We start from the raw sequence: 72,089 nt of genomic DNA, 5'->3' as shown, positions 1-72,089 counted from the left end.
AGGAAAAATATTTCCCTATTGGGAGCTATAAAGATAAATACATAAAGTGGACCATGCAATGGAAGGGAAGGAACCAAGACATGTCGGAGTTCACAAATATTTTCCATACCCTTCGCACGAAGTTGTGTATCAAGGATTCTAAGTGGAATTTGGTAATCAAGTATCGTCTCTATCTACACAAGTACATCTAGGATGAGATGGAGTTCCTTTACATCTCCTCTCTTAGCGTCTCATATCGATACGTTGTCAAGATCAAGCAGAAATTTAAACAGATGAAGCGAGTCTTTGGATCTGTGAATTCGGAAAAAGGGAAAGGTGCCCCTAAACCACAGAACAAAGGAATAAGCAAAGGCAAGGTGGCCAAGACAACTTGTCAAAACTAAAAGTAAAGAACAACACCATGAAGAGAAATAAGGACACATGGAAATGGTGTGAGTTCCATAAGAGCCCCACTCACAACACGAGTGTCGAGCTAAGCAGTCACTAGTGATCAAGATGAAATCTTCTGAATCAGATGCATGTTCTAACTTTGAGTTAGAACCCAACAAGGGGAATGAAAAAGGGAAGCAGATTATTGGTGCAGAGCCCAGTGCCACTATTTCCACCACCAACCTCCAAAATATTGAGCCCAAATATCCAGAGGAGGGGGAGAAGCTCTTCCACTCACAGATGTGGGCGAAGGGTTCTCCGCTTCAGTTCATTGTTGACAACAGAAGCCAAAGGAACCTCATTTCAGTAGAGGTCGAGAAGAGGTTTGGCCTACTAACCACACCACACCCACAGTTGTACATCATTGGGTGGATTCACCAAGGATGAGATCTCGGCGTCAGCCAATAGTGTTTACTTCCTTATAGCACCAAGCCCTTCATAAATGACGTACTAGGTGATGTTTCTCCTCTTGAATTTTGTGGTGTATTGTTAGTCCAACCATTATTTTGCAAGCGTCATGTTGTGTATGATTCTAGGCCTCACATTGTTATCATTTATGTGGGCAATAAATTATACAGGATACTGTAGGTATCACTACCTACCACCATCTCTTGGAACTCTATGAAGCAATACAATAAGATCATTTCCCAAACTGTAAAATTTGTATTCTTATGATTCGCCCTCTAGGAAAGAAGAAGGTTGTGGCCACATCGACGACCTCCAAATAAGGCTCCTTCACACGACAGTAGCAGATGGAAAAGATCATATAGGATTACAGGGTTATATTCACCTCACCCATAGGTGTACCCCTACACTATCAGGTCAAGCACTCCATCGATCTGACCTCGAGAATGTCACTACCCAACGAGTCGATCTATCGATGCTCTGTTCTGGAGAATAATGGAATAAAGAGGCGAATTTAAGATTTGTTATAGAAATGGCACATCAAACCGAGTTCATCACCCTGTGGGAGCCCGATCGTGTTGGTATAGAAGAAGGACGGGACCTGCAGACCCTGTATCGACTATTAGGCACTGAATAAGATCATTTTCTGGAATGGGGATCCAATCCCATGGATTTATAACCTTCTTTACCAGCTCAATGGAGCCAAATATTTCATCAAGATTGAATTGAATTCTGGTTATCACCAGCTACCAATCGAACCCTCCGATGTGTGGAAGACTACCTTCAAATCCAAGGATGGCCTTTTTGAATGGTTGGTCATGCCTTTTGGGTAGATGAATGCCCCCACAACCTTCATGAGGCTGATGGATGACATCTTGCGGCCCTTCTGTTATCACCAAAAAATTGGTCATCTAGCCTAATTTACTAGATGGATCGAAGTACACCATGTAAAGCCAATTTTAACATTGTAAAATTGCTTTCACTGTGAAAAATTACTTAATAAACCACCTTTGTTAAGTAATTTATAGTTAAACCCATGAAGAATAATTAAATAAATCGCTATTTATTTGATTTTCTTCTAGGAATAATTAATTAAACCAGTATTCAGTTATTAGTCCTTGTCATATTTGACCCAATTATGAAAAATAAATAGATAAATCATTAATTATCTTATTTTTCTCTGAGAGTAATTAATTAATCACTAATTAATTATTATTCTTTGTCAAATTTGACTAAATCCCTTAAGAATAATTAAATAAATCCTTATTTGTTTATTATTCCTTCACTAATTCCTTGAGATGATAAATAAATCATTTATTTATTTATTATTTCTAAATAAAATTTTAAATACTTTTTCCCTCCTAACCAAATATAATAAAATATTCCAAGTAGTTATTCCAAGAATGGGGTTAACAATATTTTATTATTGCTCATTATTCGAGGATAACTCAATATTTCGTTATAAATAGAAGGGTTTTCATTCATTATTCACTTTTGATTTTTTTCATTGTTGCACTCATTATTGTACCTCTGATTATTTTCATTGTCATGCACCATATTTTTGTTGGGTTTACACATTATAGAGGAGAGAAATTCTACACAAGCTAAAGGCATTTGAAGATAGCCAAGAACCCATCCCATAGAGGGGGACTGATAACATTTATTTATTCCCTTCATAGGTGTTATAATAAAATTATTCATAGTATATCTTGTTTCCATTGGATGATTGGAGTTATTACTATTTATTTTCGTTGTTTAACTATGATTGTGGCATAGATCAGAATTTTTGCAGGTTTTATTTCTATCAGTTGTTGCAGATCTACAATGTTTAGCAACCATTTATATTACTAAGACTATTTGTCATCCATAATATTAAGTGGGTTCTTTTCATACATCTTTGAGAATAAAACACCAACAAAATTGGTGACTCCGCTGGGGATTTTCTGATTGTTTCCAATAAAAAAATTGGCGACTCCACTGATTTTATACTTCAGATCCAGAAAATCAGGTGACCTTCAATTTTTAGCTTATGGTTTTTTCTTTCTTCAAGGCCCTTAATGTTTCCTAGCTTTTTAACCCTCGATCTGTTAAATTCCTAACTTCCGCAAGCTTTCTGGTATTTTCCGCAAGTCACAGGAACCAACAGCAACAGAGACGGCAATTTTTCTGAGATTTTTCGATCGGGATCCACGAAGCAGAAATCGCACTTTTTAGCCCAAAAAGTGTGATATAGAGGCTAAAGCACACCTTTCATCCAAAAAAGTGTGATCTCACCTGAAAACAGGTCAATACCTACGATTTCAAGGTTTCCAAGTTTTTATCAAATCTGTTTCTGAGTTTTGTTGAGAGTTTCCTGTTGGGTTGTTTGACCTTTGTCTCATCCCACTTAGGCCTTGATCTACTCTGATTTACTCATCGAAGTGGAATTTAGCCCCCCAGGGCCTCTAGTACGCTTCCACCTTTATAGGAGGAGTTTAGCTTAGTGAGTAGTTTGAGTTTTTGCAGCACTTTGAGCCATATTTTCCATATTTGTAACCTTATGTTTCAGATCTATAAAGATATGTTGTCACCATCCATAGTTTCACATTACAAATTGCTTTTTCATTGGTCTTAGGGTCCCATTGGTTTCCCTAGGTGTTTCACCCATCTCCCTATCTTTTTGCAACGATTTTCCTCTCTAGTTTTTTTTTGTTGTTGCACCACTTTCCAGCAGCTTAGTGTCACTTGATCCTGGTCACATCGACATTTAGATCTCCTGACCATTTTAGTGTGTTTTCTGTCAATTTAGCCACCAATTAGCACAATGTTTGCAAACTCAGTTTGGGTGGGGTTTAGTTAACTGTTTTGTTCTTCATTTTCTGTTGTTAATTTCATTTTATTTTCAGCAAGCTTTTTTCTTTTTTACAAACAATGATCTGCGCTTAATCAATAATACACTCGCACACACAATCATACCATAAGCAAAATGCGCTTGGTTTACACCACCAAGCCAATACATAACATAACAAATTTATCTCCCCTCATCGAGACAAAGGCATATTGTTGATCTCCCTTCACCATTTCCATGTCACGTGTCTTACCACCATTCCACCACCAAGGCATTTGTCGCGGATACTATTAGGCCCTCACCACCAGTTTCCACTTGGGCATATTACCCCTCCTCATCGAGTTTGAGTTCATAACCCTCCAAGTCCCCATACCGACTCTTTTCCTAGTTCATCTGATTCCGAGCCTCCTTCACCACATATCGTCACCATGTCTGGACCCACAGCCGGTGTAGGAACCCAACACGGTGTTGGCTCCGATTCTATGCTGATGGTCACATCAAGTGGAACAGTCTCAGGAACCATTCCAACAGCCCCCATGCTCCTCTTTATGGCTGAAGTCTACCATATTTTAGCCAGTTGATAAACAACCCCATACACCACAATGTTGGTTGGCCTTCTATGCCGACTAAGCTTCCCTCAGACATATCAAATTTTTAGGGTAATGTTGGAGAGGATCCTACCTACCATGTCTGATCCTTCCACATGTGGTGTTTTTCCAACTCCATTAGTAATGACTCCATTCATCTTTGGGTATTCCAACACACACTCACTGAAGACACTGTAAAATGGTATGTAGACCAACCCACCTTTCCGACACTAGTACGGAGCTATTGACCTCATTCTGTCAGTCCTCTGCCACTCGCCTTTCTGACCATGTTCAAGAGTGGCATCCAAGGAGGAGCACATGTCGTGCCCACCCTTTCGAAGGTTGTGTCTATCTAGATTGGTTTCTTAGGAGATTTTTAGCACCCATTGGAAAAGATGTCGCATCCCATTTTACTCAGAACAAGGAAGAAGCTCTCCAAACCGCTCTAAGATATGACCCGATTTATGCGCAATCTAGTTATGTATATATCGTCATTCTAGACCTCCCTCATCTTGGAAGTGCCAATGCACTGGGGGCATCTCACGCCACTGACGATATCGTTGGAACCCTTTCACACCCTTCACCATACACTCAGTAAAGTTATGGCTATCTGTAGGGGAGAATCAGTTCCTCTAACACTCATGCCCCTCCTGCCAACAACATGTTTTTAGGACCCTAACTTGTCTACCAAACCATTGCTCCTCCTTATGCACAGTCGAGTGCTCTAGCCCCTCAAGCATTAGTGCTACATCCTCCCATCCATCCTTAGCCCCAGTATCCACCGCCCCCTTAGGGTCAGGCATTTGTGCAGCAGAGCACGACCAATCCCAAAAATTTGAAGAAAAATAATAAGGGGAAGGGTAACAAGGGTAACCAGGGTAATCAAGGTGTTACAGATCCATTTGGTCACATCACTCCCATCATCCAAATCAGTGTTTTAGGGCTCATCAAACCCTAATTTCAATTGCTACATGCCCTAAACAAGTCACCATTTTGAATGCCTCCTTCTCAAACAATTTCATGACATGAAGACATCCTGAAATGACCTCTAGAGGGACCAACGTAGGTAGGCCCATGTAATGGTGCACCACAAAGCAGTTGAGTCCATGCCAGTGTGCTCTATAGATCACTTAGGCCTCTTTTCACCTGTGCTAGGTGAGTTTGAGATAAATTCACATAGGGTTTGGGGAATATTCTTATCTTTTGGAGTCATCTAGAAGGTTCCCTCACTTATCAACTCCTATGAGCTCGAAAATGGATGAGGAATGAGTTAAGAAGCATCCTATCCTCTCATCCCTTCCTCCATGGAACTAATTCTAAGTATGGAAGGCCATTCAATACCACCATTTATGACAAAACCTCCTTCATCTCCCTATAAATTGCCCACTCATCTAAGTGATCAGGAGCTGGACTATGTTGAATTGTAAGGAGATAATGTTGCTATGAGAATTGGCTTTGAAGCAACTATTGTAATGCTACAAGTTTGTCATGATTTTGATGTGATGTGGATGGAACCAAAGCTGGAGGAATGACTTTGAATCGGGCTTCATGGTTGTAATTCCTTCTTATATTCAATAAATTATTTAAACCTTTTTCCCATATGATTGTATTGCTATATGATGCTTATATGTGTGAAATGTATCTGATTCCATTCACTTGTATTCAATAGATATTTTGCTTTGATCATTTCTTTGTCTTCTTTTGGTGTTTATAGGTACTTCTCAAACATGTTAAGTACGAGAAGGAGCGACAGGATCGATATAAGGGAGACAAGAGGAAAGTGGAGCTACAAGTAGGTCTTCTCATCTTCTTTGTCTTATAAACTGCTTATAGGAGAAGGCTAAAGTGATTTAAATTGTTGTTCTAAATATTTCTACTTATCTAGGGAATTAGTATTTATCCGTAGATACCAAATTCTCCAAAACACAAGGTAATCAGCCTAGTGAACCCCAGGGGAACCAGCCTAACACTAACAACCCACAAAAGGGCAGATAGCCCAAGCAGAACAAGGCTATTCATACAAACAAGCCTTGTGTATGTTGTGGTGTACATGGCCATTATACACATGAGTGTCCTCTCTTACCCCATATGTGCCAAATGTGGGAAGCTCAAGCAGCTTCTAGAGGCCAGCAATCACCTCATAATCTTTCGCTATCTCAACCGGAAATGCTCACAAATCCTTTCCCTCAGCAAGTATTTGTGGTTGCCCAACCTCATTCAAGTCAAGTAGCCCATCCCCCCAACCTTCTAGTCCTGGTGACTATAGATCCTTATGATGAATTTTGATGAGGTTAATCCCTCTGATATTAACCTGCAAACTCGGTCGCGTCAATATGACAAGCCATCGACTTCATCTGTCACTGAGTCTAAAACCAAAGTATCTACTGAGCTTCTTACAACACCAAATGGTCCATTACAAATCCCTCAACCTAAATTTGAGTCCATTCCCAAGATCCCAAAGGGACCATTACGTTGTAATTTGGCTTCTAACCGAGTTTCCCATACATACAATATAGTAGACGACTTGGGGCTATCACCTTCTACCATGTCGATGTTGGAAGTACTCTAGTCGTGCCCATCTCAAAAGAAAGCTCTACTAACTACTTTGAGCACAGTAGATCCTTCTCACAATCATTTGATTGTCTTCCCAGTTGATACATTAGAATATCCCCCATTGCATTCATCCGTTGCTTTCCAGGTACCCTTCTGAGTCCATTTCCGTCATCTCCTGATGCATTATCGACGAAGGTGCATCCACTTGTGTGATGTTTGTTGTCAATTGGAAACAACTCAAGTCACCTTATTCGTCCCCCTCCAACATCACTTTCTGTGATGGGGACGAACACTCCTCCCAGCCTCTTGGCATGTACCACAACTATCCAATGACCCTTGTGGGCAAGACTGTCCATGTCGACATTGAGGTTATTGATGCCCCTTTGGATTACAACATTCTCTTAGGTAGAAGTTACATAGATGCCATGTCAGTTGTCACATCTACAATGTTCTGCAATATGTGCTTCTCCCATGAAGGGAAGATCATCACCATTGATCAATTAACATACTAGGAGCCAGCATCCGTGACCTCCCCTGAGTCCATTATCTCGTCGGTGTCTGATAAACAGTCTTCAACTCCCCTCACTGGTGTTTCACCCAGAGTCTATAAATATTCTTCATTATTGGGTGCTTTCCCCAGTCCTCCCCCTCTCATTTCAGAGCCTAACACTTTGAGTGTTTGCATGTTACAAGAATCACGGGCTGCTCTCAAGCAATCTGGTACATCCAATCAACAACCAGCTCCTCAACACCATGTTGTTGCAATCCTAGCTGAGCCCTCTAGATCCACCACCCTAGGATTTCCTTCGTTTGTGGGTGCCTCTCCTATGTTTCCACCAGTAATTGTCCCTCTAGGTCTCAACCATCCAGGAGCTATTCCGCCGGGACATTACCCTGTAGGCCAGATACCTTTCTTATTCCCCCCTTCGAGGGTATTTTCTATCCTTGTCATGGCTTCATTGGTCCTTCCCAACATGACTTTGGGGATCCAATTATGGTACATCAACCCCACTACAAGCAGTCTACCTGGTCAACTATGACCTTATCATGCTTTGACCCTGGTTCAACTGTACCTACCACTTTTGTCGCTGCTTCAGTTAAATCACAACCTCAATAGGAACCTATTCCTATTGCGAAAGCATTCAGACACGGGGGAAAAACTAAGAGTAAAGAACTGAAGGACAAGGCTCCCCAAGCTCCTCTAGCCCCCAAGGCCCCAAAGTCATAACCTTCATGCACTTTGTGTAAAGTTGTTGGGCATGCCACCAATAATTGTCCCGAGCTTCCTCATCTCAAACCTTTGGTTCATGAAATGTTCCTTGAGTCAAATATCCCTGAAGTCCATGTTAACTTACCGAGTCCACCCACGAAACTTAGAACGTTGTGCACAAATCACCCTTGTTCCCTGTGTGATCATCATGATCATTATTCCCATTGTTTCCCTCGTCTCAATGAAGTTCGTGATTACCTTGAAGCGCTTTACAAATATGAAGCCACTCATAGTGGAATCCTACTCTTCTACTCATGGATTCTGGTACCCCTAGTCAAATAGAACAGGGGGACTCTGGTCCCACCATCATGATCCCTCCCCCTAATGTCGATATGACGGACACCACAGGCCATATCCTTTACTTTTCGTCATCCTTGAGTTCCTCGCGGGAAAACCTTTTTGAGGTTTCTACGCGCGGTTCTATCAAACCTCTTTCGGTAGAATCTCAGGTCTCAACATTTGTAGATCATCCATCTACCAGCTCTTCGTCTACCATTCAATATGATGCAAATGTGAACCTTATTTCTCAGGTTGATGCACGAGGTACCACCGCTGCATCATGTAGTCAGTCTTCCTCTCACCCACCCATCCCCCATTCAGATGGAGACATCATGGAAGCCACGCCTACCCCTGATTACCCTTGCACTTAGGCAAGGGGACATATCTTTTGGAGGATTCTGAAGGCCATCTCCTTCCTAATTCTCCCAATGTACTCTACCTCAAGAAATTTTACTAATAAAATATCCCTTTGGTTTGTGTGTCTTTATTTCTACCATGAAGTTAGGTAGACTGCACCATCTCATCCATTGTCTTTTGCACCTTTCAGATGGATCCATCATCCACACCGTATATCAATCATGTTGATGGTGTGAGTCGCTTCTCCAGCAATCTACCCTCAGTAGCCTGGGCCATTTTTACCCCCTTACATATGTTAGTCCTTTCGAATGACATGTACATTGGATCTCCCACCAATAACCAGGCTGATTATGATGCAGTGATAGTTTTTTTGAGTCGATTCCCTTTCTCATCGCATCCTTCATCTTCATGTTCGTTTAGATTCCTTACTTGTCATGCAATTGAATGGTGTGTATCATGTGCATAACCAAGTCCTATTTATAAAATATCTATGAGTAAAGCTATTGGTACGCGAATTTGAAACCATTACATTCAATCATCTTCCTAGAGCCCAAAATAACTATGTAGATACCATTGAAAGTATCACTATATATTGGCATGTATCACATGTATACCACAGAAGACAACCGTAAACAAGACAAATGGATAACCATCATCGTTGAATAAAATGCATAATCATATTATGTATCATATAAATGTTCGGGGCCCATAGCTCTAAATACATCCGGTACACCCATGGCATACTGGGGGGCACATAGTCCCCTACATCTCCTTATCATCCTTTGGAGGATCTCGTTCCAAGTTGGACCAAGCTGCTTGAATCCATTTTTCAAGCACTTGGAACACAATGGCGCTCCACAAACTCCTCCTACTATGGGGCATCATTCCACCTTTGCATATCAAATTAGTCCCCTCCATCACATATGCTTGCGGGCAGTATCCCATGATTGGGAGCACCATGGTTTTCCCCTATCCACCTTCTCAATTAAGTCACAGCCTAGATCCCACTAGATATAGGTATGGTCGATTATCCTCCCATTCCTTGGATAGTTTCTCCTACCAGCCTCTCCGGCGATCCATATGCACATCGCATATCATAGACATTTGATACCATATCTTCAAATATTCTACTTTATGTCCACATAATCCCCATGTTTGATCCGAATTGGATCCTGTACGGAATGACCCTATCCCACTCTAAGGGTGATAGTACCTCAGCAACAATCAAAGCAAAGCTATTTGAGATTACTTCTTTATGAGATGTAAGAGAGGGGAGAACGAGATCCACTAACTGTTGTCTTCCGCTAATGATTGATCCAATCTCCCTCTTTGCTGCTTGCTCCCAGCTCCTTGCTCTTTCACTGGCCCAGCTACACCAAGATCCTGCAAAATAACAAGAAGGGGAAACTACAAGAAGCATACATTCATAATTGATTTAAGGATTAGAATAAATCAAATATACAAGCATCAATACGCCATTGAGACACATGCATATAGAAGAACCTCAAATGCTTTATTAATGGAAGAAGTAAAGTTCAGGAAGTGATACAACCATAAAAGGCCCAATCCAGCATCACCTCCCAGCAGAAAGAAATCTCCTCTTCACCTCCTTCAAGCAAATCACCCAATAGTTCTATACTCAAACCAACAGCACTTCCTTACATTCACAAGATTCCAGCCTCCTTAGACCTCATGAGAGAGCTCTATATATAGGAGTTTTGGAGAAAGGATGAGTCAGCTTGAGGCTGGCATGAAGCTGACTAGTGCCCTCTCCCACTTCAGTTATTCTTCAGTTCTTGAGTCCACTTGGAGGTTCTTGCTTCCACTTGGAGATCTAGACCCTCTTACTCACCACTAGGCGAATTCCCTGATCCAAGTGTCATTTTGGAAGCTTCCTGGGCATTGCCACCTTGAGGAATGACTGTGCCACTTGGCCAAACTCGCCCAGCGCAGGTAGCCTTCTTTGCAGTTGACATTCAGCGCAGGTACAGAGTGGAGCAGTTGACATTCAGCGCAGATGCTCAGTGGAGCAGTTGACATGATCCAAAATTAGCTTGTTTTTGAGTGTTTTCAGGTGGAGAACTGATATTCAGTGTTGTGGTTTGCTGACCTTGTTCCTCTAGGGGTAGGAACAACATGTTTAGGGACTTTGGATCCCTTAGATTATTGACATTTCATGCTTCATGCTGTAAGGCACAAAAATGTCTATAACAGTTGCCCCCTAAAGTATGAGGTCGTTTATCGGGTGAAATGCTTTATCAGGAGGATCCGTAGTTCATTCAATTGCTGAGAGGTGACCTGTAATAAAATACAATACAATACATTATTTTTCATTCTGCTTTCATGATCTAGCTGAGGCGGGCATTCCCATGCTCAGCTTTATAAATTCATTTTGGTACATAGAACAGACGATCGTCTGATGGTAGACTAATAATTCTCTGCTGAAATTATCATCCTTTGAGTAGGATGATCATCTGATGCAATGATGTACATGTCAAATGTCTTTATATTTCCTGAATATATATCGCAGCCCGGATGGATGAAACTAGATCCGGGGTCTTCAAACTCGTTCGATCTTCACTCTAAGTACAAGTCGATCCATGTGAGAATTGCGTCGAAGTCGAACATGGAAAGACATCGCTTGATTACCGGTCAATGATGTAAACCGTTAACAAGCGCGAGAGGAATCACCGATAATGATAATGACCCTCAAGGTACTGCAGTACAATTCACGTGGTGTGAATAAAGGACTTGGCGTCGAACACCACGCAAAATCTTCTGGTCGAAGGTCATTGATGTATACCTGTCGTCGGAAGTGAGAAACTTGCCATTGAGGCATGCAAGCTTCAAAGTACTGAGGGGGGTGTTCGTAGATCAACTTCTCGGATAATGAGCTGAAGTCGACAAGAAGCGATCCGTCAAAGGAGGGCCTTAATGAATCCCACATCAGTGACACGGAATGGAGCTAATGATTTTAGTGGAGGTGAAAACAATCTGTGAAATATGATTCAGGGTGGCGATCATGGGTGGATGAAGGATAATGTATGGTAGTGGATGGGACATGGTTGACTCTTTCTGAACAACATCTCTTGAACATATAACGACACTGATGCGATGGATCGGTAGCATTACCCCAAATGTGGATGGTTTGGCGAAGACCATGGATGAGACCGGTGAATGAAACAACCCAACTCGATGTGATATGGAGGAAAAGTGTCATGTTCAAGAGCGACTTGCTACCATTAAAGCTTTGAGGTTCTCCCAATTTTTCCCCAGTCATTTCTGACCAGTACCTCTTTATTTTTGTCAAGCTTGAGGAGGATAACATATGCTTGTTCTATAACCTGCCCTTCGGGCAAGCCCATCGCTATGTTTTAACGAGCCTAGCGATAGGGAAACTCGTTCTCATCTAAAGACAAGTTTGTCGCTATTTAATCATTTTAACGAGTCTAACGACAAGGAAAACTCGGTCCTTTTCATTTTTAGAGAGTCTGAAAAGGTACAGAAAGTTAACTCCAAAATTCCTTTTTCGTCATCTAATCCCTTAAGTCCGAAAAAGTATAAAACAATACAGAAGGGATGAGTTTTCGATAACTTTAACGAGCCGAATAAAACAAGCGCTCGACCTTTTTGTGCAATAATCCCTCAAGTCCAAAAAGATTAAAATCTAGAGGAGGGATAGCTCTTCCGGTCACTTTAACGAGCTGGAAGGCCAAAACTCGGCAAACTTTTCATATTTTACGAGTCAGGAGAAAAGAGCTCAAAGAAGACTCATCTTTTGAGGAACGAGTGATAAACAGGGATAGCAGCAGATTCCAAGTACAGGTTGGAATTTTCCAATCACGGCAGTGTCACAAGGATGGCTAGGTGAAATCACTCTTCGCAGTTGTTCCTCAAAAATGGGTAAACAATCATATGGGGGTGAACGATCGGCCAAATGGAATGGAGGTGGCAGGTGCAAACACGACCAAGGCTTTTTATGGCTAATAAATTTACGATCACAATGGTTATTTACCGGAATAGGTTCATTTTTTAATGAGCTTAAACTCTGGAGGAAACTCTTTCTCAATCTTATGTTTATTTTTTAACGAGCATGAACTATGTGCTAAAACTGCTCGGATCTTCGCTTTTCTATTTTTTAACGAGCATAAATTCCGCGGTAAAACTGCTCGATAATACCAGTCATAAGATAAGAAATGTCTCCTGTGAGATAGCTATTTTTTATGGAGCTTTATCTCACGAAGCTATGCTCCTCATATTCTTTCTTTATGCAAGTTTGGAAACGGCTAATCCTACGAGTTTAAAGGGTTAGACCTACAGGTTTAAAGGGAGGACCTAAAAATTTAAAAAATAAATAGTCGTCCCTTGCTTGCACTCCAAAAGGTTGCATGCCCCCAGGTGTAAGGTATAATTTCAAGGCTGCCCCTACTTATCCAATAAAACATTTGTTTTAAAGGGTGAGGCTTGCCTCTTTCTGGTTACCCAAAGATTGTTTTGTTAACACCATCAAACGAAAACATTTCCTCGGCACTGTCTACCGAAGTAGACAATGGTGAATGACCTTTGTCAAACAAGTAACCTTAACAAAAGAATCTTGTTCTAGAACAACCCCTCTTCCATCCACGGACGGGGTACGGACTAGTCATACTCTCTCGCGGAAATTCTACCTTATACCCAAGGTTTTCTCTGCCCAAAGCAGACCATGATGCATGCCCCCTGGGTTCCAGTCCCATCTTTCCGAATCACTCGCACTCATCGAGAAGGAGGACTGGGGATGGAGACATTTCTTGAGTGAATAGACCATTGAGGGTTGGTATGTGACTATTTGCGATGCGTGATCCCGGAAATGAAAGTTGGTCTACGAGCTTGACCATTCTTCCTTCGTGTGGAAAACACATTACTCTAAAGAGTGAGGAGACTATAGCTCCCATGCAATATATATAGTCTCGTCCAAGAAGTAGGTTATAATCCAAGGGTCCTTGAACGACCATCACGTTCATTTGAACGATCTTCCCTTTCAATGTAACAGGTACATTGGGGAGGATCCCTAATGGTCGACTGGTTCCTTTATCAAAACCCGAGAGATTTCTTATCTCAGGCAAAAGCGTCGGGGAACCCAGTGCTTTCCAAGCAATAGAGGAAAGGATACTCACAGATGCCCCTTCATCAATGATAGTGCCAGCCATTACCATTCTATAAATTTGGACTACGATTCTGAATGGTATACTGGCTGGCAACCGGGGTCTGCCTAGTTGGTTCCAATCAAAGGACACAACCAGGTTGCTTGGCGGTGGGACCGAATACACGGCTGGATATGACCCTGACGATGTTCCTTCCTGCGATAAAGGAATGGGAGCATTGCCCTGATGCCCATCAGAGTCGGTGTTGATGAAAAGAATCTGGATGGTGTCATCCTTATTCTCTTCAGTGAGGGTGTCATTTGAAGGTGAAACTTCATTGACGGTGTCATTTGAAGATGAAACCTCCGAAGGCAGAACCGAGTCAACTGCCATATCGACCTTTGGACTTTCATCCGGTCTGGATTCAGTAGGTTCATTTTCAATGACTGACACTTCAGCTGACCACTTGAGCGGGCCGGCTGTATTTTCAACCAACGAAGGACTTGGCACGAGTTTTTTGTATCCAGGAGGAAGTCTCAACGGTGAAACCGGGCGATCTTCCAAAACTCTCTTCGCTTCGTCTAAGAAGGGACAACGGTGGATGGCATGATTGCCTTTACACAGTCTGCAGGGGGATCTTGCTCCCCCCCTTTGTCTTGAACCTTCACTTTCGCTGGTTGACGGTAAGCATTCAACATGGCTATCAGAGGTTGATGCTCCCGAATTGTGCAAATGAGGGGACCAATCCCTTAGTATCCGGGGAATACAGGGACAATCTCTATGGAAGTGGTCTCCTTTACATATGACACATGGCGATTTAGGCCCGGTCTGTGCTGTGTGTGGATTTTTGTCAGATGTCTTTTGCTTGCCCCCAGTCGCCTTAGGCTCCTTCTTCTTCTTCTCTCTCCTCTTCTTCTCCTTCTTCTTCATGGGAGCTTGGCTTTTGCCGGCTCTACCTTGCGAAGATGAAGGATTGGAGGAAGAGTTATAGGAAGTTGAAGGCTGGTGGGCAGCTCTAGACTCATCTGACTGTTGACTCGACTGTTCAGGAACCATGGTGTTCTGAACTACATTGGTTGAGAATAGCCAAACTGGCAGGCCAATTGTCAGTCCTGGAAGCGACAATGTGGCCATGTGGGGCGCACCAACTTCTCCCCAAGAGGAGAAAGGACTAGGATTTCCATCATGTGGAATTCCTTGGTTGGGGCGTTCCATGTTCTCAACCTACAGATCAACGCAGGAATAGGAGGTGATTATGTTCCGTTTAAAATAAATTTTATAACGACGCTTTAGACACAACTTGCTTTTTCACTTTTTAAGAGTCGAGAAAAAGCTAAAGATGACTCTAGTCTCCTTCGATGTTTTAACAAGCCCGAAGTGACAAATGCTCGGATGGACTTTTTCAGTTATAGAGTTTGAAAAAGGCCAAAAGAAACTACTCTAGAGATCTAGGCAGAGGGTGTGCCAAACTTTTCGCAAAACCACAGAATACGTTTTACGGTACGAGTGGTCGATCTTCGTGAACGCTGTGTTCACTGCATTGCGATCAGTAGGGCGGCCGACATGGTTTCCTATGGATAAAGGCTTTGTTCCTATAGGGGTCTCCCAATATATACGCGACGGTACGTGGGAGCACAAGTCCGTATTGATACTTATCGCTTCACCGTGGAGGAATCACCCAACCACTCAACGCTAAGATATCACGTTTAACGACGCCGGAACACGTCTCTAGCTTAGACCTCTATGTGTTTGCGTTATGTTTCAATGCGTTGTTATGTAAATTCAATTTATTTTAAGGTTGATCTTGTTTAGCAGTTTGCCTTTATGGATCACCACGAGATGTATAGTAACACTCCTAAATGCAGTCTAAGATGATAAGCAAGCTTTTCAATCTTTCAACTTTGAAAATCTTAACTACTGAGGGAAAAGAAAGACAACATCTTTTCACACAGATCATAGAGCACACACTAATGCATTTTTTCCTAAATCAACATGCAAACTGTCATAATGCACATGCACAATGTAGGTATTTCTTTTCTCTTTCTTAACGTTGGTGCAATACAAAAAGAAAGCTGTTGTATAATTTTGAATTCAATTTCAAGTGAAAGTAAACAAGCTTGTCCAAAATCAAAAGACACCTTAAGATTTACTTGTTTTGACACTAGAAATATATAAATTCAAACCATATGACGAAAGCAAAAGCTCAATCAGCTATGAACAGCAAACAAACTAACTCTTAAGATCAAAACGACACTTATCACAGGTCTAGATCTAAGAGGCCACAGCAAGACTAGTTCACTTTCATTATGGGAAACTGCAAATGATACAAGAAATACACAAAGAACAAACACAGTTTCTTTATACAACCGAGGCGGAATAGTGGCAAGGAAATTTGGTTTCAGATAGGTACATTGACTGGTAACAGGCTGCAAAAACAAGAGTGAAAACAGGGCAATAAACAGGAGGGAACCCCAGTAGCACTAGGAAAAACTGGTCCAGCGCAGGTAGTACACTGGCAGTTTGACCTTCAGCGCAGGTAGCCCCTTCGGGAACTGCACTGAAATGCAGACTGCCTTCACAGCACCTGCACTGAAGAGACAAACTTTCGTTTTTCTCAGTTTTCGGGTCACAGATTGCTCAAAAATTCACAGTTTTTGGCCAAATCAGAAGCTATCAGTAAAGTACACAGTAAGGGATGAAAAGGAGGATGAAAAGCTATCACTAAGAGCTATTTAGAGTCCTTGGAGTAGCTGCCCTCTACTTTTCATTTGAAAGATCCAAATGCAGTTCGATTCGGTACTCCCTTTGTTTATGAAATGAATAGCAAAAACACAAACAACCAACAAGATACGATCCCCAGTGGAGTCGCCAATTTGTTGTTGGGAAAAGTATCCAATACGGAATGACCCTATCCCACTCTAAGGGTGATAGTACCTCAGCAACAATCAAAGCAAAGCTATTTGAGATTACTTCTTTATGAGATGTAAGAGAGGGGAGAACGAGATCCACTAACCGTTGTCTTCCGCTAATGATTGATCCAATCTCCCTCTTTGCTGCTTGCTCCCAGCTCCTTGCTCTTTCACTGGCCCAGCTACACCAAGATCCTGCAAAATAACAAGAAGGGGAAACTACAAGAAGCATACATTCATAATTGATTCAAGGATTAGAATAAATCAAATATACAAGCATCAATACGCCATTGAGACACATGCATATAGAAGAACCTCAAATGCTTTATTAATGGAAGAAGTAAAGTTCAGGAAGTGATACAACCATAAAAGGCCCAATCCAGCATCACCTCCCAGCAGAAAGAAATCTCCTCTTCACCTCCTTCAAGCAAATCACCCAATAGTTCTATACTCAAACCAACAGCACTTCCTTACATTCACAAGATTCCAGCCTCCTTAGACCTCATGAGAGAGCTCTATATATAGGGGTTTTGGAGAAAGGATGAGTCGGCTTGAGGCTGGCATGAAGCTGACTAGTGTCCTCTCCCACTTCAGTTATTCTTCAGTTCTTGAGTCCACTTGGAGGTTCTTGCTTCCACTTGGAGATCTAGACCCTCTTACTCATCACTAGGTGAATTCCCTGATCCAAGTGTCATTTTGGAAGCTTCCTGGGCATTGACACCTTGAGGAATGACTGTGCCACTTGGCCAAACTCGCCCAGCGCAGGTAGCCTTCTTTGCAGTTGACATTCAGCGCAGGTACAGAGTGGAGCAGTTAACATTCAGCGCAGATGCTCAGTGGAGCAGTTGACATGATCCAGAATTAGCTTGTTTTTGAGTGTTTTCAGGTGGAGAACTGATATTCAGTGTTGTGGTTTGCTGACCTTGTTCCTCTAGGGGTAGGAACAACATGTTTAGGGACTTTGGATCCCTTAGATTATTGACATTTCATGCTTCATGCTGTAAGGCACAAAAATGTCTATAACAGATCCTAAAACAATCTTTAAGTTTTCATAACTGTAAAATTCATGCCAAAGTTTCAAAGACTTACAAAGGTTCGAGCTTATCAGGAATACCATCAGAACAGTTGTAATTTGTGAGTAGTGCAGAGCAACGAGGAACCTCGGTCAAGTGCGCAGATCGTTGGCCCATGGTAACGCGCGATGTCACAAAACAGCGAAATGAGAGGTCTTTTTATGAAATGGGGGAGATTTCTTATATGCGATTAGCAACAAGTCACTAATCGCATATCGCTGGGCAAACCCCTTAGAGAAGAAAAAGCCCCGAGAAACCCAGACCCAAAAAGTCAAAAACCGTACGGAATTCGCCGATTCCGTTAGAGGCGGGTCCCACACCAAAACTGGCAGGATATCGGAAGGGCTTTGAGCGGTAAAAGGTTTCAACTGAGTCCTGCCCAATGCCACACACTCGGTGCCATGTGTCTGGCGAAAGAGAGAGAAAACCGCTCACATCAGACAGGTAAACGTCAAGCTACTTACCCGCCCACTATGGACAGAGACAGTAGGATTTGGAAGCTCCAGATCGATAGTAGAAATGCGATCCGATGGATGACCAGATTCAATGGGGTAAACAGGTCGAGTTGCATAAAGTTTAAAGTCTAGCATGAACGATGAGTTGGTAGAGGAATCATATTTGCGGGCATTCTGGGAGTTAAACGGAAATAACGACAGTTCAAACATTTCCAAGAGAACTGACACTCAGTTCGTTATGCAACAGGTGGGCACCTCCCTATAAGGCGTTACATAATGATGATTATGACGCAAAATAGAGGAATTAAAACGGATGGACGTAGGAGAACTAGAAAGCCGAGAAGTGGAAACGAACAGTCAAGAAGCAAACTGGCTTTAAACCCATGAACTGATAGAAGCAGAGGAGGAGTTAGTTAGACGTAGAAAGCTAAGAGCAGAGAACATAGAGAAGAAGATGAGCTGACCTAAGGGAAGCATCAAACCAGAGAGATTCAGAGAGTCTGTGTACTCGAGAGAAGGCTTGAGAGGTTCAAGCGAAATCCTCAGCATAGGCATGTCATGTATGAGTCTCAAATTGGGATCATACTATTCTGACCAATAGAGGTCGAGTTTCAATAAGGAGAGTTTGTGTACTCTAGAGACTTGGGGGATCCAAGTCCAATCCTACTGATTTATATCTGTTACGTGAGACTCAAATTGAGCTCACTGTTGTAAAAACTCTACTTTGAAAACATAATAGAGATGCCACCACTAAAGGTTGGACCAGGAGACGTAGCCCAAGAGCATTGGGTGAACTCCTTATTAAACTTGTTGTGTTTAAATTTTTTGTTGTTATGTTTTCTCTAACTGCCTCAGTGTATGTATTTCACAATTTTATCGATCTGTTGCATAAAGTAACATAGGCACATCCATGCACATGATTCTATAATACCTTTAATTCTTTTTCCTGGATAAATTTCAGATCAAGTGGTATCAAAGCTCTAGGTTACTAAGGTTAGACAAGCTTGTGCTGGATTTTTTTGTTGAATGCCAACTAGATCAAAGCTTAAACTAGGAGAAGGAGAATTGGTTGAAACTAACCCTGAAATTGGGAGATTCTATCCTAAGAGGAAAATGTCAGAAGAAAGTCCCTTGGAATCAGACTCCCAGTTCATGGATAGTTTTATGACCATGAGAGCCATGGTGGAAGAAATGTATAAAGAGTTTAAGAAAGGTAGAGATGAAGATTCATCAAACTCCAAACAAGATAAAGGAGTAGAAGAATCTCTTGTCCATGACCACTCCAAAAGAAAAGGGAAAGAAGCAAAACTTCCCACACCTCCTAGTAGCCCTGAAAATAAAAAGAAGACATATTTGATTAAATTAGATGTTAAATTTGATTTGCCGATATATGATGGAGAGTTGAATGCAGAGAAGCTGGATAATTCGATTAGACAAATTGATGTTTATTGCAGAGTGCAGAGCATCGATTCAGACAAGAGTAAGATTCAGCTGGCCAGCCTACGCATTGGAGGCACTGCCTTGGTATGGTGGTAAGGCAGGACACAAGCTGACATAAAGAAACATGGTAAAATTCTTTCTTTCTGGAGTGAATTTGTTTATGCAATTAAAAAGCAATTCTATCCACTAGCCTATATGCAGCAAGCCATGATGAGCTAGAAAACTCTTCACTAATTAGAAGGGCAAAGTGTAAAAGGCTACACCCAAGAATTTAGGGAAAGAGCTTTGATTCTAGGAATTTCTTTAGACTCACCTGAAACTCTACTGAATTATATAGGTGGTCTACATAGCTACTTAAGGCACACTATTCTCATGTTTAATCCCACTAGCATAGATGAGGTATATGTTCAGGCTACACATCTAGAGGCTAGAGGTAAGAATGTGAACCCAGAAGTTGGGGGATCATCCAAACCCACTGCAAGAAAGAAGGAGAAAAGAAAACAGAAATGGAAAGAGAGGAAGACAAATATTGTACAAAAGACCAAATCTTCATGCACTCACTGTAAGAGGGATGGGCATGATGATGAACACTAGTAGATTCTACATCCAGAGCTGAAACCCAAGAAAATATGAGGGCAAAAAGAAGAAGATTGTTGCAACTATTCAAAAGGATTTGGGGTCAGACTCAAGAGATGAAACAACGATTGCAGCCACAGGTATAAAGGTTGTTCGCTTTAGAGAATGCAGAAATCAAGAAGCAGGTACAGGAACTACTCAAGAAAGGGTTCATAAGACCTAGCACATCACCATGTGGGTCTCCAATTGTCTTGGTGAGAAAGAAAGATGGCTCATGGAGAATGTGCATTGATTACCGAGCACTGAATAAGATAACGATCAAAAATTGTTATCCCCTTCCTTGCATAGATGATCTATTAGATCAGTTGAAAGAAGCTGTTTATTTTTCCAAGTTGGACTTGCATAGTGGATATCATCGTGTCAGAGTTATAGAGCAAGATGCATAGAAGACTACTTTCAAAACAAAGCAGGGATTGTATGAGTGGTTGGTTATGCCTTTTGGCTTAACTAATGCTCCTGCTACTTTCATGAGAGTAATGAATGATGTACTCAGATCTTTTATTGATGATTTTTTCATTGTATATTTAGATGACATTCTTATATTCAGTAAAACATGGGAAGAACAATTAAATCATGTCAAGAAGACTCTAGATGTTTTGAAAAGAGAAAATCTTTATGTTAAACTCTCAAAATGTGAATTTGGAAAAACATCTTTGAATTATTTGGGTCATATTGTAGGGGGTGGTGAATTGAAGATAGATCCCTCCAAGGTTGTAGTGATTGTAAACTGGCCTAAACCCAAATCTGCTACATAAGTTAGAAACTTCCTAAGAGCAGCACAATATTGGAGAAAGTTTATTTCTAACTTTTCCTTAATTGCAGCTCCCTTACATGCTTTAACAGGATTGAATAAGGTGTTTCAGTGGGGAGGCAAACAGCAGAAAGCCTTCAACACCTTGAAAGAAAAGACTAGTACATCACCAAAAATAGCACTACCCGATATTCAAAGACCATTTGAGATTGAAACGGATGACAGTGACTATGCCATGGGAGTAGTGTTGATGCATCACGGTAAACCCATATGTTATCATTTTGAGACATTTAATTCTGCGGTAGTTAACTATCCCACATATGATAAAGAATTGTATGCATTAGTAGAGAGTGTGAAAAAGTGGAAACATTACCTAATGGGAAAAGAGACAGTTATACATACTGATCATCAACCACTTCAATATTTTCACTCACAAACTAAATTGCAGCAATCAAGGCACTATAGGTGGATGGGTTTTCTACAACAGTTTCATCTAGTCATCAAATATAAAAAGGGCATACACAATAAAGTTGAAGACATGTTGTCTAGACCAATCATAAATGCATCTACTATACTTAAGCATAATTCAGTATTGCATGAAATCTACATTGAACAGTATGCTCAAGATATAGATTTTAAAGATGTATATGCAACTTTAAGTCAAGGCAAACAAGTAGAAGAATTGGATTATCATGTTAAGGACCAGCTCTTGTATCATTTTGGGAAGTTATGCATTCCACAAACTGAAAGAGTAAAGATAATTCGATAAGCACACACTTCTCTAATATCAGGTCACTTTAGTGTAAGTAAAACAGTTGCACAGCTACAAAGATTTTGTTATTGGCCAAAAATGAATGAGACAGTTTCTAGATATGCAAGAGGGTGTACTATGTGTGCTAAAAGCAAGCCTAGCAATAGAAAACTAGGCTTGTACACTCCACTACCAGTTCCTTCTCGTCCTTGGGAAAGTGTTTCCATGGACTTTGTTGGAGGACTGCCTAGATATAGAAAATGTCATGACTATTTATATGTTGTTGTGGATAGGTTCAGCAAAATGTGTATTTTAATACCTTGTAACAAACAAATTACAGTTGAACAAACTGCATAGTTATTCTTTCAGCATGTATGGGTTCATTTTAGATTACCCACTTCCATTATATCTTATCGAGATACCCGATTTGTTAGGAAATTTTGGTCGATTTTGTGGGAATTGATGGACACCAAACTGAAAAAGAGCATTGCTTTTCATCCACAAACAAATGGCCAAACAGAAGTGGTCAACAGGACAGTGATCCAGTTGCTTAGAGGCTATTATAGCAAGCATCCCAAGCTTTGGTATGAACATTTATGTTATGTGCAGCATGCTTACAACTGAGCTAAACATTCTTCTACACAAAGATCTCCTTTTGAGACCTGTTTTGGTTTCACACCAAGGTCTCCCTTGGATTTTGTCTTTGGTAAAGACATAGCAGTTGATGGAAACAGTGATGTGGACAAGGCAACCAAGTTAATTTAACAAATCCAAGAGATTCACCAGGAAGTATAGGAATAGCTGGAAAAGAGCCAAGCCAAGTACAAGGCAAGGCATGATAAGCATCGGATGGAGCATAGTTTCCAAGTTGGTGATCAAGTCTGGCTGTATATCATCAAAGACAGAATGCAAGGTGAAGGTAAGAATTTGAAGCCAATAAGGTATGGACCTTTCAAGATACATGAGAAAATTAGTGAGAATGCTTTTCACCTTTATTTACCAGCTTACATGCACATCTACTCAGTTGTTAATGCAAATAGCTTGAGATTATTTGAACCTTCATTAATTGAAGATCCTGAAGAGCAGAGTCAATTGCCTTCTATTGATGATCTGTTGCCTCGGTATCTCAATGAGTTGCAAGAAGATATAGTTCTGGACAGGAAGGTGAGAGCTACGCATAGAGGGGATGTTGAGTACCTCAAATTGGACTCAAAAATTCAAAACCAAGCAGAGCAAAATGGATAGAAATTGGGCAAGCGAGGAATCTATACCCTCACTTGATTGATGCTTAAAAACCAACTTTTGGTGGTCCGAAATATTTTTCAGTGGGAAGGTCGTGATCCGAATTGGATCCTAAAACACTCTCTAAGTTTTCATAACTCTGTAAAATTCATGCCAAAGTTTCAAAGACTTACAAAGATCGAGCTTATCAGGAATACCCTTGGAACAGTTGTAATTTGTGAGCAGCGCGGAGCAACGAGGATCCTCGGTAAAGCGCACAGATCGTGGCCCATGGTAACATGTGTTGTCATTAAACAACGAAACGAGAGGTCTTTTTGAGAAACGGGGGAGATTTCTGATATGCAATTAGTGACATCGCTGGGCAACATGGAAAATTTTAGGGGCGAATGTTCGCCCTTAGGCGAAATTAAGGGGTTTTAAATTTTTTAGCGTGCAAATATTTTGTATCATAGTACATTTTTAAAAATCGCCTCAAATGGTCCACCTTATTTTAAGGGAGAGGGTAAAAAAGATAAATTTAGCTCTTATTAGGAGTTACAACCTTCCATTTCCCTAATTTTCAAGAATAGATTTTGTTTAAGTGAATCCTATTGGCCAAATACCATATTTATAAAAGAGGTATGGTAAATTAATAAAAATATAAATAAATGAGAGGTATGGTAAATAAATAAAACATTTTTTATATTTACTCCATAAGTCACCTTATATACATGCAAGGGTGTAAACAAATAAAAATATAAATAAAGTGGAGGTATGGTAAATAAATAAAAATATAAATAAACTAGACGTATGGTAAATAAATAAAACCTCTTTTTATATTTAGTCCATAACCCTCTTTCTATTTATGAAGGCTCAAAAAAGAGGTTTTATTTAAGTGAATCCTATGGGCCAAATACCATATTTGTAAAAGAGGTATGGTAAATTAATAAAAATATAAATAAACGAGAGGTATGGTAAACAAATAAAACATTTTTTTATATTTACTGCATAAGTCACCTTATATTTAAGGAACACTCAAAAAATGTGTTATATTTAGGTGAAACCTATGGGAAAAATACTATGGGCCAAATACCATGGACTCGATTATTATTAATACCATGCAAAAAAACATTATTAACCTTAACAAAAATAAAAATGGTACATGGTATTGACCCATGGTATTCACGTGGAATGTAGCCTATTTAAATGGGGGAATTAAACCAGCATAGATCCATCTTTACTCTGGATCTACTAAGCCCCGAGAGGGATCAAATATCATGATATGAAAACTAGGATAGAGTGAAAAAATATTTGATCACTCTCGGGGCTTGGTGGATCAAGAGTAAAAATGGATGTTGTAATTTAATGTATGTTAAACATTTTAACTTGGTTAAAATAAAAAATAAAATAAAAATCAATTATTAATTTTATTAATTTTTATAAATTACTAATAGTAATTTTTAAGCTCCAGGTTTATGATAACCCATGGTATTGAACCATGTAATACCATGGTATTCATAGACTATTTAAATGAGAAATTCTATCATCTTATATCCATCTTAATTCTGGGACTACCAGGTGCTTAAAGGGATAAATAGATTTCATCCCCCTAAGAGTGGTAGATGTGGAGTTAAGATGGATATAGGTTGGTTTTTATGATAATGAAGATATTAAATAGACTCGGGAAATTTTATTGTAAAAACATCTTAAGGTGAATGGTTAAAGCTACATTTATTCACTTCACAAAATTTAGTAAAAAATACCAATATCTCCATTAATATTGGTTTTTAACTTTTTCTGATTTAACAAAAAAAATTAAAAACGATGAAACCTTATCACTCTTTCCACATCACCCTCACAGAATATTTCTCACCATTTTTCAAACATTCTCAATATGATATCTTCATGAAAAAATTTAGGTACTGATGTTGGATTAGTTGTGGATTAGTTGTTTGAAAAAGAAACTGGTTTGTACAACCTTTCATCTTCTATGTTATTCTTAGTTTGTCCTAATGATCTGTAGGGGTTGGAGCCACTGCACCATATTTTCCTAAAAGGTGGAGATTTTTCACCAAAAAGGAAATTAATCTACATGTTACAACGTTGTTAAAAAATGCGAGACCTATGAGGGTAGTGAATTATGCTAATAAGCAATTCAGATTAGGAGAGAGGTAATTAAATTTTATTATTTAATTGAATATTTCCAATTAAAATAATAATAAATCTACATTTATATATTCATATGTTGATTGGAAGGATTCTCACAATGGTCACTTCTTTCAATTAGATCCCCTTCAAGCCTTTAGGATACCTAATAGTTTATTATATAATATAGTTGGGGCTTGCTACTTGTTGGCGTGTTGGGGTAAACAAACTTGATGTGTTTTTTTTATCTCGTAGTTGGAGTATATGTAATAAGAAAGAAATTTGATAACTTGAAAAAAGTGGTAGCTTGACAAAAATTGTAGAGAAAATATTAATCTCTCCTACCTTGACAGAACTCGTTGTCAATATCAATACCTACAAGAATTTTGTTGTGGAATATTATCAAAACTAATAGAAGGATATGAAAGAGTGTATTGTAAGAACCTTGACAAACACAGCCACTGAAACTTGGAACATTGTTTGTAGGAAGAGAAAATTATGTTTCTTTTTTCCAAACATGTATGTTAGTATATTACAGTTTAATGAATATGTTTTCTTATTATCATATATGGTTTCATACTTTAACAAAACATTCGCCAAGACTTCACAATGTTTTATTATTCAATAAAAGATTTGCCAAGATCTTATAAGATTTTATAATTCAGTGAAATATTCTCCATCATTGTACAAGATAATATGATCTGGTGAAAGATTCGCCAAAAAATTATATATACATATTAAATTATTGATAAAATCGCCTCCCATTTTTCCTATGTATCATGGGGATTAGCCCATTTATTATACATATAAATTTAGGGTGGTTCTTAAAATTTTCCCTGCCAGGCAAACCCCTTAGAGAAGAAAAAGCCCCGAGCAACCTAGACCTGAAAAGTCAAAAACCGTACGGAATTCACCGATTCTGTTAGAGGCGGGCCCCACACCAAAACCGACAGGATATCGGAAGGGCTTCGAGCTGTAAGTAGTTTCAACTGAGTCCAGCCCGATGCCACACACTGGGTGCCATGTGTCCGTTGAAAGAGAGAGAAAACTGCTCACATCAAACGGGTAAACGTCAAGCTACTTACCCGCTCGATATGGACATAGACCATAGGATCTGGAAGCTCCAGATCAACAGCGGAAATGCAATCCGATGGATGACCGGATTCAATGAGGTAAACAGGCCGAGATATATAAAGTTTGAAGTCCGGCATAAACAATGAGTTGGCAGAGGAATCATATTCGTAGGCATTTTGGGAGTTAAACGGAAATAACGACAGTTCAAACGTTTCCAAGAGAACTGACACTCAGTTCATTATGAAACAAGTGGCCACCTCCCTGTGAGGCGTTACACAGTGATGATGGTGACGCAGAATAGAGGAATTCAAATGGACGGAGGCAGGAGAACGAGAAAGTTGGGAAGCATAAACGAACAGTCAAGAAGGAGACTGGCTTTAAAGCCATGAACTAACAAAATTAGAGGAGGAGTTAGTTAGACGCAGAAATCTAAGAGCAGAGAACAGAGAGAAGAAGTTGACCTGACCTGAGGGCAGCATTGATCCAGACAGAGCCAGAGAGAGTCAGAGAGTCTGTGTACTCCAGAGAAGGCTTGAGAGGTTCAAGCGAACTCCTCGGCATAGGCCTGTCATGTATGAGTCTCAGATTGGGCTCATACTATTGTGACCAAGAGAGGTCGAGTTTCAGTAAGGAGAGTCTGTGTACTCCAGAGACTTGGGGGATCCAAGTCCAAACCTACTGATTTATATTTGTTGTGTGAGACTCAAATTGAGCTCACTGTTGTAAAAACTCTGCTTTAAAAACATAATAGAGAGGCCACCACTAAAGGCTGGACCAGGAGAAATAGCCCAAGAGCATTGGGTGAACTCCTTATTAAACTTGTTGTGTTTACATGTTTGCCTGTTATGTTTTCTCTAACTTCTTCAATGTCTAAGTATTTCGCAATCTTATCAATCCGTTGCAAAAGTAACATAGGCACATCCATGCACATGAGTCTGTAATACCTTTAATTATTTTTCTTGGATAAATTCCATATCAATGTTTGACTTAGTGTGCGAGAATGATTTTAGACCTCCTCTAGTAGTTCATTCTCATTTTCCTCTTCCCTTAATTCTTCACCAGGAACCATCGTTCCAAGAAGCGTTAAGGCCATATTTAGACAAGTAAAGCCACCTACCTAAAAGTCGCAGATCCTGATTCCGATGGTCGGTTTGTCCGCTGTGATATCCACAAGATTTAGGGCCTTTTCCCCCTCTCCAAATTCACCACAACTCACTTAGCACATGAATCCAACTTGGAGGGAAAATGTCCTTTCATAAAAAAGTCCACAATTTTTATGTCACCCATTGCGACCAAACCATAGCTCAGTTTGATGAACCATCAGCACCATTGGGAATCTCTCCATAAGTACTATAATGGGTCTTCATCAGTTTTTGATGATTTGACACTTCACCAAGAAGTCATTTTTTCAAGAAGGATCACTTCGTCGCCTCTCAAAATCAAATTTCGTCATAAATCGACACTTATACTTTGAGGTCCTCCTCCTCTGAATACTTTTCGTTACATGTGTCTATTTTCATCATGAGTAACCATCATTTACTCATGTTTTTATGGTCCCCACCAAGCCTAGTCTATGTGGCAGCATCATCGAGTCACCCTTGTTCAGAGCATCCGCGATGAGTCACCCTTGCATTCATGGAGTTTGTTTCACGTCTCATTATATCATGTCACAATATTCCATCCATATTTTCATATTATTCATCTCATGTTGCTCATTTTGGCCTCCAATCATACTGTCCCCATCCCCTCTAGAGTTGACTCAGTCACTGTCAGGTCAACCATGCACTTTATTCTTTAACAAGGGAAGTCATCTATTTGTCCTTTAGTCCCACTTTTTCCATTGTCCCTAGTGTCAGTCCATAAGTCACATTACTATTTTCCATCGTGCCTTAGTTTAGTATTCTCATTGTCTCATCTATTACGGGCCCTTTTCTATCGACGTCAGCTCATTTATTCCAGAATAACAGTCTAGAGAGTAGTGTACCTTGGTTCCAGCTTCCATTTTTGTGTGGCACCTTGGATCGATAAGAGGGAATCATTATGGTCCAATGATACATCATATTGTACTAGTGATTCCCTATGAAAAATGATCTACAAAAGTGATATAGATGTACAATGTTTAGCAGCCATTTATATTGTTGAGATTGTTTGTCATCCACAATCTTAAGTGGGTTCTTTTCGTACATCTTTGAGAAGAAAATACTACAACACCTTCACTAACTCATTTGTGGTAGTGTATTTGCCAACATCCTGATCTTCAGCTAGAGTTGGGAAGAGCGCCTGCACCATGTTCAACAAGTCCTCCAAACCCTTTGACAACACAAATTGTGTGACAATATTGAGAAATGCACTTTTGGTATGACCCAGATGTAATATCTGGGATACATCATTGATGAGAAGGGTGTGCATGTGGACCCAACCAAGAAACAAGTTATTCAGTATTAGCTAGCCCCAACCACTCTAACAGAGCTCAAAAGCTTTCTGGGTCTTGCCAATTTCTATTGGAGGTTCATATTGGAGTTCTCTCATATCACTTGCCCTTTGAGTCAAGTCACGAAGGGTGTAGCGAAAGAAAAATTATTTTGGTATGAATCCAAACATAAGGTGTCTTTTAAGTTGAATCATTGTCTCTACTCTACACCAATGCTCACATTACTAGACCTGCAACAACTGTTTGAGATTGAGACAGATGCCTCCGACTATGCTATTGGTGCATTTCTTACTCAGCAAGGCACCCAGTGGCATATCACAGTGGGACACTTTCAGACATAATCTGAAAGTATCCCACCTATGACAAAGAGATATATTCCATTATGTAGGTTTCCCAACAATGGAAGCATTACATTATGGGGAAGGAAACGACCATCCACACAAACCACCGGCCCTTGCAATTCATAAAGACACAAGGAAAGTTGCATAACAATCACCATCATAAATGGTCCATATACCTGCAACAGTTCCATTTGAATATTAATAACAAGAAGGGAAGCAAAAATAATGTTACAGACTACCTCAGGCGACTGCAGGTCATGGTGTTGACCACTATGCTCGACTCTTATGGACATCAAACTTCGGGGTGGCCACATCTTTGCAAGCCATCTATAATTCGGAAACACATACCAAATGCTCCTTGAAGGAAAGCAAATTCCTTATTTTCACCTCCAGGGTGCACTGTTATACCACCTAGGACACCTTTTTGTTCCTTCAAGCGAGCATGCCAAGATGATCTGGGAGGCGCACTACATTTAGGTCATTATACATTTCGGAGTAGAGAAAATAGTGGCAGTGCTACAGAAGTATTTTTATTGGTTGAACCTTCGACAGGATGTTGGGAAGTACAACAGATCCTGCACTACTCGTGTCATTGCCAAACCAACCATCAAGAAGCAAGGCCTATATACTCCTCTTCCTACTACTAAGCATGGGAACAATTGGGTCTTTGAGGTCATCGAAAAATTCTCTAACATGACCATTCACTTGGTATGTAAGAAAAGTATCATAGCAGAAGCCACTGCTAAGCTCTTATTTGAACGAGTGTGGGTACACTTTGGGATCCCACAATCCATTATCTCAGATCAAGACAGCAGGTTCCTAAGTACATTTTGGTCAAGCCTCTTATCGATGTTGGATACCAAGCTCACTAAGTCCATGACCTTCCACCCACAAACTGATGGCTAAACAAAGGTCATCAATAGGGTGATCTTGCACATGTGTGCTTTTACAACTCGAAGCATCCACACACATGGGATTAAATCCTTCCCTATGTCCAACACAGTTACAATAAATCTCTTCATAGCTCAACTGGCCATAGCCCCTTTCAAGTGGGATTGGGATTCTAGCCACTATGTCTCATTGATGTGGACATACCATTTATATTTACTCAGGTAGATTCAGCTCATTTCCAGGTCGAAGATGATAGGGCTGCTAGATTCATTGAGCACATTCAACACATCCTCCAGTAGGTCCATGACATATTGGACAGAACCAATGCTAAGTACAAGCAGTGTCATGATCAGCATCGGGTACCACATAGGTTCTAGGTGGGTGACAAAGTTTGGTTACATTTGTAGAAGGAGTGTCTCGTTGGGGTCGATGGAAAGCTTCGCCCACTCAGATATAGGCCTTAAACCATCACTAAGGTTCTGGGAGACAATTTCTTTGAGCTCATAATTCCCCCATTCCTTGAGTTGCACCTAGTGTTCATTGTGGACTGCCTTCAGCCATACTTTCTACCATTACTAGACACATCAAACATTGCATAATACCTCACACTAACAAATTTAAACCCAAAATGCATGGAATAGGACACAACTAATCAAATCATGGACACGTAGAATAAGAACACTCACCAACAGAATATCCAATTGTATATGGTTCTCAAAGTTGGCCAACTCCAGCACCAAGGCAAGTGGTTCACTGGGGACCAAGTTCAGTAGAATTTTTCCATTCTCATGGAGGCACCCAACTCAATGGGGTCCATTGCCCCCTAAAGGGGGAGGACTGATACAGGTGGATATTGGTAGCCACCCACCTATTCCACTTGGACCCCCACCATTGTTTCTTTTCAGTTTAATTAATTGTATCACAACTTACAATTTTTGGCAGTTTTTCGAGTCCTAAACTTCAAGAGTCATTTTGAGTGACTAAAAGAAGTTTTTAGGGAAAACAGAGAGACCAGAAAAGTGCCAAACTAATAATTTAGTTCTTAATGGACTCCTCTTCAAGACCTTCGAAACGAGGTAGTATGATAGCCAAATGTGTAATGCCCTACTTAATCTTATCATGCAAACTTTATTTACCTGAAAATATTGACTTATAATTATCAAGAAATATTGGTATATACTTACATTTGTGAAATTGTAATTTTTATTTACTGATATAAAATTTATTATTGTTATTATTCAATTCCCAACTTGTCTTCTCAAATTTAATTTTGGATAGGATATGATCTCCTTCCATTTTCTCTAATTTAAGTATCCATATCCCAAGGTGTCATCTCAAAATCTACTTGGAAGAAGATATGGTCTTCTCCAATTAATTTCCAAATTAAATATCCATATCTTATCCCCAAAATGTCTTCTCAAAATATACTTGGGAGAAGATATGGTCTTCTCCAATTAATTTCCAAATTAAATATCCATATCTTATACCCAAAATGTCTTCTCAAATCTACTTGGGAGAAGACATGGTAAGAAAAGTCAAGGATACTAAATGAAAGGATGAGGGCATAGTCATGACATTAATGATAGGTGGTTGAGGTGGATGGGAGGAAGAGGCATAAAAGGGGAAGGATGATGAGAGGAGAGGGGGGATCCTTGGTCTTGGTTTTGGTTTGGTTCAATTTTGGATGATTTTGTTTTGGAGGAGGGATGTGGAGAAAGAGGAGGCAAATAAAAATTGAATCTGGAGAGTGTTGGTTAAACTTGGACACACTACATCTGGTTAGACTTGGCTCGTAGGGCTAGGGAAATTGTGGAGGTTCCCTGGGTTAGGAAATACTTCCTAGTTGGTTGGGAGGAAAATCCAGTTGGGTAGTCAAGAGAAGCATCCCTACAGAGTCAAGAGCTCAGGAGCATCTCAACTCAGCTATTGGGATAGGTATTCCTACGTTTATTGATTACTTATGTAAATGGTTGCAATGAAATTCTTACTTATTTAATTTGTGGTAAATAAATTTTAACGGTATATTATCATCAAATAAATGTTTAGAGATAAATAAGTTATTTCCCAGCTTATTGTGTTTAAAATTAGAGAAATTTAGTTTTAGTTAGAGGACTATAGGAAGGAGCCTCACACGTGGTATTAGAGCTTAGGTTCAAAATTTGGACCTTGAAGCCTACCTACTAGGAAAAAAAAAATTATATATATATATTGCAATTTCGAATTCAAAATTTGGGACCAAACTAGCCGACATAATCATAATGAATTAATCCTTTTTTTACATTAATATATACATTTTGGGCTCTGATACCAGCAACGTGCCCATATCCAAAGTGATTTCCAATAATTCCTTCAAGCTCATGCACTAATCCCCCTGTGTTGGTGCTGCTATCCTCGGGTTCATGAACTGGATCTTCAGATTCGGCATTATTCTCCTTGTTCTTCTCTGCCCTTAACATTTTAGTCAATCCCACAGATTTTCTTTCATCCCTGTGCCCAAACCCCCTCAAATCTGGCTTGCTGCCATCAAAAATTATGGTTGGAAATCCACATTCATGCATCGTGGGAAATTTTATTTCCTCCCTACCCTTAACAAATTTATACTCAACTTCATTCAGAAGCCCTTCCCTGACTATATTTTTAGGCATACTTTTCGGAAAGTTGGCACCTGTAGACGACTTGTTGCTCTCTTCACCATACTCATAGCTCCCTCCAGCAGGAAACATATTTACTGCATTCCAGGACCCTGAGTCCGACATCCGGTCCTGGTGAACAAATCCCGAGGCTGACGGCAACTCAGCGTTACCAACAGAGGATTCAGAGCGAATTGCTTCAGATTTCACCTTGCTTTCGCTGGGTGCTCCATTGGGTGCCCTCAATTGGATAGATTTTCAAACACGGAGGATAAAATAAATTGCGCCACCTGGACTTGAACAGAAATGGCACTGCCCGGACTTAAACCTGAGACCTCATTAAGCCATACAAATATACCCACCAAGACCTACCTAATAGGAAGAACGATGCCATATAAGGCCATCCTGCTCAAGTATGGGTTTATAATCGGAACGCCCTTCTGCCCCTGTGTTTCCTTCCTCATGACATCTTCATGCTCAGCTAATAGCTGATATTTTGAAAGCCTTCTGAAGTTTCTCAGTCCATTTATTCTTTCCTCCAGTTGGAATCATTAATGTAAGGCAACAACTGCTGCTACAACCTATGACACAAAGACCTAGCTCATAAGAATGGATCATGAGTTGAGAACTGTTTTCTGAAGTACACCCCAAGAAACTTTGCTGAAATTTGAATACGTGAGAAGAAACCATGCAAGCTCATGGCCATTGTAGCGTGCATATGTTTTTATATGAGGCATTGTACGACATCGGCCTGTGTGATTTTCTTGACATCGTGCCCAGTATTTCTTCAAAAATTCCTTTTCCACATTATTTTGTGGACTAGGAATTTCATTACCAGCAATATAACCCTCAATTGAGAATCAAACATCTTCAACCATAGGCCAAATTATTTGCGCACTTCCAGGACCTAAAGATTGTTTATCCCAAGTAGATCTTGAGCTCATTGATGAAGCCAACTCCATCATCCATCTCTCATCCAAATATCCAAGAGACGAAAACTGGTAGACAAGCAGAGAACCTCGGAATTTGTTTCCAAATCATTGCTCATGCAAAATTGTTCGAAGCTTCATATGCCCCCACATTTTAATCTTGGCACCTTTATGATAGCCAGGCATAGATTCCACCAAATGGACCGATGCACTACTATAGTCAAACCTCCTAAAGTATGTTGCATTGATCTTAACATCACCGATTTTTGGCAATGTAACATGGCATCCAGGCCACTCCAAAGCCTCGAGATATTCAACCAGATCATCCTAAAATGGTGATGTTTTCCCAATATCTTTTTCTCCTATGCACTGATATAGTCGAACCTCCTAAAGTGTGTTTCATTGATCTTAACATCACCGATTTTTGGCAATGTAACATGGCATCCAAGCCACTCCAAAGCCTCGAGATATTCAACCATATCATCCTCAAATGGTGATGTTTTCCCAATACCTTTTCTCTTTTACAAGGAAGTCTTGCATCCACAGACCCTGTGTCTTTCTATTCTAGTCAACATAAATTAAATTTTTTGTGTGCACAACAACTCGAAATCCTCTTGATTACAACCAAATCATATCTTTGGAGTGATGTGTTCCATAAGAGAGGCACAATGGTGGCTTGTAAAAGGTGGAGATTGTGCACCAAAAAGGAAATTAATCCACATGTTACAATGTTGTTAAAAATGCAAGACATATGAAGGTAGTGAATTATACTAGTAAGCAATTTAGATTGGGAGAGACGTAATTAAATTTTATTATTTAATTGAATATTTCCAATTAAAATAATAATAAATCTATACATATATATATTAATATATTGATTGGAAGGCTTCTGAAAATGGTCACTTCTTTCCATTAGATCCCCTTCAGGCCTTTGGGATACCTACTACTTTCTTATATTATATAGTTGGGGCTTGCTACTTGTTGGCGTGTTGAGGTAAACAAAATGTGTTTTTTTTATCTCACAATTGGAGTCTATAGAATAAGAAAGAAATTTGATAGCTTGACAAAAGTGGTACAAAATATGTTTTTTTTTTTTATCTTGTAGTTGGACTCTATGGAATAAGAAATTTATAAATTTGATAGCTTGACAAAAGTGGTAGCTTGACAAAAGTGGTAGATAAAAGATTAATCTCTCCTACCTTGACAGAACTTGTGGTCAAGATCAACACCTACAAGAACTTTGTTGTGGAATATTAAAAAAACTAATAGAAGGATATGAAAGAGTGTACAGTGAGAACCTTGACAAACATGGCCACTGAAACTTGCAACATTGTTTGTAGGAAGAGAAAATTATGTTTCTTTTTTCCAAACATGTATGTTAGTATATTACAATTTAATGAATATGTTTTCCTATTATCATATATGGTTTCATACTTTAACAAAACATTTCTCCAAGACTTCACTTTTTATTATTCAATGAAATATTTTCCAAGATATTACAAGATTTTATAATTCAGTGATAGATTCGCCATGACTTTACAAGATAATATAATCCAGTGAGAGATTCTCCAAAAAAATTATATATACATATTATATTATTGATAAAATCGCCTTCCATTTTTCCTATGTATGATGGGGATTCACCTATTTATTATACATATAAGTTTAGGGTGGTTCTTAAAATTTTCCTTGATTCTGACCTTCCACAAAAATTTCAGCAGAGCCATCAGCTAAACCATTCAAATGGATATGCCTACAGCTCACTTGTTTATTGGTGTTTGATAGGTCATTGTGCCCAACTATATTTGAACCTTGAAAAAAATTTAAAGGATGGCTTGAAGAGTCTTCTTCTTCATTATCTTTCAAAGGCACTAAAACTCCAACTCAATAATGGCGCTAAACTAATGAAGCTATGAAATAAACTTAAAACCACAAGATTGTTTGGTTAAGTATAACATTGCTTTAGTCTGCTTAGTCAATCTATTGTTTAGATCGACAAAATTTTTTGAAGTTAAACCTTTTGGTTTTTGTTTGTGCACCTACGTGTTTCATATTATGTTAGATGTTGTGCTCCTTATGTTATATTTTATGTTCAGAGCTCAGGTTTGGAAATCCAAGAACCTCCTACGATAAAAATTAGAGTGGTTGTTACAATAAAGGTTGTATAACAAAATATGTGCTTCCATTACTCTATTATTTTTCTTAAGTTAAGGACAGTTCTTACAAATGATGTTTGAAGATAAATTCCAATAACGATAAACATGTTGATGCCACACTCTTACAAACACAGTGTGAACTAAGATTCACACTAGCATTCAATGCTATCGACATACAAATAAAACGCCTTTCCTCTCTGCATGTTCTCAACATTCTTTATTTAATTAGAATGAAAGATATGGGCCCTATTTAGGTTATTAATTTTCCCTAATCTAATCTAATTCACATAAAACCAATGTCAATTACTTGAAATTACTTATGTAATATCTCCAAAAGCTACGATTTTTCATTTGAACTTTTTCCCCTTTACATTCTTCTATACTGAAGATATATTTACTATGTCCTGTAAGTGAGTTACATTCAAATCAAGAAGAATAATGGGCCCAAAATTATTACATAATCTGAACTTAAACTAACTATACTTTAAACAACTAATAAACAAACTTCAAGCTTGTTCCAGTCACAAATTTATTCTGTCAAAGTCACCCAGGAAGTGCCTGGCTCCATCCACATGATTCGGCCTTGTTGTTGTCGGGAAAAGTATCCAATACGGAATGACCCTATCCCACTCTAAGGGTGATAGTACCTCAGCAACAATCAAAGCAAAGCTATTCGAGATTACTTCTTTATGAGATGTAAGAGAGGGGAGAAAGAGATCCACTAACCGTTGTCTTCCGCTAATGATTGATCCAATCTTCTCTCTTTGCTGCTTGCCCCCAGCTCCTTGCTCTTTCACTGGCCCAGCTACACCAAGATCCTGCAAAATGGCAAGAGAGGGAAACTACAAGAAGCATACATTCATAATTGATTCAAGGATTAGAATAAATCAAATATACAAGTATCAATACGCCATTGAGACACATGCATATAGAAGAACCTCAAATGCTTTATTAATGGAAGAAGTAAAGTTCAGGAAGTGATACAACCATAAAAGGCCCAATCCAGCATCACCTCCCAGCAGAAAGAAATCTCCTCTTCACCTCCTTCAAGCAAATCACCCAATAGTTCTATACTCAAACCAACAACACTTCCTTACATTCATAAGATTCCAGCCTCTTTAGACCTCATGAGAGAGCTCTATATATAGGTGTTTTGGAGAAAGGATGAGTCAGCTTGAGCTTGGCATGGAGCTGACTAGTGTCCTCTCCCACTTCAGTTATTCTTCAGTTCTTGAGTCCACTTGGAGGTTCTTTCTTCCACTTGGAGATCTAGATCCTCTTACTCATCACTAGGCGAATTCCTTGATCCAAGTGTCATTTTGGAAACTTCCTGGGCATTGACACCTTGAGGAATGATTGTGCCACTTGGCCAAACTCACCCAGCGCAGGTAGCCTTCTTTGCAGTTGACATTCAGTGCAGGTACACAGTGGAGTAGTTGACATTCAGCGCAGATGCTCAGTGGAGCAGTTGACATGATCCAGAATTAGCTTGTTTTTTAGTGTTTTCAGGTGGAGAACTGATATTTAGTGTTGTGGTTTGCTGACCTTGTTCCTCTAGGGGTAGGAACAACATGTTTAGGGACTTTGGATCCCTTAGATTATTGACATTTCATGCTTCATGCTGTAAGGCACAAAAATTTCTATAACAGTTGCCCCCTAAAGTATGAGGTCGTTTATCGGGTGAAATGCTTTATCAGGAGGATCCGAAGTTCATTCAATCGCTGAGAGGTGACCTGTAATAAAATACAATACAATACATTATTTTTCATTCTGCTTTCATGATCTAGCTGAGGCGGGCATTTTCATGCTCAGCTTTATAAATTCATTTTGGTACATATAACAGACGATCGTCTGATGGTAGACTGATAATTCTCTGCTGAAATTATCATCCTTTGAGTAGGATGATCATCTGCTGCAATGATGTACATATCAAATGTCTTTATATTTCCTGAATATATATCGCAGCCCGGATGGATGAAACTAGATCCGGGGTCTTCAAACTCGTTCGATCTTCACTCTAAGTACAAGTCGATCCATGTGAGAATTGCGCTGAAATCGAACATGGAAAGACATCGCTTGATTACCGGTCAATGATGTAAACCGTTAACAAGCGCGAGAGGAATCACCGATAATGATAATGACCCTCAAGGTACTGCAGTACAATTCACGTGGTGTGAATAAAGGACTTGGCGTCGAACACCACGCAAAATCTTCTGGTCGAAGGTCATTGATGTATACCTGTCGCCGGAAGTGAGAAACTTTCCATTGAGGCATGCAAGCTTCAAAGTACTGAAGGGGTTGTTCCTAGATCAACTTCTTGGATAATGAGCTGAGGTCGACAAGAAGCGATCCGTCAAAGGAGGGCCTTAATGAATCCCACATCAGTGACACGGAACGGAGCTAATGATTTTAGTGGAGGTGAAAACAATCTGTGAAATATGATTCAGGGTGGCGATCATGGGTGGATGAAGGATAATGTATGGCAGTGGATGGGACACAGTTGACTCTTTCTGAACAACATCTCTTGAACATATAACGACACTGATGCGATGGATCGGTAGCATTACCCCAAATGTGGATGGTTTGGCGAAGACCATGGTGATCAGACCGGTGAATGAAACAACCCAACCCGATGTGATACGGAGGAAAAGTGTCATGTTCAAGAGCGACTTGCTACCATTAAAGCTTTGAGGTTCTCCCAATTTTTCCCCAGTCATTTCTGACCAGTACCTCTTTATTTTTGTCAAGCTTGAGGAGGATAACATATGCTTGTTCTATAACCTGCCCTTCGGGCAAGCCCATCGCTATGTTTTAACGAGCCTAGTGATAGGGAAACTCGTTCTTGTCTAAAGACAAGTTTGTCGCTATTTAATCATTTTAACGAGTCTAACGACAAGGAAAACTCGGTCCTTTTCATTTTTAGAGAGTCTGAAAAGGTACAGAAAGTTAACTCCAAAATTCCTTTTTCGTCATCTAATCCCTTAAGTCCGAAAAAGTATAAAACAATACAGAAGGGATGAGTTTTCGATAACTTTAACGAGCCGAATAAAACAAGTGCTCGACCTTTTTGTGCAATAATCCCTCAGGTCCAAAAAGATTAAAATCTAGAGGAGGGATAGCTCTTCCGGTCCTTTTAACGAGCTGGAAGGCCAAAACTCGGCAAACTTTTCATATTTTACGAGTCAAATGAAAAGAGCTTAAAGAAGACTCGTCTTTTGAGGAACGAGTGATAAACAAGGATAGCAGCAGATTCCAGGTACAGGTTGGAATTTTCCAATCACGACAGTGTCACAAGGATGGCTAGGTGAAATCACTCTTCGCAGCTGTTCCTCAAAATAGGTAAACAATCATATGGGGGTGAACGATCGGCCAAATGAAAAGTGAAGGTGGTAGGTGCACATACGACCAAGGCTTTTATGGCTGATGAATTTACGGTCTCAAATGGTTATTTACCAGTACTGGGTTCATTTTTTAAAGAGCTTGAATGCGCCAAAACACTGCTCAATCTCATGTTTATTTTTTAACGAGCATGAACTATGTGCTAAAACTGCTCGGTGATAAGTTTGCATGCCCCCAGCATAATAACGCAAATCGAGGTGCATGCCCCCAAGCTTCATTGCATTCAACTCGGTGGTTGGAATGAAGGTTTACCTTTGAGAAAGGGGATTTGTTTCATTTTTTAATGAGGTTGACACAGATAGGAACTATCCTCGAAGTCCAAATCCATTAGATATAGAAGGTTTCGTATTCCACTGTGGCCATTTCCGCCAGATTACTCGGAGGCGGTAGGGTAAAAGTACCCATTAAGGCAGGGTCTTTTAGGAGACCTACTCCGATATTTTGGAGCGAATAATTGCTTACATGGATCTTTGGAATGCTTCCCGTAACTTGTGAACTGTTGGGGAGAAAAGTTTGTTGGTCGACGATTGTAATTCCTCCTTGGAAGGGAAATTCCATCTTCCTGAAGTAGGTTGACACAACCGCGGCCATGGCATAGATCCAGGGCCTTCCCAGTAGGATGTTGTAATTGAGGTTTCCATCAATTACTTCGACATCAATTCCTACTGTTTTGCCCCCCAGTTCAACTTGTAAGTTACTTAAAATCCCGTATGGAGTGTATGATCGTCCATCAAATGCTTTTAACGTCGTTGATGATTTCGACAAGGGTGGTGAGCCTAAATCTTTCCAGCAACTCATCGACATAAGACATGTAGATGCCCCCTCATCAATAATTGTTCGATGAACAGTTTTGTTGAGGGCTTTCACTTGAATAAGGAAAGCTAGTTGAGCTGGTAACTGAGGGCCATATCCTTTATGATCAAAGGCGACAAGATTGGAATCCATTGGGTCAATTCCACCTATTGCTGATAATAAAACGTGTTCTTGGGAGAAGCAATTTTGCGGTACCTCAAGTGTCGACATAACAGACGGCGATTGGGCCAGGTCCTCTATCTGTGCTATTTTCGCACAAGGATTAAATGTCGATTTGCGTACTGCTCCCTTTTGCGACTTTATTATTGGCTCAGGGACGATGGGTGGCACAACTTCGGTCAAAGTTGTTGTCGAACTACTAGGTTGTTCATTAGCCTTATTGTTCGACAGCTTTGGATTCCTGTAATCCTTATTTCTCGTCAAAGCATTATTTTGCTGTTTTGAGGTAGACAACATAAGCACTTGGGATCGGGAAGCATTTTGATTAGCAACCAGATTTTGACCTGGATTAGGAAACGGATCAGTCAATACTGCTGGGGTTTTTGAACTCTTAAAGAGTTTCTTAACTTCAGCTATATGTGGACAATCTTTCGTCCAACGATCCTCATCGCATATATGACACCCTGTTGGGGGTTTCCTTTTTCTCCCTTTCTTTTTCTTCTTGCCCCCTGGTTGCTTCAGTTGTTTGCCCTTGTCGGTCGACATGGCATTTACTTCTGAGGCAAGAAGTTCTTCATTTGCATTTTGACTATAAATTTTGTGCTTGCCAATCATGCCATCGCCGGCGTGAGAGTCATTGTTTGATTTAGGAGGAGGAGGAATTGAGAATTCCGGTCTAGGGGTGTCAGGTATTTTTTCGTAGAGCGTGCCGGACTGAGTATAGACCAAGTCCAGATATTGCGCACGAGCGATAACTTGCTCTTCCGTTACGACCCCCCCCTTTGCCACATCTTCTGTGATGGCAGGAAGTAATGACTTGATAAACCATTCAGCTAATAGCTGATCGGGAACGTACGTTTTTACCATCCTACGACGACATCACCACTCATGTATATGATCAGATATGTGGGTGGCAGTCATCTGTTTGAAGTTGGTAAGGAGTTTTGTTCCCGTTTCATACCTTATCGGTAATTGAAAATGGGTTAAAAAGGTTGTGGCTAAGGTACTGAAGTTGTCGAACGAAGCTCTAGGCAATTCAATGTACCATTTTGCCGCTGGACCCATTAACGTCCTCTGAAAGAGGCAAAGTCTTATCGAATCATCATTCAGGGTGTTCGATGAACACCATAGATGGAATGTCATCACATGATTCGACGGATCTTCACCCGGATTTCCATTAAATTTAGGAATATCTGACAGAAGTTTATGCGGAATCGCTGGCCACCAAGGGGCATAAGCAATTGGATCATTCGTCAGCCGGTTTAGATCTGGTAATTCTAGAGTTGCTACAAAGGGCAACTGTTGGTTCAGGTTAGGCGAAGCATATCCAGGATAAGATGGTATCGCCTGAGCAATGGGTCTTTGCAGACCAGCATAATGCTGGCAACTTTGACAAGGTTGATGGGTATAACCATTATAGCATGGTTGCCCATTACTTACAAAGACTTGTTGCTCAGGTCCTTGATATGATTGTTGGAATGGCGGTTGTTGAGATTGAACCAGCTCTGGTTGTTGGACCATTTGTTATTGACCAATACTGGATGATTGACCATGATGAGGAGTCACAGTACTTGTTTGAGCCTGAGTCGCTCCAGATAAGGAGGCACTACCCTGAGATTGTGATTGAGTCGTTGAGACAAGAGGTTGTCGTACTGCAACCTGAGAAACTTGGGGTTGACATACAACAGGTAGCGCTTGTACAAGCGACGCATTCACCATAGCAGGTGTGGTGGGAATATCCGACACAGGGTGTACTAGTTGCATTGAATATACAACCCCTGGTTGTCGAGGCAGTATTGGTACCCAACCGCTGGATGTAATTCCAGTTCGACCTGAACTTTGTTGTAAACTCCCATATGGTTGTTCTCTAGGAGGGAACAATGAAAGAGCATACTGCCCTCCATACAGTGGAAATCCAATACTTAAAGGGTAAATTGGCCTTTGAAGACACATTGGATCAATTTGTTGAGTTTCAACATAAGAAATACCAGATGATAATCCGGATGAAGAAATAGGAACTAACCATGTCGTCGTCCCTGATGGGACTCCGGCTTGTTGTTGAGGACAATTTGCCGGGACAGATGGTATACCAGCGAACATCGTTGGAGTAGCGGCAGGAGGCTCTGCCGCTATTGTGTCGGACGACACAGTCCTAAACGTCGACGGTTGTTCAGACATATTGAGTCTATCCAATAGATTGCCTAGCGATTCTACATGAACTTCACTGGTGATAGACTAACTTCGAAGATCAATGAGGGAAAGGTGATGATTATTCCGCTTAAAATAAATTTTATAACGACGCTTTAGACACAACTTGCTTTTTCACTTTTAAAGAGTCGAGAAAAAGCTAAAGATGACTCTAGTCTCCTTCGATGTTTTAACGAGCCCGAAGTGACAAATGCTTGAATGGACTTTTTCAGTTATAGAGTTTGAAAAAGGCCAAAAGAAACTACTCTGGAGATCTAGGCAGAGGGTGTGCCAAACCTTTCGCAAAACCACAGAATACGTTTTACGGTACGAGTGGTCGATCTTCGTGAATGCTGTGTTCACTGCATTGCGATCAGTAGGGTGGCCGACACGGCTTCCTAAGGATAAAAGATATATGCCTATAGGGGTCTCCCAATATATACGCGACGGTACGTGGGAGCACAAGTCCGTATTGATACTTATCGCTTCACCGTGGAGGAATCACCCAACCACTCAATGCTAAGATATCACGTTTAACGACGCCGGAACACGTCTCTAGCTTAGACCTCTATGTGTTTGTGTTATGTTTCAATGCGTTGTTATGTAAATTCAATTTATTTTAAGGTTGATCTTGTTTAGCAGTTTGCCTTTATGGATCACCACGAGATGTATAGTAACACTCCTAAATGCAGTCTAATATGATAAGCAAGCTTTTCAATCTTTCAACTTTGAAAATCTTAACTACTGAGGGAAAAGAAAGACATCATCTTTTCACACAGATCATAGAGCACACACTAATGCACTTTTTCCTAAATCGACATGCAAACTGTCATAATGCACATGCACAATGCAAGTATTTCTTTTCTCTTTCTTAATGTTGGTGCAATACAAAAAGAAAGTTGTTGTATAACTTTGAATTCAATTTCAAGTGAAAGTAAACAAGCTTGTCCAAAATCAAAAGACACCTTAAGGTTTACTTGTTTCGACACTAGAAATATATAAATTCAAACCATATGGCGAAAGCAAAAGCTCAATCAGCTATGAACAGCAAATAAACTAACTCTTAAGATCAGAACGACACTTTATCACAGGTCTAGATCTAAGAGGCCACAGCAAGACTAGTTCACTTTCGTTATGGGAAACTGTAAATGATACAATAAATACACAAAGAACAAACACAGTTTCTTTATACAACTGAGGCATAGTGGCAAGGAAAGTTGGTTTCAGATAGGTACATTGACTGGTAACAGGCTGCAAAAACAAGGGTGAAAACAGGGCAATAAACAGGAGGGAACCCCAGTAGCACTAGGCAAAACTAGTTCAACGCAGGTAGTACACTGGCAATTTGACCTTCAGTGCAGGTAGCCCCTTCGGGAACTGCGCTGAAATGCAGACTGCCTTCACAGTGCCTGCACTAAAGATTCAAACTTTCGTTTTTCTCAGTTTCCAGGTCACAGATTGCTCAAAAATTCACAGTTTTTGGCCAAATCAGAAGCTATCAGTCAAGTACACACTAAGGGATGAAAAGGAGGATGAAAAGCTATCACTAAGAGCTATTTAGAGTCCTTGTGGATCAGCTCTTCAAATCATAAACTTGCCCAGCAACTGAGCTAGAGTAGCTGCCCTCTACTTTGCATTTGAAAGACCCAAATGCAGTTCGATTCGGTACTCCCTGTGTTTATGAAATGAATAGCAAAAAACACAAACAACCAACAAGATACGATCCCCAGCAGAGTCGCCAATTTGTTGTCGGGAAAAGTATCCAATACGAAATGACCCTATCCCACTCTAAGGGTGATAGTACCTCAGCAACAATCAAAGCAAAGCTATTCGAGATTACTTCTTTATGAGATGTAAGAGAGGGGAGAAAGAGATCCACTAACCGTTGTCTTCCGCTAATGATTGATCCAATCTTCTCTCTTTGCTGCTTGCCCCCAGCTCCTTGCTCTTTCACTGGCCCAGCTACACCAAGATCCTGCAAAATGGCAAGAGAGGGAAACTACAAGAAGCATACATTCATAATTGATTCAAGGATTAGAATAAATCAAATATACAAGTATCAATACGCCATTGAGACACATGCATATAGAAGAACCTCAAATGCTTTATTAATGGAAGAAGTAAAGTTCAGGAAGTGATACAACCATAAAAGGCCCAATCCAGCATCACCTCCCAGCAGAAAGAAATCTCCTCTTCACCTCCTTCAAGCAAATCACCTAATAGTTCTATACTCAAACCAACAGCACTTCCTTACATTCACAAGATTCCAGCCTCTTTAGACCTCATGAGAGAGCTCTATATATAGGAGTTTTGGAGAAAGGATGAGTCAGCTTGAGCTTGGCATGGAGCTGACTAGTGTCCTCTCCCACTTTAGTTATTCTTCAGTTCTTGAGTCCACTTGGAGGTTCTTGCTTCCACTTGGAGATCTAGATCCTCTTACTCATCACTAGGCGAATTCCTTGATCCAAGTGTCATTTTGGAAGCTTCCTGGGCATTGACACCTTGAGGAATGATTGTGCCACTTGGCCAAACTCGCCCAGCGCAGGTAGCCTTCTTTGCAGTTGACATTCAGCGCAGGTACACAGTGGAGCAGTTGACATTCAGCACAGATGCTTAGTGGAGCAGTTGACATGATCCAGAATTAGCTTGTTTTTGAGTGTTTTCAGGTGGAGAACTGATATTTAGTGCTGTGGTTTGCTGACCTTGTTCCTCTAGGGGTAGGAACAACATGTTTAGGGACTTTGGATCCCTTAGATTATTGACATTTCATGCTTCATGCTGTAAGGCACAAAAATGTCTATAACACTTGTGGAGTAAAATCGGCCCATGAGAGGTGTTTGGTTACAAATCAAGTGAGGCATGACTGACTTCCCTTCACACTTCTCCCAAAATCACTTACTAACCTCCCCCCAAGGATATTAAGATCTACTTAATATCACTAAATCACTCCATCTCATTTCATGAAAAAGGCCTAAGTAAAACCACATTCTTACTTTAGGCAAAGAAGCCACATTCCCCTAAACCCTTTTCATTCCCCTTAGCCTAAGTTTCTTAACATTAGACTTAGCACTTGCTTCCAATCATATTCATATTAACCAATAACTTTATTATATAAATCCCTTGTATAAATTCCCCTTCCCCATATATTGTTAATATACTAAAAAACCCCTATATTCTACATACCCCGCCTAGGTTTAAATATAAACCATATTATTAAAAAGTGGGGATTAAAGGTTTACTTGAAACCTTATAATAGCCCTTCATGCGCAACCATGGGATTAATTAACCTTTGGTTAATTAATAACCAAACCCGAAACCTCGCAAACCAATGATAAATGACCCCGATGCATTATAAATTTTAATGTATTGTATGGGTCCCACGCCATAACCCTCCGTCACCTCCAATGAGCACCAACCGCCTGATCAGTGCCCTCCCATCGGACAACTAATATACATATCGCTAGCCTCCGTCCACCGAAGTTTACCACCCGGGGAGCCGGCGCTATTGCACCCGTACTAGGGACGCGTGGCTTATTCCCGCCGTGCTCGCTGCCTCTCCACTCCAAACCACTCTGGCCCATAAGCGGTGTGGCCAAAACCGCTTACTGCCCTCCCGCTGACCCCCCCCCGTTGACATCATGATCACATCACCATTCTGTACCCCCGCTAAACGACAACCTGTCTCCTCGCTGACGTCATCTTTCATTAAATGTCAAAATTACCCGTCAAAGCCAAATTTTGTTAAATTATCAGGAAAATGTCATTTTCATTCACTTTCTCTGCGAACTGTTTCCATGCACATTACGTTCGTTGATTGCTCGAGCACCTGGTCCGCCACCCGGCCAAGAAATTATAGTGTCATGCTCTGCAACTCTTCGGTCAACCTGCGAATCGCATTATTTTTTGCCTAAATACAAGTATTTACCCCGTTTTCACTTCCCGAACCTGTAATTTCATTTTTCCTCTGTGAATTTTACCTAAAAAAGCCAAATTCAAGCTAAAAATAGTCCATAGTTGCCATTCGAGGATACCAGAACCATCGTTGTTTTGCCCATTTTCCTACAGAAGCCCGACCTCCAGTTTGAAAACACAAAAACCAAAAATGGAAGCACTCGTAGCCCTGAACGTGGCGCCCCTCAATGCAGCTCATAAATACCAAGATTGGTTACCCTTGGCTGACAGAGATTTTCAAATAAAAGAGTTATCCGGCGATATGAACCATCTACAGGCACTTTGCTGAATTATGAATAGTCATCTGAGTAACTCTGATATCCTTGGAATATGGGAATCTAATCTCCCCAGGTATTACCTTCCTTCAGTCAATGTGTTCCCAAATATTATTCACCATTGTTGTGCAAACTATGACCCTATCAGTAAAGCAGTTATGACCACATCCCAAACTGTTCTCTTTTACATAACTGTTGAGTCTATCAATGAGATGTTACACTTCCATCCCACTCAGTCCCTTGCTCCTCTTTCCATGGGATTTTTGCTTGAGCAAGGCTCTCAATTTCCCAGTTTAGAAATAACCTGGATGGCTCGATTATTCATGAAACCAAATTGCTAGCCCCAAGGCCCACCTCCCTATGTGCATTCCTGGTTTACTGAAACAGGCAGGCTTATTCTTGACATGATATCCTTTATCTTTGGATTCAAAACCAGTGAATTTGTTGACGAGACCATCTTAGTTATGTTGTCAATGTTTACTCCAGGACAACCCCCTGTTGTCAAATATGATTATGCCTCTTTCATTGCCAATAAAATCAATGAGCAATTCATAAATCTAGACAGAGAAGGAATCTTCAAGTACACTTCATTCATATACCACCTTCTACTATATTATCAGCCAGACAGCTTCTCATTTCCCATCAGGAAATTGGATTCCAAAGGAGAGCGGAGGTATGTGATCTTTTGGACCTCAGTCTTCCACAATGTTTGTGAATCCCCTTATACCTACTGTGAATTCATTGACTTGTTTGTACATCCAACCTCCAGTTTATTGATAGGAGCTCCTCCTCCTAGGCTCTCTAGTGATATAAAGAAGATTTTACAGCTTTCCAAAAACTACGGAATAGGTGACTGGTACCTCTACCAGAATCACACTGGAATCAGAATATATGGATGTGAATTATGCCCGTACAAGCTGCCCAAATATGTCACCGTGAGACTATTTTCACTGGAGTATTTCAGGCAGCTTATCAATGCAGATTTAACCCACTTTTGCAATGTAAAGAAAAAGGCTCAGCTAAGAATAAGAAACCCGTTAGGCCCTTTTATCATCAATAAGAGGGAGGCATGGGAAGATGCTGATAAGATATTAGGGAAAGACTTTAAATTGAAGAAAAGTTTATGGTGGGTGCCATATGACCCAAATAGCTTTATAAGTGACAGAAAAGTAAGAAACGGGCTATCAGCTTACATACGTCATAGGAACCCTGAAGTAGAACAATTTTCTAATCAGGATGAGTGGGTAGAGGGTACATTAATAGAACAGATTATTGAACAAGAAAAAATGGAAAAGGCTATGAAAGATCTTGAAAAGACCCTTGACCAGGACTCTTTTGGACAGGTATCTTTCAAGCTGCCTCAGCAAACTAGAGTGGGTACATCCTCTGCTCGAACTTCACAGCAGCCTGCACAAGAATCTAGCACACCAGTTACAAGGTCTTCTAAGGGCAAGGAAGTGGCAGACATGGAGCAGCAAGCAATGACTGATCAGCAAGGGAAAATTCCTCCGGTCCAAACTAAAGCACCAGAGATACTAGCGTTACAAACTCCTCTGAATGAGGAAAAAGGTAAGAAAAGAGACAAAGAAGAGGCCACACCCATTAGTGGACCTACAGAATAGCCGGGTGCAAAAAGGGAAAGACTCGGTCCTCTTTCAGAGGAGGAAATTTTTGAAGAAACAACTGAAAGTTTAAGAGGGGAAAAGATAGCAAGCCAGCAGACATCCCCGATGGTGGAAACATCAACTAGCTCACACAGGCAGGAGCTAGAAAGGTTGCATAGTGTGGAAGTTTCATCCACTAGGCCACCAAGTAAGCAGACCTCTGACATCAAAAGAAAATTCACAGAGATAAAGGCTAGAAACAACCCACTAAGGATGCAGATTTATAACCAGTATCTTAATATGGCCCCCACAAAGCAGCAAAGATTAATGTCAGCATATGACATAAAAGAAGGAAAGATGATAATGAGTTATTTCAAGCCCAAGGTGCAACAACCACAATCAGCAACTGATTACATCAGGACAAATTTGGAGGTCTTGGCCAAGGACATTCATCCAATAGACCAGATTGAGCTGCCCAAATAGACTGGAGAGGTGGTATACTCCACACTAGCTAATAAAGCTATGTTAGCCCATAAATTGAAAATTTCCTTGAATAATACCTCTGCTCAACTAGATTTAGAGAAAGCTTCTGTAGAAATTTTTAATAATTTAACACGTATTCAACACAGATTATCTTGATCATGTACTATTGTGGAATACATACACAATACATAAGCTCCTCTATGTTGATCATCAATATAGCAGCATCAATAACAATAAAACATCAAGAGCATTCACACATTAACACAGTATGTAACACGGGGAAAGCATATCGCTAAAAACCCAACCTATCTGTATATTAATGATTGAGACCATGTAACATTACAAAGTACAATGCTTATCACAAGCAATCTAGTACCAGCTCCACCTGTTACACACAATATAGCTAAGATCTGATCTCCAAATCTATTCCACTGCTTGCCTGCCTCCACTGCTCAATACCTGCTCAAGAATGAATGAGAATGGTTTACCAAACTCGTATTTCACCTCCAAAGAATCACTCACACTGTGTTAGACGTGACCAGAGACTATAATACTAGGCAAATACATGAGCAAACTCATTGGCATACTCAATCCCTTGATTGTGCAAGATCTGATGCACAACTATAGTCACAACTGCTAGCAATCTGATTCTCTAACACCTGTCCCTGCTGAACTGAACATGCACTGACATGCAACTAAGTTAACTGATGTATTATATAGTTGTATTATGAGTTAATAATTAGTTTAACAACTCGTCATTAGTCTATTTGCAGTTAGACTAACTACAACTAGTTTAATCAAGTCAAACTGAACACAACTCCATCAACTCCACCAAACTCAACTGATTGAGTTCTAACTGAAGTCATGCATGCAATAACTCAACTGACTCATAAGAAAATCGTACTTCCTTCTAACAGCTGCATGGGCCACATCTGTAGCTCAAACTGAAGTGCTCCAAGAGAATAAGATCAAGTTTATAGTCTAAATATTATTATGAGACAATAATATTTGACTTTTCTATTTTGGACAGCCAGTCTAAAAATAGACTTTGATCACTCCTGCTGTGATCACTCCTACTGTGGTCACTCCTGTTGTGATCACTCTTGCTGTGGTCACTCCTGCTGTGATCATCCCTGCTGTGGTCACTCCTGCTGTGATCATCCCTGCTGGGATCCAAAAATAGAACTTGCGCCATAATTTGCCTGCGGGCCCACTTAGTGAAGGCGACTCTTTTCACTAAGCTCCATCATCTTGTTGCAATCTCAACACTCCCTCTCAACAAGATATGGATTATCAGCAACCCCTATCCTGCCTCGGTGGTATTCGAATTTGCTCCTGGTGAGAGCCTTCGTCAGAATATCAGCATCCTGATCCTCTGTTGGAATGTATGAAAGCAACATGATCCTCCACTGCACACAATATCGATATGATGGTACCTAATGTCCTTGCTGCCATATACTCGACCTCTTGAGCTCCCTGCCCAATCTGCATCCTCCTGTCTGTACCAAGATCCATATCCCGATGTGCCTCTCAAGTAGCGCAATACATGCTTGCCCGCCTTCCAGAAGAGCTTGGTAGGCTTAACCATAGCTTGTGAAAGTTGGTTAACTGCATAGGATATATCAGGTCATGTATTGACCAAATACATCAGTGACCCCACCAACTGTCGATAAAGAGTGGCATCCTCCTTCCTCCAACCTCCATGAAGAGGAGTATCAACAGGCTTGCAGCCATGCATGTTGAACTTCTCCAGTATCTCCCGAGCATACTTGCCCTGAGAAACAAACAGTCCACCACTGCGCTGCCATATTTCCAATCCTAGGAAATAGTGAAGGAGGCCCAAATCCTTCATCTCAAACTCTGTAGCAAGATCCTTCTTGCATGATAGTATCAACAGCTCATCACCCGTTAGAATCAAATCATCAACATACAATACAATGATAAGCAACTTACCCTCCACCACAATCTGGTATAGGTTAGGATCCGCCTCGCTCTTGGAGAATTCAAGTCCTGTGAAATAGTTGTCTATCCGTATGTACCAAGCATGTGGTGCTTGCTTCAACCCATACAGCGCTCTCTTGAGCCTACACACATGCGACTCGCTGCTGAAGACCTCAAAGCATTCGGGTTGCTCAATGTACACCTCCTCCTCAATGACTTCGTTGAGGAATGCAGTCTTCACATCCATCTGATGAATGTTCCATCCCATCTGCACTGAGAGAGCAAGAATCGTCTGTATGGAAGAATACCTTACAACAGGTGCAAAGGTCTCCTCATAATCAATCCGCTCTATCTGTGAAAAGCCTCAGGCAACAAATCTTGCCTTATACTTCTCCACACTCCCATCAGCTGTCTGCTTAACTTTGTAGATCCATCTCGAACCCACCACTAATTTCCCTTCCGGTCTAGGAACAATCTCCCATGCACTGTTTCTGACAATAGAATCATACTCTTCCACCATGGCGTCTACCCATGCGGGATCCTCCACAGCTTCCTCGAAAGAGGATGGCTCAGTCACAACACACTTGCTCATAAGAGCCATGTATCCAGTGTATCGATCAGGTGACTGTCTCTGCCTGCGTTGGGTTGTAGGTGGTCCTACAACTTTCTCTGCATCTTGAGCCAGTCGCTCAGCTTCTATCAAGCACTTTCGCCCTCTGATGGTTAGCGCTTCATGAGTGGTCTCTTCCACTCTATGAACCTCGTCCTGTGGCTGATCCATGTCCTGAAGCTCATCCTTAGGAACTAATAGCCCCTCATATGCATGCAATTGTAGCGCCCTCTCAAGCGAACACTTCATGGCTTTCTCCTCCTAAAATGTTATATCCCGTTGCACGACAGTTTTACCACTGTCTGGCAAATACACACGATAGTTGTGGGGCGTATCAGTGTACCCCACAAATATCCCAACCTCTGCGGTCGGCTCCAACTTCTTCCTGGCATCCTTCGTCACATGCATGTAAACGTTAGCACCAAAAATCCTTAAATGAGAAAGATTAAGCTTCTTACCAGAATAAGCCTCCTCGGGTGTACTCATGCCAAGTATCCTATGAGGACAACGGTTCTACACATAAACTGTTGTATTGCATGCTTCCGCCCACAAGTGAAGGGGTAGGCCCTGATCATGCAACATTGCCCGTGTAGCACCCACAATCGTTTTATTCTTCCGCTCAGCTACCCCATTCTGCTGTGGGTTATGGGGAGCTATGAGCTCTCTTCGAATCCCTTCTACCTTGCAAAAATCCTTGAACTCGTCCGAGATGTATTCACCACCATTATCGCTCCTAAGAGCCTTCACCTTCTTCCCCGACTCTTTCTCAACCAGTGCTTTGAATTCACAGAACTTTGAATATGTCTCGCTCTTCTTCTGCATGAAGAAGATCCAGCACTTACGAGAGAAATCATCAACAAAAATCACATAATACCTGTGTTTTGCTGTCGAAGAAACTGAGAAAGGTCCACACACGTCTGTGTGAATTCTCTCAAAGATTGTCGTGGCGTGACTATCCTTCTCGTGAAAGGTGGCTTTCACAAACTTCCTCAAATTACACCCCTTGCACTAATCTGACTGCGCAAGTGTGCCTTTAGGAATCCCTGTAGTGATCTGTTGTAGTATCTTCAAGGCTCCATGGTGAAGGTGACCCAATCTCCTGTGCCACAACTCGCCATCATCTCGGCTCACCAATCCTTCTGCCTTGCCTGCCATTACTGCGCATCCATCTACATGCAACTGATAAAGGTTCCTCACTTGAACCCCTATCTTCCGGGTCTCACTAGTTGTCTTGCTACGCAGGAAGGCCTTTCCCTCGATGAAAACAACATCATACCCCTTGTCTTCTAACATCACCACTGAGATGAGATTCTTCTTCAATCCTAGAACATGCATGACTTCCTTCAATACGAAGGGTTTACTAGACTCCCTCTCAAAGGAAATGGTACCGATACCGGTCGCACTGTATCTACCATCATCGCCCATCTCGATGTGCACTCCAAGATCTCTGTCCTCCAGATCAGAGAAAAAATATCTATCTCTCGTCATGTGAAAAGATGCACCACTATCCAAGAACCACACTGATCCCATCACACTTGAAACCAAGCATGCGATCAATGAAAAATCAAGCTCAAACTGTGAGGCTAGAGCCTCTCCTACTGAAGATCCAGCAGCCTGCTTGTTCTTCTTCTTCTACGGATAACTAGTGACATAGTGTCCGTGCTAGTGACAGTGAAAACACTTCACCTTGGACATGTCCTGCTTCTTGCCTTTCGCACCTGAATGAGAAGCTTTCTTGTTCTTCCCCTTCTTTGCTTTGGCAACCAAAGTGCAATTCTCTTCATCAAATACCTTTTATGAAGATCCATTCTCATCTTTATTGTTTCTGAGTTTATCCTTGAGCGCTAGGTCGCTCTTGCTTTGGAATAACATTTGCAATCCATTGAAAGACATTTCAACAACACTGCAGCAAATTTGATTTCCACCAGCTCAAACTCAACCGCCTCGGATCTAAGATTCATGAGAACACAATATTTCTCGTACAGAGATTGACTGTATGGGCATTCACCAGATATATCACCTTCCAAAGGAAGGATGAATCCAGAGGCTACCTGGCCCAATTACAGACTCTACCTTAAGAAATAGAATGTAAACACTTCCTGAATAGTAGATCTGATGATCAACAACTCTGATACCATGTAGAAATTTTGAATAATTTAACACATATTCAACAGAGATTATCCTGATCATGTACTATTGTGGAATACATACACAATACATAAGCTCCTCTACATTGATCATCAATATAGCAGCATCAATAACAATAAAACATCAAGAGCATTCACACATTAACACAGTATGTAACCCGGGGAAAGCATCTCGCTAAAAACCCCAACTATTTGTATATTAATGATTGAGACCATGTAACATTACAAAGTACAATGCTTATCACAAGCAATCCTGTACCAGATCCACCTGTTACACACAATACAGCTAAGATCTGATCCCCAAATCTATTCCACTGCTTGCCTGCCTCCAGTGCTCAATACCCGCTCAAGAATGAATGAGAATGGTTTACCAGAATCGTATTTCACCTCCAAAGAATCACTCACACTGTGTTATACATGAGAAGAGGCTATAATACTGGGCAAATACATGAGCAAACTCATTGGCATACTCAATCCCTTGATTGTGCAAGATCTTATGCACAACTATAGTCACAATTGATAGCAATCTGATTCTCTAACACCTGTCCCTGCTGAACTGAACATGCACTGACATGCAACTGAGTTAACGAATGTTATAGTTGTATTATGAGTTAATAATTAGTTTAACAACTCATCATTAGTCTATTTGCAGTTAGACTAACTACAACTAGTTTAATCAAGTCAAACTGAACACAACTCCATCAACTCCACCAAACTCAACTGATTGAGTTCTAACTGAAGTCATGGATGCAACAACTCAACTGAATCATAAGAAAATTGTAATTCCTTCTGACAGCTGCATGGGCCACATCTGTAGCTCAAACTGAAGTGCTCCAAGAGAATAAGATCAAGTTTATAGTCCAAATATTATTATGAGACAATAATATTTGACTTTTCTATTTTGGACAGCCAGTCTAAAATAGACTTTGATCACTCCTGCTATGATCACTCCTGCTGTGGTCACTCCTGCTGTGATCACTCTTGATGTGGTCACTCCTGCTGTGATCACTCTTGATGTGGTCACTCCTACTGTGATCATCCCTGCTGTGGTCACTCCTGCTGTGATCATCCCTGCTGGGATCCAAAAATAGAACTTGTGCCATAATTTTCCTGCGGACCCACTTAGTGAAGGCGACTCTTTCCACTAAGCTCCATCATCTTGTTGCAATCTCAACAGCTTCTTCTCTAGCAAAGGACAACAGGATCAAATCCTTGGAAGAAATTATCATTGAATTGTGACATGATCCCAAAGTTGCTAAAGGCATAAAGGCACTAATGAGGAAGAAAGAAGAGGACATCGCTGCATTGAGAAAATAGCTGAAACTGCCTCCTTCCATGCACCCACAACTACAGAAGTTGTGCAACAGAAATATGAAGAGGAAATTATGGACCTGCTCATGAGACTAAATGAGAGATTGACTGATACAAACCAGGCATTGGAGAAATCTCTACAAGAAAAGCAGGGAGAGTCAACCTCCCAGCCACCTGAAGTAGTCCCAACAGTCACTACTGCCCCCTCCACACTTATAACAGCATTGCCTCCCACTGTCCTGGCATCAACAGCAGAGGTTATCACAGGAGCAACATCAGCAAAAGCAGCACCAGGTAGCAGTACAGGTATGAGCACAGAGCAATTAATAAAATCCATGGAGGAATTGAAACTCCAAGTGTCAGAGCTGAAGCAAGTAAAAGAAAAATTGGCAAAAGTTGAACAGAGTTATGATAAATCCAAGATGAATGTGGCAGAGAAAACAAGGGAGATCAAAACATTGGAGAACAAGGTGAGAGCATTAGAAAAGGATCTCTCTCTAAATAAACCTCTAGCAGAAATCAGAGGAATTTTGTGGACCAACATCACTCAATCCCTTAGTGATGTTTGGAGGTCTATCCAAACCATTTATGAGCAGATTGACTTGATAAGAGTGGCCCAAGTGGAGATTCAAAAAACAAGAGCCTTATTGGGACAGATGCCTAAGCAAGCTAACCGGCTAATACATTTTTTGAGCACCAAGACCAGTGAAGAACTGGAAGCACTAGAAATTAGAGTCAGAACAGGAACCATTCTAAACATCAAGAGGGTTCTAACCATGAGAACTCTAATGAAAAATTTGGATAGAAGATGCCAGGACATGCAGGTAGAGATTAATTCTTTCACAGAAAAGTTTACAGTCCTGCATCAAAAAGGTTTGCCAAGTCCTTTGGGAAGTAATGATCGTCTGATGAAGCACAAAGACTATGTATATAAATTGAATACATATTTTGTTGATCAAGTTAATACATCATCAAGTACTTCAGGAGAGAAGACACTTCCATCTGGCCAAGCCCTCTATGACAGCCTAGAAAATTTGTTCTACATTAAGCACGAGGTGAAGCATCTATTCACCATCCCACCTAATTTCTTCAAGTACACAGAGACTGATGAAACTTTAAGGAAGCTTCAAAGACATAAATTACCAGGACCTGATTGGTGGCAAAGCATGTTAGATATCCTATAAACTTATCTTTGGTCAATTCAAAATTTTGGACCATCTACTATAATGAGGAGAACAGAAATGAACCACAGTCATGCGGGTCAAAGCGCATCACATTAGGGTCAAATAAAGTCTGGAAAAGATAGAATAACCAGCACAGAATATCAGTGGATGGCAGCTGCAAACCGACTCGCATCACCTACCTCCTGTACATCTCATAAAGACGGAACAACCAGCACAGCATCAAATTTATTACATCAATTTAGTGTTCCCCTGTTTTCGAGACTGTCTGTCTCTATCTATGTAAAACGCATTAATCATCACCAGATATTATTTTCTATCAGATATTTTGTAAGATATTTGATATTTTTGTACAAATACCCCCCCAGACAAAGTATTTGAGGTTGGTTGGTGGTGGATGTTCATAGTTTTGACTGTAATACTGAAAAATTTTGGAATAAAAAGTTGTTGGAACCATTTTTGTCGAGCTCACTGGATGAGGAATTGATGCTAAGGACCTGTTACAGAATTCTTGAATCATTTTATGGATCAATAAGTCCCTTCTAACTTGTGTTTTACAGTTTCTGTCTCTACTATATCATCTATGTTTCATGATCGAAATAACAGAGAAAAAGAATAACCCAGAATTTGCTTGATTGCACTCTGTGTTCAGTCTTTGTTATTATTAATGTTTTCTTCAGAATTAGAATAAACAGTGAATTCTTAATTTCTCCTGTTTCCCCTGGTTTTTCATCTTGAATATTTGCTAAGGAATTCTTAACTGCTCCTTAACAGTAGTCAGCGATTTTCCCTCTGTCAACATGATGAAGGATTCTTAATTGCCCCTCACCCATTGAATCCATTCCACCTGATTCCAGCCTATGAATTGTTCCATCTTTGATTACCTTGCTCTGTGATACCATCTTTTGTTGAAAAACCAAATCCAGAAAGATATCCTTCTTTGACTCCATCATGCCCAATGGACTGAAACTTTTTCAGTTTTACCTCACTGTTCTATTGAATCTCCATTCCTCCAACCAAACTCAAAACAAAACCCTTGCACTTCATAGCTAGCCTAATATACCTCAAACAAAGCTAAATCATAAAGAGAGTGCCCTCTCTGGATGCATATTGGCTAGAATCCGTATCTAAAAGATTGGTATGTTGTTACCTCGGCCGTATTCCCTTTCTTACAACTTTTGGGAACAACCTGGGTGATAACATCATTGGCGACTCCACTGGGGAACTGAATAAATTGTTTGTTACTGTTGTCTATTTTCATAAGCTACAGATGGAGCCTGAGGTTAGTCAGGTAGCCTTTGAAACTACTTTTTCTATGCAATTGCAGGAGTAAATAAACGTTGCTTCAGTCTATCTCCAATCTAGTTTATGTATTAAACAGTGTCCCAAATACTTGATCAGTTCCTTATTTCAACAAATCTTTAGGAAAATTCAAAACTCCCATATTTAAACTTCCTCCAAGATATAGTTAAAGTTGTATTGTTAAAATTATTCCAAGAAAAACTAAAAACATACTCAGAAGTTGGCTCCAAAGAAGAAGACCCTTTACACCAGATCAAATCCTGATCCAAGTCCATCACCTATCTTTGAAAATCCTAACCTGATTCCTAAGATCCTTAGAAGTCAGCAGAGCCAAGAACATTCTGTTGATTCACACCTTGACAAATATCTGCAGAACCCTATCCAATCTGAGCTTACCCCTGGAAAAGCACCAATCCTTTCTTCCATTATTGTTGCTTCTCCTAGTTCACCATCATCACTTCGAACTCTCCTTTCCAGTCCCCCATCTACATCATATCTCTTCACTGTTATCCCTGCTCTTCCAGCTGTTACACTTATCTCTACAAACATGGCAAACCGTTATGCTCCCCTGCAATTACCTGCAAATCCAGGGGCCATGCCTCAAGATTATCAAAGCAAAATCACCTATTTTGATGGTACTGGCACTTACATAGCTCAACAGCATACTAAGAAGATGACAGAATATTTAGAGAACTATGAGATTGATGATGATGATATCAGAATGAAAGTCTTTGTTCAAAGTTTAACTGGAGATGTAAGAACCTGGTTTAGAGCACTCTCTGTAAACACTATCAATGACCCAGAAGCTCTTTATCATACCTTCTCAAATAGATGGGAAAAGAAGAAAGATCCTCTCCATATTTTATCAGAATATGAAAACTTGAAAAGAGGTCCACAAGAAACTGTTGAAGATTGTTGTTCAAAATTTAATAATGTATACAATGCTATTCCTCGGAATCTCAAAGCTCCTCCAGATTTGGCCTTGTTTAAATTCTCTGATGCATTTGAATCTGATATGGCATATCAGCTTAGGGAAAGATCTCCTCAAAGCTTAGAAAACATGCAGAGTATAGCTGTCAGTGTTGAGGCTAACCTAATTTCTAAACGAGCTCGAGCTAGAGCTGAAAGAAGAACACCTTTCAAAGAAGAACCTTCTGCATTTGAAAAAAAATTAGATGTTATCATTAAAGGAATGGATAGACTTGGTGATAGAGTAGAAACAATTGAGAGGAAATCTCCTTGGGATGGTCAACCAAGCAATACTAAGAGAAATCCAAACTTTAGAAAAAACCAGAACTCTAATACTGGAAAGGCTAGCCCTGACCAAAACATTAGACCTCCATTCCAGGAAAATTATTATGAAGATTCAACTTCTAGTGTGCCAACAAAAGATACTCAAATCAACTTAATGGGTCTCAATAGTGAGCAACAAATTTTCTTGACCCAAGAAGACCAAGAAGCTCACACTCTTAATCAATTCCAAATCCAATCAGGTGAATCATTTGATTTTAGGGAGGGATATGATACAGCCATCTATGAAGTTCACAAGCAATATAATCTGAGGAGCAGAAGGATAGATGTTCCTGAAACTAATAAATAGAAGGATACTAAGCAATCTATCAAAGCTAAAATCAAGAATCCCCCTGTACAAACCCCTCCTAGAACAAATCCTAACCCAAACAATCCAACAGTTGAAGATATATCAGATAATCAACCACCTAACACGCAGCCTTCAACTTCCATTCCTTCCAAAGAAACTGTGGAATAACTCCCAAAAATTGGTTTGAAAATGGCTTCAGCTCATAACACCACTCTAGAAAAATAAAAAGACACAGAAAATACAGTAGAAAAGGAAAATCTCACTGCCCGAAATGCAAAAGTACAAACTGAAAAACCTTTCAACCTTGAAACCAAAATAGGGAAATTAAAGATAGCAATTCCATTGTCAGAATTAGCCAAGCATGATGTCTACAGAGATCAAATCAGCAGATCACTTCAGATTTCATAAAACAAAGATGCAGTAAATGTCCTTGATGACCAACCAGAATTAATTTTCAGCCCTGAGGTAAATGGTAAATCAGTAGATGGAGGTGTTCCTCCTTTCTATGTAAGTCTAAACATTCATGATAAAATACTTCATAATGCCATGTTTGATTCTGGTGCTTCTCATAACTTAATGCCCAAATCTGTAATGGAGAAGTTGGACCTAGATATCACCAGGCCATACAAAGACTTGTTCTCTTTTGATTCAAGCCAGGTCAGATGTCTAGGATTGATCAAATATTTATGTGTATCATTAGTTCAATACCCCGCCAAGACAATTTTAATGGATGTAGTGGTAGCTGATATTCCACCAAAATATGGCATGTTGTTGTCTAGATCTTGAGGTGCTAAGCTCCAAGGATCTTTACAATTGGACATGTCCTATGCTACCATTTCAGTATTTGGTCAGCCAAAGAGATTGTACAGAGAAACATTGATGAAATGTGTGGTGAGTAGCTAGGAGAAACCCCATAATTTTCCTATATATTCCATGCATTCTGACATGGACTCCTTCATCCTATACAATGCTAAAATTTATCCCCCAACTGATGTCAAGGATTTAGCATTAGAATAAAAAAAAGTCATAAATGAAAAATCTAGTGTTCAAACTCAAGAAATTTTTGAAATAATTGATATAACAAACGCTCAAGAAAAACTAGATGAAACTAAAAATCGAGATTTCCCTAGTAAACAAATTTCCAAGACTCCTGATACCAAATATAATCATGAAATCCTATGGTATTTAGAATTTGATGGATCAGTCAATAAAGTAGGAGCAGGAGCAGGAATTTGGGTACACAATCTAGAAAACAATTATGCTAAAGGACATGCTTACAGGTTGAATTTTAGATGCACTAATAATATGGCTGAATATGAAGCCCTCTTGCTAGGACTCAAATTCATCAAAAATTTAGGGGCAGTCAGGATATCAGTTTTGGGAGACTCTGATTTAGTCATTCAACAGATAAAGGGAAACTTCCTCACAAATGATCCTAGATTGAGATCTTACAGAGGAGCAGCAATCGAAATACTCAATACATTTCTGGAAACACAGCTTGCCAAAATTCCAAGAAAACATAATTTGCATGCTCACAGTTTGGCAACATTTTCCAGCACTTGTAAACTACCATTTGAACCCAATCATCAGTTTACAACTAAGATTAAACACAGGCCAACTGTACCTGATAATGTAAAAAATTGGCAAGTGTTTGACAATGATACTCAGATTAACAATTTCTTGACCCTAAAGGAAGATTTTTGTAACACTAATATGGACACGAACACTATTCGAGAGGTTGATCAAGTAAACAAAATTGAAACACACATTTCAGCAGAAACTGTAACACAAATGCTTCACCCAACGAAATTTACCAAGGAAAAGTTGCAAGAGCTTTTTGAAATAGACATTGATGAAGTTATTGGAGGAGAATCTAAAGTTATTGATTTAAAGGACAATTATTTGCCCACGGGATTAACTCCTTTGGAAGATTTCTTTGATTCTAATGATATTCCAAAGAAACCCAAAATGCAGCCTCTAAACACAGACATTGAGGACTTTAACATAGGAACCAAAAAAAATTCTAAGATGATAAAACTATCCAAAACCTTGCCTCCTAACCAAAAGCTTAAATATGTTGAACTCTTCAAGGAATTCCAGGATGTTTTTGCATGGAGCTATGAAGATCTCAAATCCTATGACACTTCTGTGATCCAACATACAATACCCCTCAAAGAAAATCAGAAACCTTTCAAGAAAAAACTCAGAAGGGTCAACCCTGTACCCCTTTAATTAAAAAAGAAGTCAAAAGAATGTATGAAGCTGGGATAATTGCACCTATCAGGTTTTTATAATGGGTCTCTAATTTAGTGCCCACTAGGAAGAAAATAGGAGAAATCAGATTGTGTGTAGATTTAAGGAATGTAACTAAGGTTTCTTTAAAAGACCACAACCCCTTACCTAATATGGACCACATTTTACAAATGGTAGTAGGTGCCTCTAGAATTTCACTACTGGATGGGTTTTCAAGCTTCATCCAGATTTTAGTCCATCCTGATGATCAGGAAAAAACTACTTTACAACCCCATGGGGAACTTTCAAATATGTGAAAATGCCATTTGGACTCAAGAATGTAGGGGAAACCTTCCAACGTGCAATGGACATAGATTTTGCTAGAGAAATTCATGATTTTCTAGTCATATACTTAGATGATCTCACTGTGTTTTCCAAATCAGATCAGCAACATTTAGATCATCTGAGACAAGTGTTTTTAACATGCAGAAATTACGGTATTTCCTTGAATCCTAAAAAATCCTTGTTCGGTCTAGAGGAGGGCAAACTATTAGGTCATATAATCTCCAAAGACGGCATCAAAATTGATCCTGATAGAATACAAGCCATTTTACAAATACCCCATCCCAGAAATGTTAAAGAACTACAAGGTTTCCTAGGGAAAATTAACTTTTTAAGAAGATTCATACCTAACTTGGCTGAATTAATCAGATTGCTAAACAATATGCTGAAAAAGGATTCCAAGGTTAAATGGACAATAGAAGCCAAACAAGCATTTGGGGAAATCAAAATGGCCTTGACTAAAACACCAGTCCTTGCAAGCCCAAAATTTGACAGAGATTTCATAATCTTCTCATTTGCATCAAAACATACTATTGTTGTTGTTTTACTACAGGAAGATGATCAAGGATGTGAAAAACCCATAGACTTCTTTATTAAAGCACTTAGAGATGTGCCGCTAAAATACCCAATCATGGAAAAACAGGCTTATGCACTTGTGAAAGCCATCAAAGATTTCAGAGTCTACATATTATACTCTCATATAATAGCTTATGTGCCAAGCACTATTGTCAAAGATATCCTGACCCAAGATGGGATTGAAGGCAAGAGAGGTAATTGGATTGCTTAGAGTATGATATTGAAATAAAACCTACAAATCTTATAAAAGGACAGGCATTGGCTAAACTCATGACTGAAACCAATTTCCAAGCCCTGGATATCAATGAACTAGATAATGAATAGGAGATGGCAACTCCACAAATCAGCTAGGCCTTCCTAGAATCACCATGGTATGCTGATATATGTCATGTATTATTAAACTTGTAGTCCTCCATGATTATCCAGAACAAAGAAAAGGTTTTTGAAAATGAAAGCTTCAAAGTTTTGTATTTTAGATGGTGCTCTTTTTTGGAAAAATCATGAAGGTGTTCTACTAAATTGTCTAATAAAAGATGAAGCTGACAAGGTACTCAAAGAATTTCATGCAGGGGACTGTGGTGGACTTTTGTACTGGAAATCAACTGTTGACAAAATTCTAAGGGCTGGATTTTACTGGCCAACTTTATTTGCTGATGTGAGGAAATTTGTCACTACTTGCCACAAATGTCAAATTTTTGAAGATAAGAGGAAACTTTTACCTCTACCCCTTAGACCAATTTCCACTGAAAGACCATTTCAACAATGGGGTTTAGACTTCATTGGGGAAATTCATCCTCCATCTTCTGGCTAGCATAAATGGATCCTGACTGCTATAGACTATTTTACCAAATGGATAGAAGCCATCCCTTGTAGACAAGCCAATGATTCAGTGATCATTCAATTCTTAGAAACCAACATCTTGTCTAGATTTGGTTGTCCTGAAAAGACTATAACTGATAATGCTGCTGCTTTTAAATCCAAGAGAATGATCAGTTTTTGTCACAAGTACCACATCACCTTAGGACATTCCACAACCTATTACCCTCAAGATAATGGTCTAGCTGAGTCCTCCAATAAAATCCTGATCAATATTATTAAGAAAGTATTGGAAGAAAACAAGAAAAATTGGCATAAGAAACTTGTCAATGCACTATGGGCAGACAGATTAACCACCAAGAGATCCATTGGAACTAGTCCCTATGAGTTAGTCTATGGTATGGAGGCTATATTTCCTTCATCTCTAGGGGTACCTGTAATGAAATTATTGCAAGAAGCTCAAGTGGAACCCAAGGACATTCAGAGAAGGATTAATCAAACCATTCGCTTGCAGCAGACTAGAGAAGATGTGTATCAAAGATCCCAAGTGTTACAAGAAAAACTCAAGAAGATATTTGATAAAAGGACCAAAGTAGAAGATTTTTACATAGGAAACAAAGTGTTAAAGTGGGATTCCAGAAGAGAAGATAAAGGAAAACATGGGAAGTTTGACTTCGTATGGAAAGGACCTTTTATTATTCAGGCTTCACAAGGCAACAATACCCACTTTTTGAAAAGCCTGGATGGTACATAAGTACAAGAAGGACCAGTTAATGGTTGGATGCTGAAACACTATTTCGATCCAGTTTGTTGATATATCTTGACTCTAACTTGTACATAGAAAAGTTCAGTTTCTGCAGTTTTTTATAGCAATAAGAATATGAAGGAATGTGCAGAAAATTTTGAGAGACAGTCAAGGAACTTTACTACTTTTTTGTTTTGCCTCATTTTTATTTTATCAGAAGATGTAGAAAAAGACTTGGGAGTTGAAAACATAAGAACAAACATTCAGACAAACTGTCCAAAATAGAGGTGCAATTGTTTGAATCAGCTCAAGAGAGGTGTGTATATTTTACATGGTCCTCTGTATAGTGTTGTTTACTTACAGCAAAGGAGGATTTCAGAGTGCAGCAAGAGTTGTTTAGAAGGTCATCTGACCTGTTGTTCTTGACTTTTCACCAGGAAAAGCCATCCCCAAGTGGAGCCAGTGTTATGATCCTATACCAATAGGTGTTGTTAGATACCTATACCAATAGGTTTCATATTTCATGATTGGCTATGGAAGGTCCAAATATGCTCTGCTTTGATGACTCAAAGATCACATATTTCCAAGAGAACTCAATCTATGCTTATAGCTTGGTATGAGCTTCAAATTTTGATGGATGATTCAACAGTTTAATCTGAATCATTCCATGGTTTAAATTTGCAGTTGTAGAATAGAGAAAGGAGTCTGTCCAAACTGTTTAAACTTGGCAGACAAGTAGTTCAGGTAGAGAAGAAAAGGCTCCCAACAGCTTAATCTGGGACCTTGGATGAGATAAGGGTAGAAGTAGATAGAAAAAACAAAGGAAAAGCCAAAGAAAAGAAAAGGCAAGTAAGGGTCCGCAAGTCCAAGTGCACCCTCTAAGAAGAAATAAAAAAATGCTAGGCAAGTAGTTGGGCAAGTAGTTGGGGTTGCAGAAAGGTTATCTTTACCATTGCAGATGTGTTAACTGTGCTTACCAAGGCAAAGTCTATAAATTGACAAGGTGTTCATCTTCATCAAGTTACAGCAAGGAGCATGACTAACCTCCCTCCTTCCCCCTTTCTTTTCATTACTAACATCCCCTTATCAGCTGAGATTCATGGAAGAAGATCATGGTTTCATGATGGTTCTTGTTCATTCAAAAGCCACATTTCTTGTGTAAAAATCTTTTCATTTTGATCTACTCTTTAAACCAAGTGTTTTACAAACAAATTCAGTGTTTTCCCCCTTCATTCCCCTCATCCATATTAACTCTAACTTTACTATATAAATCCCTATATCACCTCTCCCCTACTAATATTAAACACCATGGTGTATAAACCCCAAATTTTGTATAAATACCCCTCCCCTTGGCATTATAGCCAATAAGTCCTATGTCAGGGATCAAAGTGACATCTGGCCACTTGGATAAACCTACACCTCATCTACCCCCCCCCCTTTGCCTCAAGTCATTCCACTCACTAAGCCATTATTTGCCAAGAAAAACCCTATGCAAGCCCCTTTTACCCATAACCCCTTTCAAATCACGAAAAGACCCAAAAAACCCACTTCTGACCGCCTAAACCAAAGTTGGCGCATGCATTTGGTTTATTTTTTGAAATACATTGAAAACATTGTAAAAACCCATATCTGAAGGTTTCCGCCCGCATGCATATCCCCCGAACATATCATTCCCCCGTCCACCGTCGGATCAGATCCAAGAGATCCGACGGTCCGTATTAATATCGGAGCGGCCCCCGCGACAGAGGTTTAGCGCCCGAGAAAGTGACGTTGCGTTACGTCAGGGCACGGCCACGCGTCGCCCATTGAGGGCTCTCGAAGCAATCTCTGACAATTGCGGGGCCGTATCATAACCGCCCCGAGAAACCGTGGCGGCTAGGGCTAAACCGTAACCGTTAGGTCCCTCACCGCCCGGTTTGAGGGTCCAGCGCAATCTCCACGTCATCACCCTGCCTGCCACCGCATCACACTTTTGTCCGCATCCGTGCCAACGTGCCCGCCACCTCATTACCCCGTGGACCAATGGCAGCCCGCCACCTCATCCGATGACGTCATGCTGACGTCATCCAAGGCTGACCCCACCCTATGACGTCATGCTGACGTCATCACAGAAAAAGCGCCAAATTGCGAAAAGTCCATATTTAGCCAAAAAATGCGTTTTTTTGTACTTTTCGCTCATTTGCTACTGTTTCCTTTGAATGTTATTTTTACGTTCTGAACTGCGCCACCTGCGGGAAACGAGCTGAAGACCTACAGAGCACCAATTCCACCCACAGTTACGACCTCTGTTCGCGGTTAGCCAGGTATTTCTCATATTTCATCCTCCATACCCCTGAAATTCACTGTAAATTGCTCAGAACGCTTAAGGAACACTGAAACTCACTATTTCACCGATAGCTTTCCTCTACAAGCACTTTTAATTACAATTGCAACCTTGAAACCACCAGAAGAGCCTTCATTTCCCGAGTTTTGGGTCAAAAACTGTAAACTGCTCGCGCAAACGTGAGACAGTTGGTCAAGTCACTTAAAACCTACCATAGAAGATGGAGGGAGACCAGGCATTGGTCTTATTTATAATCCGAGTAGTATTTCAATTGCTGCGTGTCCATTCCACCCTTTGCTCCCCATAATTCACAGTTGCATTGCAAAAACTCACCTCTGTGTTGTACTGCTCACTTGAAACTAATTCACCTGCAAGACAGAAACTGAATAGACCATGGAGACTCCAATTGCACTGAACATCAAGCCTCTCAATGCCCCTCACCAGGAATTAGAATGGAAAGCCCTGGGAGATATGGATTATCAAATGCTAGACTGGTTTCCATTGGGCTCCAAATATAATATTCAGATGCTGAATGAATTGAAAGCCCAACACCTTAGTGGAGCAGACATCTTAGGGATTTGGGACTCAAACTTGCCTATCTACAACCTCCCCCAGGTAAATCCTATGCCAAAGTTGATCTACAGATGCCAGGAGTGCTATGACCCAGGCCAAAGAGCCGTCCTCAGCCCTACAAGCTCAATTCTGTTCCATATCACCCCAGAGAGTATAAATGAGATGCTGCATTTCCACACTGCAAAGCCATTGACCCCCCTCCACATGCAGAACTTGATAAAGAAGGGGAACAAGTTGTCAAATGACCAAGTCATCAAAATCAACCAGTTGTTTGTACAACCAGGCTCTGAAGCCATCAGAACTCCTCCTATTGGATATCAGTACTTGAATGAATTGGGGAGAATGCTAGTAGATTTGATCAGCTATGTCCTAGGGTTCAAAGGACTGGAGGATGTGGATGAAATCATAATGGCAATGCTGTCTATATTCTCTCCTGGTAAGCCCCCAGCTGTACATTATGATTATGCTACATACATTGCAGATAAGATCCATGACCAGCTTATGAATTTGAAGAGGGAAAGATTGTTCAGGTATACTTCATACATATACCACCTATTCTTGTTTTATCAGCCAGCCAGCTTCTCTATTCCCTTGAAGCAAGTCAATGCCCAGGGAAATCCAAGGTCAGTTGTGTTTTGGACCTCTATCTTTCATTGTGCCTCTGTATCACCATACACATACTCTGAGTTCATTGACTTATTCATTCATCCAGCCATGACAGTATTGTATGGTGTTCCTCCTCCAAGGTTAACTGATGACATGAGGAGAATTCTCCACCTGAACAAAACCTACAGCATTGGTAATTGGTACCTCTACCAAGACCACACAGTCATCAGAATATATGGCTGTGAGTTGAAGCCTTTTAGGTTGCCAAGGTATGTCCCCATGAGGCTTTTTGCCTTAGAATATTTCAGGCAGTTTGGGAATGCCGACTACCTCCACTTTGAAAGCAAGAACAAGAAGTCACAGTTAAAAGTAAGGAGCCAGCTGGGCCCTTTCCTATACAACAGAAAAGAGGAGGGGTGGAAAGAGGCAAACAGTATCCTAGAGGCCCTCAGACTGCAAACTAGCTTTGAATGGATACCCTATGACCCCAATCACTTTGTCTCCCTCAGGAGGATAAAATACAAATTGGGCAGCTATTCACACGTGAGGCAACCTGAGATTGAGCAGTATGCTAATACATTAAGCTGGGAAGAAGGTACCCTAGAAGAGGAAATTACTAGTGAGGAGCTGCTAGAGAGAGAGGCTAGAAATATTCAAAAGGAAGCTGACTTAGAAACTTGTGGACAGGTTCCCCTCTCATACAAAAAACAACTTGGAGCAGCTGCCTCGTCCTCAACAAAGCATCATCAAGCTGCCATGAATCCTCCACAGACAGTCAACAAGGGCAAAGAAAAGCAGGTGGAACAGCCACCTCCTATGACCGAAGAGGAAATGGAAACCCTAGTGCAGCAACAAGAAGAGATGGAGCAGCAGGGTGAAGGGCAGCAGCAAGAGGAGCAGCAACAACAAAAAGAACAAAGGCAGGAACAGCCTGCCCAGCAAAAGAAAACAGTGGAAATCCCTATATCCACTGAACAAACTGAGCCTCCAAGGCAAGAGACTTCAGCTGAGGCATCTACACTCCAGACTCCACAAAAGGAGGACACAAGTAGGAAAAGGGACAGAGAAACTCCCCTTACAACGTCAACTCATGGGGAGAAGAGGCAGAGAATCAATCCTCTTTCAGCGGAAGAGATGCCAATAGGGCAGCCGCTGGGTATGGTCCCACCCAGCAGGGAAACATCAGCAAGTTCCTTTCAACAGGAACAGGATAGGGCAATGGGAGGAGAAGTAAGTTCCTCCAGGCAGCAAAGGGAAGGTGGGCCTAGTATTAAACAACAGTTCATCGATATTAAGATGAGAAATGAGCCCATCAAAAGACAGCTGTACAACCATCTGCTAAACTTGGCTCCCACCAATCAGCAAAGACTCATGTCTGCATATGATGTGCAGGGAGGCAAAATGATCATGAGTCATTTCATGCCAACAGCAGTACAGCCCCAAACTGCCTCAGATTATTTGAGGACTAACTTGGAAGTCCTAGCCAAGGATATCCACCCAATGGACAAAATAGAACTGCACAAGCAAACGGGTGAGATGGTCTATGCTTCTCTGGCAGACCAGACCTTGGATAACTATAGGCTACAAAATAGCCTTAACAATACAGCCTCTCAACTGGAGTTAGAGAGGGCATCATACCAGGCAAAGGACAACAGAATAAGGTCCTTGGAAGAAATAATCATTGAGATTGGACATGATCCCAAAGATATCAAAGGGATCCAAGAGATATTGAAGTTGAGGGATGCTGACATGGCAGCATTGAGGAGAAAGATGAAACTCCCTGCCACAATCCACCTGTTAGACTCCGTCTCTTGTCAGAGATTGATTCTTCTTCAAAACGGGGTTTTGAAGAAGAAATCATTAATGTGTTGTTTAAATTTGTGTAATTTATCTCCAGCTTTTCAAAAGACAGCAGCAAACTTCAAGCTTCTATCCCTGCAAAAACAAAAGAAAGCAAAACATACATCAGACTCTACTATTGATGAATTTGGTCAAGTTTTATCTTCATATGGTTTCAATTATCATGGTACAGAGGTTTTCTACAGTGGCACATCCAGTCATTCATTTCGAAACTTTGCAGCTCCTTAGAGCAGCAATAATTATCAAAGAGGAACAACTTGGCCACAGAATGGTTTATCAGAACTTCAAAGCCATTGTCAATTACTGTTTCAATGAATCAAATGGAAATGATAGTCAGTTGGCAACTAATCAATATTCCATTGGATATATTAGTCCACAGAGACTAACTGGAGGGCCAATTCCTGGACAGTTGAATCCAAGCACTATGTCCTTCAAAATTGTTACAGAATGCCCTTTGATTATAATAATTCTTTTTGCCTTCCATGGACATTATATGCAAAAGAACGTGCCTGTTCTCCTCCCTCTGATGGTGGACGCAATATCCATTCCTGATCCCCAGCATGTTTCACCTCACTTGAAAAATCATTATGTTGATTTGAAGTCTGCACAAGTCAAGACTATTTCATGTTTGACATATTTACTTGGGAGCTTTGCTGATTCTATCCAACCATATGAAGAGATTATATCAAAGAGCATAGTAAATCTGCTTGTTACTTGCCCGGATTCAGTTTTGATTCGCCAGGAGTTACTTCGTGACACAAGGCGAGTTCTTCAAACAGATTTCGGGCGAGGATTTTTCACACTGACTGATACCTTATTGGAGGAGAGGGTTTTATTGGGTACTGGCCGAGCTTGTGAAACATTAAAGCCATTGGCATATGATATTCTTACAAAGGTTATTCAGCATGTTCGATTCAAGGTTTCGTTTAAGCAGTTATCCCAAGCTATAAACTTGTTTTCCAGAAATTTGAATGACTCATCGCTGTCATTCAGCATGCAGACAACTTCTGCCCGATTGATGCTTAATTTGGTTAAACCAATCTTTATCAGAGGTGTGGACCCTACGAGCAAGGAAAAAGTCGAGCCTTACTGGGAATTATATTAGAAGCTTTTGTGAGCAAGTTCAGTACATTAAAGCACACTATTCCTCAGCTAATTGGAGATTATGAAGATGGGAAAGAACAATACAGTTTACGATTGAAGCTGGAGCTACCTGTGCAGACAGCTTTGAACCTTCAGAACCCTTTAGGGCTTTCCCAGGAGCTAAAAGATTGCAAGAAATTAATAAGGACTCTCATCATAGGAATGAAGACATTAGTTTGCAGTATAAGTCATGCCAACACATCAGAAATGCAGGCATCTCAGTCATCAAGTTCTGGTAGTTCACATGGGCTGGAAGGCATGAGAGAAGACGAGGTACGGCTTACCTCAGGAGTATTAAAAAGTGGAGTGCATTGCCTTTCAATATTCAAAGACAAGGGGGGGGACTATTCTGTTGATGAAGGAAGTGGTGCATTTTATGGTTGATTGACATTGGATATGGAATATATATGTTGCAACTCTCTTCGAATGCAGGGGCAAAGCATGATGAAATGGATTTTGAATTTCTGGAGAATGTGTCTGGGGAGCCTTACATTGTGCAGACGAACATATACGCCCATGAAATTGGGAAGAGAGAGCAACGCATTTGTTTGTGGTTCGACCCCACTGCGGACTTTCACACATATCCCATTAAGTGGAACCCGCATCACATCATATTCTATGTGGACGCCACTCCCATCAGAGTATACAAGAAAAATCAAGTAATGTGGGTGCCGTTCTTGAACAGCCAAGCCATGGGAGTTTTCTCCAGCTTGTGGAATGCGGATGATTGGGCTACTCAAAGAGGGCAAGTGAATACCAATTGGAGCAACGCTCCCTTTGCGGCTTCTTATACAAACTTCCGCGTTGAGGGGGCGTGCCAAGTCAGATCTAATAGACACATCTCCAAGTGGGTGCGCAAAAATTACATGATCTATGACTACTGCGGAGACAAAAACAGATATCCCGTTCCTCCACCAGAATGCAGCAGTTTAGTTCTCTAAAGCAAGCAGTACATTAATTTTGTCAAAATCTAAAGAGTGTATAGTACCAGTGGGTTTGTATTTCCTAGTTTGCCTACAGTTCAGGTTGATTTCAATTTGCCTCAGCGATTTGATCTATTCTATATTGATTCAAATTCAGAGAAAAAAATGGCCCATCATGATTCACAGGGCCATCCTAAGATCTCTTGAAAGATTCTTTGGCATATTGATAGAGCGTTATGCTGGTGACGTTTCTTTGTGGCTTTCTCCAGTGCAAACCTGTATTGTAACCTGTAACAGGCACTCAGGTCCAATATCGTCGAAAGGTAGTGGCAAAGATGAAAGAGAACTCGGGACCATGAACATCAATGAAGTTATAGAAAAAATTCAAAACGCAGCAGCTAATAGAAATTTTATAGCATAATAAAATTCAATATTACCGTTCCCAATATGGCAATTTCCTCAAAGTGGCAAACATCTTTTCCGTGGTCATTTCGGCAGAAGCCATCTTCCAGAGTGGTATGCGATGTGAAGACCGCGTGGCTGGCCAGTTGTCAACATGGGAGGATTGTGTCATCAATGAGAGCCTACATAACAGAAAAATAAGATTCGATCTTCTATTAATAGCTTCAGTTAAATCTCCAAGTGGATCTACGCCCCAATTGATATCTTTAAGTGGCCATCAGAGGATTTTAAACAGTATTGAGTTGTTTATACATAAGTCGTTGTTTTATAGAACCTTCTGCATATGAATTAAATATATCAGTAACGTGGCAATCGTTGCAAAGTGGCATTCAAAGGTGCGATTACTTATTTCTATCATCAGCCAGTTTTCATGGGCCATTCGAAATCTTCACGCTGGAATAATGGAAGACGGTTCTATCTTTAGGAGCAGATGGAGGATTCTCCTCTATTTTTATTGCTTTAGTTAAAACAGCGCCCGGATTGTGGGTCAATCTGTTGTTTTGTTTTAGAGTAGTTTATAAAAATAATGATTTTGTAATAAAAAAGAGGGAGAGCGGAGGTAGTCAGTTAAAAAAAAACAGCGCCCCTGTTTTGGGCAGTTTTTTTTATTTAATGTATTAAAAATTCATTTGTAGATGAGTTTTTTTTTAGAGAGTGAGTGAGAGAGGAGAGTTTTTTCTGAGCGCTGGGAGCTGCTGGAGAAGCATAGAGCTTTGTAATGTACAGTTTTCTGCAGAGAATTTAATGGAATTTCACAGCTCTGTTTGCCGAGATTCATGTGATATGTTGATTTAGCATAAGTTTTTCCCTTTGTCTCATATGTAATCAGTTATATTTCATTTCGTTTCATGACCCTTTCAAGCTG

General features: G+C 40.3%; 2 pseudogenes; one reads left to right on the top strand and one right to left on the bottom strand.

Moving 5' to 3' along the window:
- Positions 1 to 29,570: 29,570 nt before the first annotated feature.
- LOC149152440 (tyrosyl-DNA phosphodiesterase 1-like) lies at positions 29,571 to 57,572 on the bottom strand (annotated as a pseudogene).
- Positions 57,573 to 70,246: 12,674 nt separating this feature from the next.
- Positions 70,247 to 70,780, top strand: LOC149152439 (xyloglucan endotransglucosylase/hydrolase protein 9 pseudogene; annotated as a pseudogene).
- The last annotated feature ends 1,309 nt before the right edge of the window (positions 70,781 to 72,089 follow it).

Source organism: Pinus tabuliformis, chromosome 9 (assembly GCF_031772625.1).
Source record: "Pinus tabuliformis cultivar Carrire ecotype Pingquan chromosome 9, CPIR1, whole genome shotgun sequence".
NCBI classification, from domain to species: Eukaryota; Viridiplantae; Streptophyta; class Pinopsida; order Pinales; family Pinaceae; genus Pinus; species Pinus tabuliformis.
The sequence above is the reverse complement of the archived record's forward strand: the minus strand, read 5'-3'. Positions and strand labels throughout refer to the sequence as shown.